Here is a 72,089-nt window from a genome sequence, read left to right on the forward strand (position 1 = left end):
AGCCAACCTGACAGCCTTCCCCTTCACCAGAGATCTTTTTTGATACCTAGGATGGCAGCTGTCGAAATGCAGCAAAGCATTAGAATAGGTGGGCTTTCTATACAGTCCAAAAGTGAACGTCCCATTCTCCATATCCTTCCAAATGGAAATTCCAAAAAATCGATCATATCACAACTAGTGTTCATTGTAAATTGTAAAAATTGTGTACTTGTATTTAAAAAAGTAAAGAATTCCCCTAGCTGCTCCTTAGAGCCTTCCCAAAATATGAGTATATCATTCAGGAAGCACCCATAAAACTTCAAAATTTAAACAATTCTGATTTAAAGACAATAATAGTCTCCCATTGAGCCAACACTATGTTGGCAAATGGGGGGGGGGGCACAAGCTGCCCCCCATTGCCACACCTGTTCTCTGCCCATTATAATTGGTTTTCAAAGATTATGAAATTGTTTTTCAAAATGAGTTCCATCAGGGTCCTGAATATCAAAATCCCTGGGTGACTGAGCATGGTGTTAGTACATAAAAAGTCATAAAACATAATAATACCTTGTTCATGGGGAATTACTGTGAACAAATCTTTGACGTCAACTGTAACCAGTATTAAATGGTCTGAATAGTGTTCTCTGTGTATTTTTCTCAGACAGTCCCAAGATCTTTTAAGATGTGTGAAAAAATATCTAAGGATGTTTTTAGGCTAAAGTCAATAAACTTAGCCAATGTAAAAGTTTTAGATGCCTTTGCATCAACTATAGGTCTCATTGGGGGGTTGTTGATGCATTTATGCATCTTGGGTATCCCAAAAATAGTTGGTGTGCGGGGAGTTTCCTGTGTGAGAAACTGAGATTCAGTAATAGTAATTTGATTGTCGAGTATTAAATCATGTAAAATGATGTCAATATTGCAATGTGCAATATTTAATTCATTAACCGATATCTCTTCATATTTGTTGCTATATAACATTGTCAACATTTTGTCCACATAGGCACATTGGTCCATCACCACCAACCCCCCACCCTTATAGGGTTTCATAAGTCTTATACATTTATTAGCCCCAATATCAACCAATACATTTTCTTCTTCATTTGTCATATTGGAAGTGAAATTACCTTTTTTGGTTTGATAAATCTGTCAAATTTGACTCATGCAGAGGGTTTCAAATACATATAAAAGGGGGTGTAGAGGTGGATTAAATACACTAGTCTTTTTACATCTAGCCATATTATCAACTTGATGTGAACAGTCAAAGAAAAACTTAAAATTCAATTTTCTAACATATAATTTTAAATCAAGTAAGGCACTTTTAATTTTAGGCATTCAAGTAGGAACAAAATTAAGGCCCTTTTGAAACAGGTTTGCCCATTGTTTTGTGACACAAACATCACTCAAATTCTAAATCTTAAAATCATCCTAGTCATTAGTTACTATATTACAAACATTCGAGTTATTGAACACATCCTCAATAACCACTGTGTCACTGTTCCTCTCTCCCTCCCCCGGTATGTTTTCCCCCGGAGGGGGTAAGTTCAAGTTGTTCGTGCGCCCCATATTGTGGTTCTGTATACGTTCTGACATGTGTAGAGGTACTTCTAAAGGGGTTTGTTTCTCATTGTTATAAACTTCCTCGTTGTTACCATTTAATTCAGGCCCATCATAAACATCATCCTGACTTCCCCTCTGAGGTAACATATGCCTGTTTGAGGTAGGGGGAAGACCTTTCCCCCTTCATAGTCAATTCTGTCCCTTTCCAACTTTTTAGCTTTTTTTGGTTTTAATAGCCACTACAATTTTGTCAACATTGACGAAAACAGCCCTATATTCACTCAATTTCAGGTCAAAACATAGATTGTATTTAATACAGTCATTCAAATGGTCAATATGGTCTTTTAAACAATTAATCTTTTTGTCATTGTCCCTAACCAGTATTTCTAAGCTCACATCCATGATGATTAAACATTGTTAAAAGTTCTTTATGCAATTCTGAGCCATTTACAGTACCTGTTGGAAATTTCGACAAATGCAAGCCTTTCAGAACTTCCTCTCTTCTCAAACATTCCCTTAGGTGACAATTATCCATTTCAAGTTTCTTTAATTTCAAAACCTTGGTCTCAAAGACTTTGAGTTGTTGATCCAGGGTCCTGTAATTAATTCCAGTATTTAACTGGCAAAATTTGCACTCGGTCCCTTCACGAATCCAGTCAGAAAATGAAAAGGAACCCTGAAAAGCCACCTGGTTGACGGATGTGCTGCCGTTGCTGCCCCTTCCAATATTATTACCAGTGGTAGGGCTTGAATCACGTAACTGAGAATTAACTGGACTTCTCTGTCCCGGTGTGATGAAAAAACCTTGGGAATCCAAAATAGTTTCTAACGGTGGTCTACTACCATTGTTAGACCCACCTGGATATGAGTGAAGGCTTCTTCCTAGACCAACAAGTTGTTCAGTCACCCCCTTGATGAGGGTTGACAGGTTCCCAATGGAAATCACCAGTTAATGTGTGGAGCCTATTGTAGTGCTGCCTGCACTAGTCTCCTGCTCCATAATAACAAACTCAAAACCACAACATGAAATAAACTTATAAAAAATAAAAAAGCTAATTGCTTTTTTATTTTTTACTCAAGAATACCAGTTTAAGGAAGAAAAGTAGATTGGATGGGGAGAATTAGACTAGAGCAGAATTTATTATTATTTTTTTTTTTAACTGCGAAAGTCTGACTTGGAACAAAGCCAGTTTTCAGCAGAGGCCTGGGGAGAAATGCTACAGATTCATGTCTTTGTAATGTGGGAGGAAACCGGAGCACCTGGAGGAAACCCACACAAATGCAAAGAGGACATGCAGACTCTGCACAGAAGGCACCGCAGCTGAGAATCAAACCTTAGATCCTCTTGCTGTGAGGTGACAACACTACCAGTGCACCACTGCATCATCCAGTAACTGTAGTGAGAGACACATTCACTGGCTGACATTTATGTTGTCCCTCAGGCAGCACTGGGCCCTAAGCAGCTGCCTAGGGAGCCTTGCTGTGTATCTGGCTCTGCCAGGAAAAAAAAGTTAAGATTTTTACCAGCAAAGATCTTAAGAAGCAGAGTGACTATCCTACTATTTCTAAAGTAACAACTGCAAACATTTATAGTTTGACCATTCCATGATTAAAATAAATCTATTAAACTACTTGAACTCACTATTAAAAATCAGCTGAAGCTTGATACTTGTAGACAGATCAGAATGTTGGATGTCTTTACAGGGTTAAGGTGTTTCTTAATTCATTTCTTGATTCTTTACTGCATCAGTAGTGTGATATATATTTCCTAATTGTCAGTTTTTTTTCTGTTACAAACTGCAAGGATAAAAACAAGATTTGCAGGGGGTTAGCATGAGAAAATCTACCTCAGGTTCTTCTTCTTCTGCTGTTTGAGCTAGCTTAAATTCAAATAATACTTGTCCATCATTCAGCTAAAATTCCCCACTAAATTTCTAAATTGTTCAAACTGTCCTCACTTGCTCCCATCATGGAAAGACACAAATCACATCATGATCTTAAGTCGGATCATATCTGTACCTAAATCAAAGAATACATTCTGTGTCTGTATTGGCAAGTTGTAGAACAGACTGCAAGAGGCAATTTGGTAAATTTCATCCACACCCCTTTCAAAAGCTCATTGACCGATCACTCTCCTACAACTTAAGCATGCCGGTCTGACATTACATGAACCATCACTGCTTACAGATGCTTGTTCTGAATAGAATTTATAAAAGTATTCTTGACATGTGGTCTGCACCTGTTATCTGATGATAATACAGAAACAACTGATTCACATTAGGAGGTGTTAGACTTTTTTTCTTTTTGTTTACCTTCTATAATGCTTTGTATGTGCATTACTTGTTTTCTTGTCCTTATGAAATTATCTCCGTTTTAGTTGCCAGTGTCACAACATTATTAACTTGACTCATTTATTCTCTTTTTACCTACAGTTTACCTTAGGTTACTATTTAATTAATTTACTTTTCAATGGTGCATTTTATATGAATGTGTGCATGCATGTTTATTCACTAACGAGAAATTGCGCATGATGCATATTATATTTAATTCTCCTTAACGATTCTTCCTGAAACTCTCCTCTCAGAGATCTACTGAAGATAAGAACACTTCATTATCAAATGCAAATAAATAAATAAATGCATACATGTGTACACACACACATACATACATACATACATACATATATTTAGTCAATTAATTAATTAATCCAGTTGTTCCAAACAACCAAGATTTAAAATCTTAAGCTTACAAACTGTCTACACTGAACCTAACAAAAGTATACTCTTTTGTCCAATAATACAGTTATTTGCATCAAGCAGTATGACTGAATTTGTTTTAACTGAAAATGTGCCTCATATTTCAGGCTCACTTAACTTCTTTAAGAGTATGTTGTGTGTATACAAACAACATATAATCTCTGTTTTCAGGATTTGAAATAGCAAATCACTGTGCAATCTTGGTAACATTTCCTCTGTTTAGATGACAAGTGTGACTGGAATATGTTATTATATAAAGTTAATGTCAAAAATATACTTTATGTAACATTAAGAGATGTAATTAGTTGTAAGAAATTGCTATGACTGTGAAAAGCTAAAAGGCAATCAATAATACACAATGTATAATTTTTTCGGAAAGCATTACTTTTAGAATGTGACATGTCATGAAGTAAACACAAAGATTTTAAAGTTGTTAGAGCCTAAATGAAAGCTTAAGTAGCAGCTGACGTGATTATAACATAGATGCTTTTCTGGAGCTGTAACTTAACTAATAATTATTTATATCTACATTTTATCTTCACAAATGGCTTGACTTCCTTTTCTATTTTTTTAAGGAAAAGCAGCATTCAACCTATTATTAATTACATTCATCCATATCATGTGTTTTGATATTTTCCTTTATTCAGGATTTTGTAATGTAATCTACAAAGCTACTATGTTTCTCTGCTCACAAATAATGATGCTTCCTTATATTCAGTCTTACATGTTGTCATCAGTGCCTGAAACTACAAATACATGCTAATTTTACTGTAATATATCAACATAAGCAAATCATACTCTTCATTTTCTATTAGTAGGTGGTATACAAAATATAAGAAGTGAGGAAAACTGAGAAAGAAAGGTTTTACTTAAACCATCAAACTGTTTTCTTTTTCAGACCTTTCCATTATTATATAGCATTAAGATAACATCATTTCTGCATATTGTGTCTAACATAAATGCACTTTTCATAATGTAAAGAGCTTTCAAAAGCAGGAATTTTAAATGTGACATATTAATGCAAAAATTAAAAATGCACATCATTAAACCACAAGACTTTTAAAAATATCCCTTTCGAATGCATCTAAAGAATTGTAAAAAATGAGTATCTTAACATGCAGGGATGTGATTATATTGCATTGTAAAGCAATCAAAATCTATTTTCTCTTTGTTAACAAAGCAGAGCAAGGATTTAAAAATCAGAGCAAATGAACAAAATTAAGTACTTGTTTCAAAATCTACAAAAGAAGCCAGTATGACATGGGCTTACTCAAAAAAGTCATTTTCTAATAAATACCAGTCTATAACTTTATTATATTGGATTTGTTCTGTTCTTATACTGATCTTAATTCTCTTTTATGGTCACCAATATCATGATGGAGCAATATTTGAAGATAAAATTAAAAAGATGGCAATACATGTATAAACCTACATATGTCAAGTCCATAGTTATGTATTATAATATGTTTAAAATAAGATAATTTTCATCTGAAAAGGTCACTGTCTTTTGAAAGTAATTTGTTAAATATGATGATACTCATCTTGCAAGGGCATAGAGTCTTTAAAAAATAATTTAAAAAGCAAAAGAAATTGCTTTAGCAACTCAGGTCCTTACACAGGAAAAATATGCGATGTGGAAACATGCAACTGTATCTTCATGAATCATACTGTTCCTTAACATAATTTAAGCCTGTGTTAATGCCTAATTAACAGAATGCATGTTTAGGGCTAGCCATTATTATACTGCCATTTAAATTGCCTTTTAAACAAGATTGTGTTACACTGTAGGATGCAAGCTCTAATTGCAGGTCTTGCATGGTTACTTGCAACAAAGACAGGAGTACGAGATGTTACAAGTGTTGTCATGGATACCTAAATACTGTACTTTGAATTATGTGCAGCACTAAATGCATATAATTCTCGCACAGCCACAATGACCCACTTCATTGCTGCATATGTAAGTATGTGCATGTGTTCACCATTGTTTTCTGCCTTCTCATCAAATGAAAGGAAAAAAAGATATGAAAATACTCATGAAAATAAAGGCTGCCTGTGTGATTTTATATACTTCATCTAGTTCTCTAGTAAAATATTAATCTAGGCATACAATTGCATATCTAATGCTCCTTTACTTTTCCATTTCTAATCAAGAGTTTCCTCTCTTATCATTTTGATGACATTTTATCAGTGAATAGGAAGCAGTATATGGGTATTTTCTATGAAATAATAGGTGAGCTGTTGCTGTGAAAAAAAATTGATTGCAGCTTTGACACACTGCTTCTTAACCAAGATGTCCTGATAATCCACTTAATTCTGCATTAGTCTGTGAGTTAATGCATAAATAATATGGATTCAACCAAAAACAAGAAGAAAGTTTAATCGTTTTGATAAATGCTTGCATCAAAAGATAAATCAAGATTGCCTTCATTCTAATAGAAAATCATGTAGGGGTGATGATATTACACACAGTTTAAAATGTACAAACCTCTGTTTTGAGGCATAAATAAGAACCTTGTGAGCACTATATTCAGTAATGCCTAGTTTGAGTACTACCAATCTGACTACCTGCTATCACTGAAATCATGTTAAACATGTACCAGATTAATAAAGTATGTCATTTTAATCCTATTAGTTTTAAGCTCACATATATAAAATAATATGTCTACTTCAAGAAAGGCTTAATTATAGTATAAGTGAATTCTGACATTGGTTTTCATAGTTGCCAATATGTTTATGGAAGACAACGTGTTGTTTTACAAATTATACTCATACTTAAACTGAATGTGTGCAGATATCCTTTTGAGTAACACCAGATAACTTTATTGTTTATTTACTATATTATTTTTACAGTCTGAAAGTTTATAAAAGTATGATGCAATTTTTACAGCTGTAGCTCAGAGCTGAAAGCCAAAGAAACATTGTGAAGAGTCATATTTAAATAAAACAATGCACAGAGAAAGACAGAAAGTGAAGAATCGGTTTGAGAAAAATATTCATTCTAGAAATATTCAACAGATGAAGTAAATAAGGATTTATAAGGATATTGCCTTGTGTTTTATTATATGTAAATCATGCTCTGTATACTTAGGCATGGCATTTTGTTTCATATGTTTTAAAAATGTTCATACTCTGTATTTGTTTTATTTTAATTTTAGTAACAAAAGTTCTCCCTTTGTAATGAATGTAGCTCAGAGGCAACTTCTGTTGCATACCCTTCTGGGGCCTCAGTTATATATGCAAACCTTTTGAGAAATGCTTTCACACATCTCACCAAGAGTGGCTTGCTTTATTGTTGCCATGAAGCTACTTTTACATAGTCATTGTTTCATTTCTGAATGTTAATTGATTCTGGAAAAATATATTGCTTAATGTGACAATTCACATATATTTCTGTCCCAGAAAAGAGTGAAATAATCTCTCATTAATAAATTCTTATCATCTGTGCCACCAGTTTAATGCTCTGTCATTATTTTCCATTTTACTAAGACTTTTTGCTTTCTATAGCACACAGTAGTCTAAGGGTAACAAAGATAATCAGCAACCTCATTTTTTAGCATTTTCTCCAACTGTCTGTTTTGTGCCACAAACTGTCTTCTGTTACTGTACATCTAAACTGGCATGATTTATTTTTGCAGCCATGAGTTTGCAGTGTTTTGCTTTCTAAGTGGTCTTTTACAAATTGTTACTGTTACAGATGGCAAAGCAGAAACATAAACTGGTTATTTTTCATCAAACCTAATATAACAAACACAACATATTTCACTTTCTTAGCTACATGGCTGTATAATTTTGTTGCTAAATTTTCAGCTAAACTATACTTAGTAAGATGGCAGTCTTATAATCTAGTATCAATATCTTAGACAAAACTGGTCTGCGCTATAATAATATAACCTGTTTCTAAATATAGATCATCTTCGTAGATGTTAATGCTGTAGAGGGAATAATTTATGTCACTGTTGCTTTCACACTCATTATTAATCACATCTTTAAAGCAATAAGAAACCCTAGTACATTGCTATTCTAGAATATTAGTCCACAATAATGCAGTGTTTTTTCAAAATGTGTAGTGTTATGACTGGCACAAAGTAATATTAAATATGTATTGCAAAGCATTTTTTCTGTAATGGCTATTATTTTATTGTGCTGTTCCAGTCTGGCAATTATATAAACTACTTATCAGGGTTGGATTACTGTGCCTTAATGCACAGCATGGTAAATTTTAGAAATAAAGTAAACAATTGTGGCCTTGATATGGTGTTAAACAAAAACTAGAGGCCAGATGCCAAAAGAGTTGTCCTCAGTGTAAATCTGCCTATTTCCAGAAAACTTGGTTTCAGTGTAAGTGCCTTACTTGGGTGCAAGGCCTATTTATAAACAGGCTTACACTGGGGCCAGATTCCAAAAGAACTGCTCTCAGTTGTGAGTGGCTGCTGAGTGCAAGTCTTTTGGAATCAGGACCTAGGTAATGGAATAAAAAGAACAAGTACTATAGATTAATTTGTGATAAGAACTCTGCTGAAGAATGCAGTGAAACTAAAAATGCAAAGTCTGCTACTTGTTTATTTAACAAGCCATTTACATATTCTTTTTTCAACAATAATAAGTACATCTTTAGAAACTGAATGGTACACTCATATTTTGACATGACAGTATTTAAATGAAATCAACAGGAATTAACAATGAAGAGCCTGTGAGTCCTGAGCAAGTTAATTTGTCTTATTTCATTCCTGCTTTTTGAAGAGCTCAAGACTACCTTTCAGTGAGGGCTTTCTCCTTGAGCAATAGTCTATTTAGGAGGCAGCGATTCAACAGAGTTCAGTGCTGATGTCCGGCGACTGTTGTTTTTTTCATTTAGCTTGGGAAGTTAAACATTTCAGCAATGTCATTTGTTCAGAAAGTAATTTTTGTCAAGATTTGTCTCCACATTTATTTAGGTAAGTTGCTCACCTGTCCCTTTATAAGTCATGGTGTGGTTCAGTTACTCATATGACCCCCCCCCCCCTTACTTCCTAATACATATGAAAAAGGCTGACCACTAGTCTATTTGATTAGGCATTTCTTTGCTGCTCCCTGATGTTTTTTTAACATCAGATTTCTCCCAGCCAAAATACTAGCCCTGTTGAACCATGTTTGGGTTGTCGTTCACCTCCCTTGCTATCCAGCTCAGGGTCTTCCTTCTTGCACCACTATACAGGCAGTAAGTTTAGAAAAATAATAATAATCATTAAATAAAAAAAAAATAATAATATATATATATATATATATATATATATATATATATATATATATACACATGCAATACACATTAATGTCCAGCAACAGTAAAAGAATCCCCAAATCCACAGTCTTGAGCCTTTGGACTGGTACCATGGGTGAAGTTACTTGCCGGCGTCATTTTAGAGCTGCGGCCTCCACTGTGGTTCATAGGTTCATAGGTTCATACTAGGCTATCTGCCCTAGGGCATTTATAAGCCTAGCCAGAATGTGTTTGGCTTTCGCCACCCATTTTAAATTTATTTTGCTATGCCCTTTTTCGAGGTTAGTATACTATGCCTCTATCTAACAGTGACACAGAAGTGATACCCGGGGTAAACCTACGATCTCCCATACACTCATCAAGATTCCTCTTGAAGAGAGTCAATGAGGGACTCTGCCTAACCTGGACTGGGATTTTATTCCAGAGTGAAGGGAGCCTCTGGGTTATGAATCTGTCCCTCCAGCATGTCCTATTTATTTCAGTGCTGAGGTTCAAGTCTCGAGCGTAGCTCGATGGGATTTGGATTTTCTGAGGTGCAGCATGTCCATTAATTCCGGGTTGGACATGGCTTTATACGTCAGGCACAGATCTCCTCTGAACAGGCGGTATGCCACTGAGTAAAGCTGGAGTTTCTTTAACCGGGCAGCATATGGCATCTGTTTGAGCCCTTTGATCCTCTTGGTGAGGTACTTTTGGGGTCTTTCCAGGTGCTGCAGGTGTCTGGTAAGGTACATCCCAAAAGGGGCATTGTACTCAATTATGGGCCTGATGAGGGATGAGTAAAGAGGCACGATGACCTCTCCTGATCTAGATGTGAATCCCTTCATGATTAGGTGGGCTATATAAAATGTTTTTCTAACCACTTTGGCCACGTGGTTGTCAAATGAGAGATTGCTATCAACTTGGGTCCCCAGGTCCCTAATTACTTCTTCTGTACTTAATGGATTTCCACCTATGTGGTAATTTGTGGGCACTTTGTTTTTGCCAAAGGGGATGACTATACACTTTTTGGCATTTAGCTTGAGGCCATGGCTCTGGCACCAGTGGTCTGTTTCTATGAGGCCCTTTTGGAGGATGCTTGTGTCGGCTGGAGAGTCGATTATGGCACCCAGTTTGCAGTCATCTGCGAACTTGGCCAGCCACAGTCCTTCCGTGTTGGCCTGTACCTCCAAGAAATATATACCGAACAAGAGAGGTCCCAGGACTGAGCCTTGTGGGACACCACTTGTAACTGGTTTGGAGTCTGACATGGCTCCAGCAATTCTAACCATGTGGGTTCTGTCCTTGAGCCAGTTTGCAATCCATCTAGTGACATAGGGGTTTATATTTAAGCTGGTGAGCTTATCTATAATGCCCGAGTGGGGTATTGTATCGAAGGCTTTTGCGAGGTCCAGGTAGGCTGTGTGGACCACCTTCCCTCGCCAATGGCCTTGGCGACTGTTTCAAAGAAATCAACCAGGTTTAAGAGGCAGGATCTGCCCTTAACAAAGCCGAACTGGGTAGGATCCAGTGTTTGTAGGTCCCCAATATCTTTATTTATGAGGTCCATGATGATCCTTTCCATAGCTTTGCAGACCAAGCTAGTCAGGCTTATGGGGCGATAGTTTCCAGGATCCGTTGAGGCACCACCTTTATGGAGAGGGACCACTGTTGCTGCACGCCACTCTTTGGGCACATATCCTGTAGTAAGGCTGAGATTGAACAGTAGTTTTATGTTTGGGTTTAGCTCTTCTTTGAGTTCATGTAGGACGCAGCCCAGGACACCATCTGGTCCCATTGATGCTGTGTATTTTGCTTTGGAGAGGGCGGCTCTTACCTGAGCATCTGAGATGTCAGGGGGGGCAGCACTCTGCTGGGATAGATATTTGCCCTTTTGGTGGGGAGGGGGGGGAGAAGTTTGCACTGAACCTGTCAGCTAGGATGTTGGCAATGTCTGTGGGTTCGGTGTATTTTTTGTCATTTTGGACTAATTCTGAGCATATCTGGGAATTACCACCCAGGTTCCTAACATAACTAAAGAAAGCCTTGTGATTATCCTTAGTGTCCTGTGCAATTTTTCTCTCGAAGCTGGCCTTAGACAATTTTATGTGTGCCCGTAGTTTTTGCTAATACTGATCAGTGATGCCTTCCCTTTTTGGGATTTTGCTTTATCATTTGGTAGCTTCCTCCTTCTATTGTATAGTTTGTTTATGGCTGGGGTCCACCAGACAGGACGTCTGCCTTTGGAGGATTGGGTCTTGGTTTTATTTGGGATCGATGATCCATGCATTCCTGAAGGTGTTCATAGAATGCGTTTATAAAGGATTCTGCGGTCTGGGCTGTATTTTCCACAGGCCCGGGGCTTTGAAGGATTCCACCTCAGTTTTGAGGAGTGTAAAATTTGCTTTAGAGAAGTTTTTCACTGTGGTTTTCTGGGCAGGGGGTGGGGTCGGGATGTGAATATCCAGTGAGATTAGTTTATGGTCTGATCTTACCAGTGAGGGATACACTTCTGGTCTGGAGCATAGAGTCCCCATGTTGGTGATGATCAGGTCCAGTATGTTTTCCCCTCTTGTGGGAGTGGTAACAAGTTGTTCCATAGCATCTGAGTTTATAAATTCTAGGAACCTTTGGGCTAGGGTGTTGGAGCTGGAGTAATGCTTCCAATCTATGTTTGGGTAGTTGAAGTCGCCCAATATAATGGTGTTTGGAGAGACCTTCATATTTTCCAGTGTTCTCAGGAAGGCCGAGTGGGGTTCCTGGTTTTGGGAGGGTGGTCTGTAGCAGGCTATAAACTGGAAGGCAGTTTTACCCACTGTTAGTTGCACATGGATAGTCTCTGATGCTTCGTGCTTTGCCACCAACCTGGAGGTGTGGGTATCTTTGATGAATATCGATACTCCCCCTCCTTTTGTGGTTCGGTCCAAGTTTTGGGGCCGAAAAGCATGGTATGAGGTATAACCTGGTAGTGCTGGGGTGCTCTCGGGAGCCCTGAACCAGGTTTCTGTTACTGCACAGATATCGATGTTCTCCATGCTAAGGAGAGTTTTGAGTGCGTGCATCTTGTAAAATTAAAAACGAAAAAGATTTGTAATTAATTAATAGCAGCCATCAGCAAACAGTGCAGTATGGCATCTATCCTCAGTTGTTTTAAGTACATATTCCTCCTCCACCCTTTCAAATAAACAAAGAGTTATCTAAGAAAGAGCCAAGTTAAACAATTAAAAAAGTAAAAGATTAATACAGAAGGTGGCAGTTCTATTTCTCCTACATACTGAGGATGCCATGAGGTGAAACAGGTTTGTGGCTTGTCTGCTGCCATAACTTATTATTAAATCAGTCTTTTTCATGCATCCTATTTGATCTTTTGTTGGACTTTCATTTGGAACATCATATCTGGTGATAGTGTTGGAGAATTTGCTGTAAAGAGTTTTTTATATATATATATATATATATATGTGTGTGTGTGTGTGTGTGTGTGTGTGTGTGTGTGTGTGTGTGTGTGTGTATAAAATAAAATAAATACATCAGAAACCATTGTCGACAACCATGCAGCTAAGGAGATAGTGCCATAACCTGAGTCAAGCTTCCACAAAAGGCTTTCAGATTCACAAGATGTCATGCTTCCATTATCACCTGTCAGTTTTCCACATAACCAGGACATATCTTTCATACCATCAGTCTAAGGTCACAGCCCCCTCCCCATTACTAATCATTGGAGGGCAATCACACTAACACATTTTTGATAATAAATCCATGTATTTTCTTTATAGGATTTTTAGCAAGACCTTACAATAAGCCAGGCTAGGTTTTGAGAAGTTTTCATTGCAGGAGAATGATCAAGTGACAGATACTGAGTATCTCAAAGAAATATGAAAAGACTATCACCTCAAATCTCCATGACAGACATTCCTGAGAAATGTCCAACTCTCAAAAAAACAAGAAAGAGGAACTAGAAGGAGGCAGTATCTCAAGATCCCAAGGGCAATTTCCAGCATATTTCTACAGGTACAGAATCTGCAGATGTCTCATTTAACCATGAGGAGGATTGAATGGGACAGATAGATGAATATTTGGAGGCTTTTATTGAAGCACTTATCAAGGATGGCAGGATTAGACTAACCTAAATAACAGGAGGTAGCAATAATAACCTCTCAGATCAAAGACCAAATAATCATCAGAGGCATCCAGTGCCCAACATGCTAACTGCAGATTTCTTGCATACCCTATCATTTCTATTGATACCTTTAGTATCTTCAGAGATAGAGACCTCTGTAGCAGCAAAAGATCATAACATTAAGACAAACACTATGTTCATTCACTATGAAAAAGATGTGCAGGGTTCATCCATCACTGTGCATATATCACAAACAGTAAAAGAAAAAAATTGGAAAGCGGATTTCATACATATATTTGATCTTGTGGATGACAAGGGCATTCAGAGAATAACAAATACTGATATTAAGGAATCCAAAGATCTGGTAGAAGCCCTAGCAGTCCTTGGAAGATGGTGACCTAAAAACTCAAATATAAAATCTTTAGACAATTTGGTAGTGGGTTCATATACTATATGGTAATACTTATAGAAAAGCACTGTTCCATGGATATCCCCTTACTAGGATACTTTCTTATCATATGGGAGGCCTATGCATTAGAAAGAGGGATGTCTTGCAATCAATATGACCAAAAGTTCAGAAAATTTAAAGCAGAAGACAGTCAATTGAAATGGGAGACAAGACATGCTAACAACTGGCTCAGCATAATGGTAGACAGTTACAAATGTGAACCCAACCAACAGGAAGAACACTTTCTTGCCAAAGGGAAATCTGGTTGGGCCTTTAACAATGCGGCTGGCAGGCATACAGATTTCCCCACATTTGTAATGTCTGCTGTGAGAAACACCCCTCAAGAAAATGTTGGCATAGGTCTTCAAGGTCCAAGCCAACTTCAGCACAGACCTCTTCTCAATGCAGAGTTAACATCAAAAAGGGGCAAAACATATTTTTGTGGCACCAACAGACCCTACTATTTTCACAGATTTATATAACCCAGGCTTGATCCATTCTCCCATCAAGACAGTAGTCATCAAAAAACTCCTAAAGGATTACCCAGACCAAACCATCACCACCTTTATCACTGGAAGTTACTCCTCTGGCTTCTCTATAAAATCCAACATGCGGTACATCCATGCTCTGGGAAAAAAAAATAGTATTGGTAAATGGGAAAGAACTGATAGTGAAATCCCTCCTTTCCAAGGAAATCCAACAAGGAAGCATCAAAGGACCATTTCAGATACACCCATGTGAACCTTTCATTGTCCCCCATCCCCCCGAGCCAGGTTCCCAAGGAGATGTTAGGTGAGTAACGCTCAATACATCACCTTTCATACCCAGAAGGTTCTTCAGTAAATGATAGCATAGATAAAAGAGACTTCAGAGTCCGTTACTCCTCACTCAATGATGCAGTAGCAATCATAAAAGAAATTAGAGATCCATGGCTGGCAAAGGTAGACATTCAGTCCATTTTCATCTCTTACTTATCAGTCCCCATGACTGGCACTTACTAGGCATGACATTTAATGGCAAATACTTTTCTGATACAGCTATGCCTCCGGAGTGCTATGTAGTATGCTCAGTGTTTGAATGCTTCAGCACGATTCTCCTATGGTGCTGGATGCAACTGAATCCATTTTTTCCAGGTGTTCAATACCTAGATGACTTTCTATTTATAGGAGATGGCAAATAATGAACCAAGACAGGTTATCAGTCATTCATAAATTTATGTAACTCACTAGGAGTGCCATTGGCTAAAGACAAGTTGGAAGAATCGGCCAAAGTGTTAACGTTTTGGGGGTATTTAGACTGATACTGCACATAGCTGGTTCTGCCTGCCAGAAGAAAAGGTCAGCAAAATTACCAACAGGGTCAACAGTTTTCTGGTGACCAAAAGGGTCATAATCTGGCAAGTCATTAGGTTGTTGGGTCAACTCAAATTTGCATCCCAAGCCATAGCCTCAGCCAGAAAGTTCACCAGATCCTTAGTGACCTCTTACGTGGAGGTTTTAAGAAACACAACAGGGTTTATATTTGGATTTTGGATTGCTTTGGGTTTTTTAATAAACTTATGGTCACTTCTACCATAAGCTGTCAGGTATGTTTCATTTGGGAATGGAGCTTAGAGACAAAGGAATATTGCATAGCAAACCAGCTTTTACATAAACTTTATGTTAATGAAATGCTGTCATTCCACTTCTACCAAGCATTTTGGATTGACAAGAAAGTTAGAGAAGACTATGGTTCAGCTTCCTCCAACATTACAATCACACATCCTTTAGACAAGACAAATGGATATCAAATGAAAACCTTCAGTTTTTTACTGATGTGTCTGATAGAAATGGCTTGGGGATTATTTCAATGGACACTGGTTTTCAGAGCCATGACCAAATTATTGGCCTTCAATAAGGAAGAGGGACATCACATTTTTAGAGAATTTGCCTATTAGGATTTCAATTCTAATATGACAAGAGCAACTCAGTAACAAATGTTTACCATTCAGATCAGATAACAAAGCAATAGTAGAGGTACCTACCAGAAACTCTTCCAAAAAATTTGGGTCAATTCTGTCTTAAGATCACTGAAGCTCCTTTCACTTAAGATCAACTTGTATTTTACTACAGAACACATTGAGGTATCTAAGAACAAATTAGCTGATTCTCTTTTTCAGTTGCATAGTTTAGCAATTCAAAAGTACAGCTCCACAATCAGATTCACTCCCTACCCCTATACAGGAAAGAGTATGGATGATTGGAGAAGGGTAACCACATCCTGGTTTTGGAATTCACGGGCCAAAAGCACCAAGACAACATATACCTCTGGGATTAAAAATGTTGCTTATTTTTTTTTCATAACATAGGAATTCAAGACCGCCAATGGGATCTACACACCATTCTGTGCTACCTCCATTACTAGGAATCACATAGGCCTGGAACCAGGCAGATTCAAGATCATTCTCTTAGATTTAAATTTATTTGCTAGAATATTCCAGTTTGCAGATCTCACAAGTAGTCAGAGTCATTAATGGATGGACCATGGAGAAAATGCCAGCCATGTCAAGAAGCATCCCACAGGTTTGGCTTTATTGAAATCCATCCGGCACAGCTTACCCTCTTTATCTGACTCATATTACAATTACTGCCACTGAGCCAAACTGTTCTCTTGGTTACACTTTGGTGCTTTTATGATCAGTGAATTGATAGGCAGGCTAAAGTGGACATGCATAGTTTTCATACAGGAGGCAGTTTTAATCCTGATCCACAGATAAAAACAGACCAACTAGACCATGGCCAGGCCATGGCCCCCCAAGTCTCCCTGCAAAGAAGTAATGACCTTATCTCATGCCTGCTAGTTTGGAGCAGAACACTCAGAGAATTAAGTCCACACCAAGATACCAATAGGTTAGTATTCATCACAAAAGAAGGTCACATAGCACCAATTATTCCAACCAGCTTACACAAGCTCTAATTCACTTTGGTATTTGACCCTAGTTTTGCACCTCTCACTCATTCAGAATTGGTTGAGCCTCTGATTTAGTTGCCTCTCAAAAGATAGGATGGGTGGTCTTCCAAATCATACTTATGATATATACACCAGCCCAACAACAGCTAATTTCACACAAGTCATTTTCTTTTAGCACAAAAGATCATTGTTATCATCAGGTACTCCTTCATCTCGCAAGCCCAAGCCAGAGGCCTAGTCCATCGCAATGGAAAAAACCTAGGAGTAGACCATGCCAACTTCAAAATAATATGGAAAAAATCCCTGGTCTTTGATGGATAAATTTCCTTTTCTACCTCCACTAGTTCTTTCAATAAGCAGGCTCTCCCACATACTCATTATTCATGGATAGAGCAATGATCTGGGCTATACACCCAAAAGGCAGCCCATATATTATATTACATTCTAAGGTACCCAGCAACAATCAGACACCTTTCCCCCACCTATTTATAGTCTGGTCAGCAGTCATTCCAAAATTAAAGTTGAGAGCTTTTAATCCTCATGCTATTGAGAAGGCTAGCAGACTGCTCAACCACAGGGTATCCAGAACAGCCCCATGGGTAGGCATATCAGTTGTTGAGCACCAGGAGCTATATGATAAAGATGCAGTTTAGTTCAAAAGAGATGGCATTCACTTAATGGTATGAGTATGGATTTATTCAACTTAAATTTATCTTAATTTCTAAATGAATAATTGTCCAGTAAGAATTAAACAATCTCAGTCTAGTTTTACAATCACTAGCTCACTGTCATATATATTCAGTGTTCTATTTCTGCATTCATAGTTCATAGCCATTCTCATGTGTTACTTTGGACTCAAATTAAAAGAGTTAATTAAAATATTAATTATTTCAAAAAAAGTGGGACAGGCTGTTGGCAGCCTGGTAGGTGACTCTTTATGGCCTCAGCCATTTTTTTTACACTTTCCTCCCCTTTTACATTGCTTGGCAATTGATAACTAAATAATTCAGTTCATAACAGCACTACACATGGTGGCTGGATTGGTTGTTTATGGGTGTTATAATGAAATCAATTTAAAGAACACCGGGAGGGCTTTATGTCATGCCACTTGATAAGTGGCCTGTGGTTGTGCTGGCGTTAGTTATGTTGTATGTTGCAATGTTTAGTAGAGTGTTATATTAATTAGTTCTATAGTTGAAATTTAATAGGCTTTGGGTTATTTGCAATAAGCTGTCATGTGTGTTTCATTTGAGAACAGCGCTTAGATACAGTGACAAGATTGTGAGTCCCAAGCAAGTTGAATTGTCACACTCTATTCCTACTTTTTAGAGGGGTCAAGACTGCTTTTAGAGAGGGTTTTCTCCAGTAGGAATGGCCACTTTGGCAGGCAGGGGTTCAACCCTCCCCCCCTCTCTAGCTTCTCCTTTGAGAGTATCTTTACGGCCTCAGCCCCCCTTTTGTTTATACTTTCCACCTTTTTACCTTGCTTGGTATTTGATAACTAAAGAATTAATTTCATAACAGCACTACACATGCAGTGACAGGATTGGTTGGCTCTGGGTGTTGCAATCAAATCAATTTAAAGGACAATGGGAGAGCTTTATGTCATGTTATCTGATAACAGGCCTGTAGTTGTATTGGTGTTAAGTTATGTTGTAATTTGCAATGTTTAGTCGAGTATTATATTATGTATTAGTTATAGAGTAGAGTGTTATAATATGTATTATACAGTTGAAATTTAACATGTTTTGGGTTATTTAATAAACTTATGGTCACTTCTAGCACAAGCTGTCATGTATGTTTCATTTGGGAACAGGCCTTAGAGACAAAAGAATATTGCATATCAAGCCAGCTTTTACGTAATATTTTTTTAATGAAATCCTGTCATTCCACATCTACCAAGCATTATTAAATAGATAACAACCAAAGGCAGAGGGAACTCAAAATTTAAACCGAAAGACTTCAGAAATTATGTATAAATGAGACCTTAATAATACATATAAACAATGAGCAGAGCTCTAACTATGAGACATCTACATTAATCAAACTAGCTTGAATACTTAGAAATATCCAAATAATTGTGGAAACATTTACTTAAATGGTTAAGTATTTAGCATAGTAAGAATATAACTACTTCATTTTAGATTCTATAATTTTGCTTCCACAGAAAAAGACATTAGGGGAATTCAGTATAGCCTACATGGAGTGATTTTCCGTGTAGGCATAGTAGCACGGAGCTTACATGGAAATAAGATGCAGTGCGATCCAGTAAACAGAGCAGAGGGGCATGCACAAGTGTACAGACACAGAAGTGTCCGTGCATGCAAATCATCTCATAAGCAGGTGAATTGCAAGCAAATGAGGTTGTTTTATGATACAGGAAACAGATAGTTATTCGTGCAGATGTGTTGGTGTTAGAACTGTACATGGAAAATTTCCATGTACAAGAAAGTAAAAATTGAACAGGGGCTGTAAAGGCCAATTTAGAAGGTCAAAAATGTCATAGTAGGCACAGGTATGTGCAGAATTATGCCCTATATGTCAAAAACATAATGCAAACTTACACAATATAATGTTTTTTTATTACCCATATTACATTTGCATGGCACGCAGCAGTGCACAAACCTGCAGTTATGTAAAAAATAAATATTAAAAATTGCAAACATTAAAAATAAGACATGTGAGAATATTGCATTATAGGGTCCTGCATGGAGTATGTACAATGGTAAATTTCAGTGGCTGCTAAGGAGGCAGTCCCTGGAATACAGTTGAATAGCAACTTCCAAAAGAACCAAAACCAAGGAAAGGTTGAATCATACACCTTATTAACAGTTGTTAAGTGCTTTTGTTTAACAAAACTTCATCAGAACAACACTTTCACACTTGAAAAACACTCAATATATACCCCTATTGAAAAATCACATGATGTTGTTAATTAAAACTTAAAGTTATATACACTTAATACATATATGTTGTTGTGTCTTTCGGCTTTTCCCGGTTAGGGGTCGCCACAGTGGAACTCCGGTCCGCTAATGATTGGCAGTTAATTTTTACATGCTGAGTTGCCAGCCCTAACGCACAACCTTCAATGAAGGTACGCCCATTCACGCATGTCTCCACGCAGAAGACGCTCTAGCTGAGAGTCGAACCGGTCAGCATCTTACTGTGAGGCGACAACGCTACCGCAGCACCACCACATATATATAAAAGTTAAATACTAAGACGCTGTCTAGTTCGATTCATAGCTAGAGCATCTTCTGCGTGGAGACATGCGTGAATGGACGTACCTTCGGTGAAGGTTGTGCATCAGGGCTGGTAACTTGGCACGTAAAAATCAACTACCAATCATTAGCGGACCGGAGTTCTGCTGTGGCGACCCCTAAAAGCCGAAAGACACAACAACTATGTATCAAAAAATCATAAATGAAAGTCAATTTAAATCAATCAGTCCTATATTTCATAAAACTACATATATAAAAATTATTTATATTTGTATCACCTTATACCATAATGCATAAGCTTTAACGGGGGAGTAATGGAACAACTATCATTTAGTCCAGGGTGGTTATATGCATTAAGAATTATTTGCCTTCTTAATTCACTCCTGTCCAAGTCTTCATCCAGAATCCACCCTTGTAAGTCTTTTTTAACCTGTTCAATAATTAAAAAATTAAAATTATGATTAGTAAACTTTTCTACATGTCTATAAAGTGCATTAGTGGATTTTTTATTTTTAATATCTAACATATGTTCATAAATTTATCTTTTGAAAGGTCTACTGTTTTTTCCAACATCGTAGGCTGGACACTGGTGGCACTGTACTAAATAAACCACACTGGATGTGTTACATGTATAACAGCCCTTTACATTGTATTTCCTTTTTCTTATATAAAAAGTATTTGTAGAATTCATATAAGAACATGTAGAGCAACAACCACATTTTTTAGTACCACAACAAATATTCTTATCCATTTTCTGATGTTTTCTTTCCAGTCTCATTTTTAAATATCTGTCCTTTCTGTATACCACTACTGGTTTTGAACTTAATTTTTCCAACAAATCATCGTTTTTCAAAAACAAAGCCCAATTTTTGCATATACTCTCAAAAATTGTAGAACTATCCAAGATGAAAGTAGTGATAAAACGGCTCAGGTAGGGTAGGCAGATTGCCAGGAACTGGCCTACCCAGTCGAGCTGTGGTGTTGAGGTATTTCAATGTGTATAGGTTAGTAATGAACATAACATTTAGTTAGTTACACCAGCATGTCAGAACATTGAAAATAACCCAGTAACATAACATTGCATAGTATATGGAACACAGCAATAAGTGAGATAACAGTAAGTATAGTAACAGCATGCCAGTAACAGTTATGGCATAAGGCCAGCAACGTAGGTAATTCAACATGTTATGTTAGTATGCAGCCATTGTATTACATAACAATAATAAAGCACAAGGCACAACATAATGTTTAGAGAACAACATATGTTAATAGTAAACCATAAATTATGTATAACAATAATAAATTATGATGAAGATAAGGGGTGGGGGAGAGAGAAATACAGTCCATTAATACCAGTATAGATTATATAGTTTGCAACATTACTGTTATATACTCTACAGGTCTGCCCTTCCTTTATGTATAACAGTGTCCTATAGCTTCTGTAGCACATACATACCTCTCAAGCTATCCTCATGGGACAGTATTGGCCAAGCTGTAACACCTACAGGTACACAACTATAGAGGACTATTACATGTCAGGGGGGCATATATGACTACCATGGTGTACTGTGGACTGATGTAGTGTGAGTGTGACTGTGCTATTGACATAATCATGTCGATGATAGATCTGTGACAGAGGGATTAGGCAACAGTGATCACAGTCCGTGACAGTGTGACACTTGAGAGACATGTATTGTGCACAGTACAGAGAGTTTATGACTATCATATGCCGTCCTTGGCAGACATGGGGTTAGACCATCAGCAGACATTCACAGACACACCAGGCATACAGCCATACCAAGATTACACATTTTATTTATTGTATTAACTTTTATTAGTATTGTACTTGTTGCCTTTATTTTCTGAAGTCGTATCACATTCCTGAGCAATGCTGTTAACACTCTGTTATATCTGAACACACAAATTATTAACCCATAATAAGGGCTACTGCACCCCATTTACCTGTAATTCCTGTGGGGAGAACATCTGTTAACAATACATAACTGATTCAATAATATTTACTAGTACTTGTCACTGGATTCGAACCCTGGTCTGTGTCTGACAAAATGTACATTAGACACAGCATTTATCAAAATGAGCCACTGCTGCATATTGGTTGGCTGATATCTACCTAGAGCTCACCTGGTAACAAAATATGACATGTTAATAGAAGTAGAGTGTTATACAAGACTGCAGTGACATTTGCACAGACATGCATGTGAGAGATGCACTTATACAGCCAAACTGGAAGCAAAGCTCTCTTCACCCAAGACTGGACTAGACAGTCAAGAGGAGAAGGTAAACACTTGCACCACATCACACTTATCACAGTCCCTCAAATCCTACACCACCAAAACACCCACATAGCAACACAAAAAACACACCTAGATTCACGGAGGCTCTCAATAAAAATCTGCTTAAGCAACAGAGACCTCCAAATCAGAAATGCATGCAACCTCACCCCCAACACAACCCAAATGACCACAAGCTCAGTGAGCCACTCAACCACAGCCCATAAGGCATAACAACATACCCAACACTCTAGTCATAGGTAACTCTATAGTCAGGCACACTGATGTTCCACTCACCAGGCTAAACTATGTAAAAGTTACTGTCAGCTGCCTGTCGGGTGCCAGGATCTGCCACATAACACATGCACTCAGGTCACTCCACAACAAGTACAAATATGACTCTGCCATTGTCCATGTTGGTGTGAATGACTTGAGACGTACCTCCCTGGACTACATGAAAAGAGACATGGAGGAGCTCTCTGATCTTGTAGCCCAGGCAGGTATGACCCTAGCCCTGAGTAGCATCCTGCCATCACCCAGAACGATAATACAGTACAAGGACAAAACAATTGACTTCAACAATTGGCTAAGCTTCTGGTGTCATTCTAAGGGGATCCGGTATCTATCTTCCTGGGATGACATGATCGACAGACCATGATGCTTTGCCAGAGATGGCCTGCACCTGTCACCCTTGGGATTCCGGATACTGGCTAAGGCTCTTGCCACCCCTATAGTGCCTTTTTTAGGCAAGGTTCAAATGACAAATTCACCACCATAACAGGCACAAGCAAGCAAAATCTGAGGGTAATGCTACTCAATGCTAGAAGTCTAAACCTCAAAATGCATTCACTTGAGGCACTCCTTAAAATGGAGAACATCGACATCTGTGCAGTGACAGATACCTGGTTCAAAGCTCCAGAGAGCAACCCTGCATTACTAAACTATAATTCATACCACACCTTTTGGCCACCTAACCTGGACCGAAACACTAAAGGTGGAGGCATGTCCATATTCATTAAGGATATCCACACCTCCAGGCTAGTTGCTCAGCATAGTGCATCCGAGATTATCCAAGTCCAATTAACTCTGGGCAAGACCGCAATCCAAATTGTAACTTGCTACAGATCCCCCACCATGCCCCCAGATTCCCACTCCTCATTTCTTGATACACTGAAAAATATTAGGGTACAACCCAACACCCTAATAATGGGTGATTTCAACTACCCCACCATTAACTGAAAAAAACTACTCATGTACCAACTCTTTTGCTCAATGTTTTCTGGAATTCATAAATTCCAACAACCTGGATCAACTTATCCACACCCCCACCAGGGGCAGCAATATCCTAGACCTGTTCATTACCAACATGGGTTACCAGTGTTCCACACAAGAGGTCAATTCCTTATTGGTCAGATCTGACCACAAGCTAATCAGCCTAGACATCCACATCCTGCCCCCCACCCACCATTAGGGAAACCACCATAAAAAATTTCTCCAAAGCCAACTTCACACTTCTTAAGACAGAAGTGGCAAACTTCACGACACCCATGCAGAGGGACAAAAGAGGTATGACTGATGAATCCTACACAAATGCACTTTATAAGCAATTAAACAAGTTCATGGATCATGCTATCCTTAACAGAACCAAGATGCTATCCTCCAAAAAAAGGAAGCCAATCTGGTGGTCCCCTGCCATAAACAAATGCTACAACAGAAGAAAGAAACTGTTGCAAAAAAGAGTAAAATCCCCATGACTGGAAGAACTCCCTGGTCAGCCTCAGTAAGAAGTTGAGATCCCTCATAAAATCCTCCAAAGCTAGTTATGAAAACAAAATTGTCACTGATTTTAAAGACAGTCACAATGCATTCTACAGCTATGTCAAGAATCTCAATGGCAACACTCAGATCTGCTCTGTGTTACAGCACAATTGCACTAAATATACAGAACCAACTGATATTGCCAACATCCTGGCAGATAGGTACAGTGCTAACTTTACCCCCCCCCCTCACCCCCTAAAGGGCCTATCTCTGTACCAGAAAAATACTAAGTTCCTGTAATCACGGCTGCACAGGTAAAAAACACACTCTCCAAAGCCAAGAACACAGCATCCATGGGGTCTGACAACATCCCGGGCTGTATTCTACATGAACTACAGAATGAACTGGCACCTCACCTAAGCACCATGTTCAATCATAGCCTCACCTCAGGCTTTGTGCCCACTGAATGGCGCACAGTGATGGTTATCCCACTCCACAAAGGGGGAGCCACCACGGATACTGGGAACTGCCACCCCATTAGCCTAAAGAGCCTGGTCTGCAAGGCCATGGAACGTATCATCATGGAACTTATAAACAAAGACATTGGTAATCTCCAAACTCTGGACCCCACCCAGTTCGGGTTTGTAAAAGGCAGATCATATCTCCTAAACCTGATTGACTTCTTTAAAGCAGTCACCAAAGCCGTAGATAAGGGTAAGGTGGTTCACGCAGCCTATCTAGATCTCACCAAGGCTTTTGACACCATCCCCCACTCTGGAATTATAGATAAACTCACTAAACTAGGTATAAATCCCTAAGTTACAAGATGGGTTACCAACTGGCTTACTGACAGAACCCACACTGTGAAAGTAGCAGAGTCCAAATCCGACTTCAAACCAGTGACATGTGGAGTACCACAGGGTTCAGTCCTGGGTTCTCTCCTGTTTGATATCTACTTTTCTGAAGTACAGGCTAACATAGAAGGTCTTTGGCTAATGAAGTTCACAGGTGACTGCAAACTAGGAGCCATAATTGAAACTCCTAATGATGTGGGCATCCTACAAAAGGGCCTCACTGAGACAGATGCCTGGTGTCAAAGCCATGGCCTCAAGCTCAATGCCAGAAAGAGCACTGTCATCCCTTTGGTAGAAACTCTGTACCCATGAGCTACCACATAGGTGGTAGTCTACTTAACACCAAAAGTGTGATAAGAGACCTTGGGACACAGGTGGACAGTAGTCTCACCTTTGATAATCACATCACCACAGTATTCAGGAAATCCTTCTATGTGGCACACCTCATCACAAAAGTTTTCTCATCCAGGAAAAAAAGAGGTCATTGTTCCCCTCCACTCGTCACTCATTAGACCCATTATAGAGTACAATGCCCCTTTTGGTATGTACCTCACAAGACATCTACAACAACTGGAAAGGCCGCAGAAATACCTCACAAAGAGGATTACTGGCCTTAAACAGATGCCTTACGCAGATTGTCTCAAAAAACTCCAGCTTTACTCCATCGCATATCGCCTACTCAGAGGCAATCTCTGCCTAATATACCAGAGCTGTTGGACATGCTCCACTTAAAGAAATCTCAATCTCTCCAAGCTACATGCTCTAGGGAGCTAAACCTGAAAACCACAATAAACAGAACATGCTGGAAGGATAGATTCCTGTCCCAGAGACATCCCATACTCTGGAACAAACTACCTATCTATATCAAACAAAGCTCCTCATTAGCACTCTTCAAGAAAAATCTTGATGATTGGATGGGAAATAAGAAATTCACCCCAGGGATCACCTCTGTGGCTCTGCTCAGCAGGGGCACAGGAAAATAATTTTCTTGGGTGGCGAAAGCTAGGGTACCTTTTTGGCTAGGCTACTATAGGCCCTAGGGCCGATAGCCTAGTACCTACCTATGAACCTATGAACAAATATACTAGGTGAACTGTACATTAATACATAGAATGCAAATGTAGACAATAAACCCCTAGTGGGTGGAAATATCTGTGATGTGTACAAACCATATCAGAGTGCTGGGTTGGGTACCTGACCCATATACAGTTGCAGATGATATATTTGCAGTCTACAGCTATTACAGTTTAATACTTGCCTGCAGTACCATACCTCAGAGCAGAATTTCATATAGCTGGAATGCAATGGTTAACACAAGACAATCCTGATATATACAATCTCAAGAACCCCACTCAGCCTTCCTGAAGACATTGGAGGATATGAATGTATCAGAAATTACCATCATACTGGGAGACTTCAACTACCCAAACATAGATTGGGTACATTATTCTAGCCCTAATACCCTAGCCCAAAGGTTCCTGGAATTCATAAATTCAAATGCACTGGAACAACTAGTCACCTCTCCCACTAGGGGAGATAATATACTAGACCTGATCATCACAAACATGGGGACAAAATGCTCCACACCGGAAGTATACCCCTCACTAGTGAGATCTGACCACAAACTAATCACCCTGGATATACATATCCCACCTCCACCCCAGCACAAAAGACCACAGTGAAAAACTTCTCAAAAGCAGACTTCACTCTTCTTAAAACTGAGATGGTATCCTTTAAGCCCACTGTGCCAGTGGATACCACATCCCACAATGCCGAATCCTTCACTAATGCTTTCCATGGACATCTCCAAGAATGCATGGATCATGCAATCCCAAACAAATCCAAGTCCCTCTCCACCAAATGTAAGCATCCTGTCTGGTGGACCTCAGCCATAAACAAATTGTATAACAAAAGAAGGAAGCTACTGCACGTCAGAGCGAAATCCCATGAAGGGAAGACATCTCTGATCAACATTAGCAGAAAACTATGTTCTCTCATAAAAACATCCAAGGCAAACTTTGAGAGAAAAATCGCTAAGGATACTAAAGATAACCACAAAGCCTTCTTCGGCTATGTTAGAAACCTGGGTGGAAACCCTCAGATATGCTCAGAGTTGGTTCACAACAACAAAAATACACTGAACCCACAGATATTGCTAACATTCTGGCTGACAGGTTCAGTGCAAATTTCTCCCCTCCTTCACCCCCAAAAGAAGAAATACTTATCCCAGCTGAATGTAATCTCCCTGTCATCTCAGATGTCCAAGTGAGAACCGCCCTAAACAAAGCAAAAAACACAGCATCAATGGGACCTGGCGGTATCCCGGGGTGCGTGTTACGTGAACTCCAAGAGGAGCTAAACCCACACATAAAAATGCTATTTAACCTTAGCCTTACTTCGGGATATGTACCTGAACACTGGCGTACAGCAACAGTGGTCCCACCCCACAAGGGGGGGGGGTGCCTCTACAGACCCTGGAAACTACTGCCCCATAAGCTTAACTAGCCTGGTCTGCAAAGCTATGGAAAGAATCATTATGGAACTCATAAACAGAGACATAGGGGACCTACAGACACTTGACCCCACCTAGTTTGGCTTTGTAAAGGGCAGATCCTGCCTTTTAAACCTGGTTGACTCTTTCAAAACAGTCACTAGAGCCATTGATGAGGGCAAAGCAGTCCATACAGCATACCTGGACTTGGCTAAGGCCTTCGACACAATACCCCACTCAGGCATCATAGATAAGCTAAACAGCTTAAAAGTAAACCCTTATGTCACTAGATGGGTTGCAAACTGGCTAAAGGACAGAACCCATAAAGTTAAAATCGCTGGAGCAATGTCAGACTCAAAGTCAGTCACAAGTGGTGTCCCACAGGGATCTGTCCTGGGACCCCTCTTGTTCGGCATTTATTTCTCAGATGTTAAAGCAAACATGGGAGGGCTGTGGCTGACAAAGTTCGCAGATGACTGCAAACTAGGTGCCATAGTCGCTACACCAGCAGACACACACATCCTACAAAAAGGCCTCACTGAAACGGACAACTGGTGCCGTAGTCACGGCCTTAAACTAAATGCCAAAAAATGTATAGACATCCCTTTTGGAAAAAACAAAGTACCCACAAATTATCACATAGACAGCAACCCACTGAGTATGGAAAAAGTAATCAGAGACCTAGGGACCCAAGTAGACAGCGACCTCGCATTTGACACCCACGTTGCCAAAGTGGTTAGAAAAACATTCTACCTTGCACACCTCATCATGAAGGGATTCACATCCAGATCCAAGGATGTCATTGTACCCTATATTCCTCCCTCATCAGACCCATGATTGAGTACAATGCCCCATTTGGTATGTACCTCACCCGGCATTTGCAACAGCTGGAGAGACCACAAAAGTACCTCACCAAAAGGATCAAGGGTCTCCAACATATGTCTTATTCTGCCAGACTAAAGAAACTTCAGCTCTATTCAGTAGCATACCGCCTGCTCAGAGGTGATCTCTGCCTGACGTACAAGGCCATGTCCAATCAGGATCTGATGGACATGCTCCACCTCAAAAAAATCCAAATCCATCAGGACCATGAGAGCTAAAGACTTAAACCTCGGCACAAGTATGAATAGGACATGCTGGAGGGATAGATTCGTAACCCAGAGGCTTCCCATGCTTTGGAACAGGATCCCAGTTCGTATTAGGCAGAGCCCCTCACTGACTCTCTTCAAGAGAAATCTTGATGAGTGGATGGGAGATCGTAAGTTTACCCCAGGGGTCACATCTGTGTCACTGCTAGACAGGGGCACAGTAAACTAATTCTATTATATAAGGGGACCTTCATTGTGTCAGCTACTAGACAGAGGCACAGTATTCTAGATTTATTCTGTACATTTTTGTACCATTTCATGGGGTGGCAAAAGCCACATCACTATGGCTAGGCTTACAAATGCCCCAGGGCAGATAGCCTAGTACTATACTATGAAACTATGAAACTAATCTACCTTGTGTGTTCCTGGTATTGCTTCAGATCTTATTGCAGAACAAATATCATAATGCATATATTTTGTAGTACAGCTCTAAATCTACAGTTTGGCAGAACACTCTTTCTTAGCTAACCTTGAGTCACGTAGTGGTATTCTTTCTGTTTTTAGTTCAGAGCAGATGTGATACTTGATTTCTTGAACAGCATCCCAAAATACACACATATTGCACAACACAGCTTTATTAGGGGTGACTTCCTGCAGTTATTATTATATTTTCAAGTCTTTATTGCAGAACAGTTCATGTAATGCAGGTGTTGCAATACAGCTGTAATTCCACAATTAATGCAGTAGAAATTTTATTTCCCTAACATTATCAGGCTCAGTGTGATAAGAGACTATACTTGGCATTACTCATTCATTTCAGTCCAGGTCTATGACCACATTCATTGCAGTTTAATCAAAACTGTATATACTTAATTGCAGTTAATAATTTACTTTTTCTTGCTTCTATGACTATAGATTGCAAGATACATCTGTACTCACCACACTTATGGTGCTACCTTGCCAGGTGCCCTGCATGGGCCTCTAGGTTGTGAGCTGTCTCCTCTGCAGCTGTAGGGAGAGAAGCACACCATTATGCATAACTGTCTATAATACATTCAGATTATGTATTGGTAAAAGAATGCTAACAATACTTACAAACTTGTGGGGCATTCCCATCCTAAGCATCCTGGACCCAGGTGTCCAGAAGTCCCCTGTTCCATCACTTTAGGTCGTCATAATGATGACGGATCTGTTCACCTGTGTGAGAGAAACCTGTTGCACTGGTGAGATCGCATGCCTGCCTGTTCCAAGCCTCTGACTTGTATTTTAATCCCTGGTACTGGCCCTGCCGGACGTTATGGTATTTCACAAAGAGTCCAACCATGACCCTGGACTCCAGAATTCCCCACCGCTGTGCCTGGAAACATGTATGATCTCCAACATCTGCCATAGTTCCTGCCAAGTTCAACCTCCAACTGGTTCCACTGTATTCCCACATGTTGCACTTAAATAAGCCTGTTTTCCCACCCTTTACCTCCATTGGGCAATTTTTAAATATGTGGTGCATCGCTTAGCACTGCACAAACCAGCTGAGCTCAGCTGAGCAGTGCAGAAACTGGCAAATGCATAGCATTGCTTAGCAGTGTGCAAAATCTCTCAGCTGAGCTCAGCGGTGCTTAAACTGGCACTGCATAGCAGTCTGCAAACCAGCTAAGCGGAGCTGCTCAGTGCCAGGCAGGGCTAAAATATCTCTTATTTAAGCAGTGCTTGGCATGGGTTGAGACTGCTTAGCAGAGCTTAGCTGAGCTCAACAAAGTAGCATTTAAAAATAATTAGCATAATTTTTATTTGCACCATAAAAGCTTAATAACCCTTCTCTGTATTCAAACCCTGCGCCTACTACACATATGGCTGTCACTCTAGCCATGTAGTTATGTGGATGTGTACAATGCTGCTATGCTTTTAGATATACTTCTCAGCTATGTTTAAGCACTGTTGAGCACTGAGCCACAACATGCAAACCTGCTGAGCTATGCTTATACCTGACCCTTGCATTCATAATTAAAGTATCCGGTTTCTATTTTTACATGTATGGCACATGTCCATTGCTATGTGCCATGCCACGCAAATATAAAAAACTAAAAAAAGCAAAATTAAAACTTTATTACATATGTATACATTGATATCTGGCACTTTGACAGTGCAGGGGGTGTGTTACTCATCCCCGGACATAGTAACACACTCCCTACACTGATTCAATAACCATGTTACATGGCTCTCCCTCAGTAATGAGCCTTCATTAATATTCATTGTGCACTACCGAGGGGGTACCACATACACAGACACAGTACCTTCCGTGTAGGCTTTACACTATGCTACACAGATTTTATTAAATCCCCAGGATTTGTCTGCTGATTGCAGACAAAAAAAGGAATATCCATTCACTCAAAAAATAAATAAATATAAAAATAAAATACACATTCTGAAGAATGGGAAAGAGAGGATTTGGAACCTATGCCAAAGCAGTATTGCCAACACTGTACCACCAAGACCAGATTGCATGGTATGGAATTAATGGGATTCAGAGACATGCATAATATTCTGACCCAAGTACAGCCCTACTGCTCAGTTCTAGCCTCTACACAGCACTAAAAATGTTCTCAAAATCCTAATCTCTATACCCAATATTAATGAAATGATATACATTGCTGTGCCAAAAGCTCTGTGCATTCAGTGCAGTGCTGAAAATGAAAGTACTGCACTACCAAAATTGCGCATGTGGAACTTTCTTTTTTGGAGGAATTTTATCCCTAAAAAAAACAATAGACCAGCCATGTGGCACGATGGAGGTCAAGCAAAAAAAAATTCTTATTAATGTCCAAAGCCCAGTTTTTTTACGCCTTTACACTAAAAAATATTTTATAACAGTTTTTACAGTAGGGTAGGTAATGAATAGGGTATCACTCTAAAGTTTTTAAAGTTGTTTTAATGTTGTTTATAATTTGAAGATGTATGTTTTCTAAGTGCATTTTTTAACTTTTAATGTGTTTTTAAGTATCTTCTACTTATGGGTTTTTGTTAATTGAATGATTGATTTCATTTAATCTACTTAGTTGTATTTAAGAAAGGTATATAAACAAAGTGGGGGAGTGTAATGTTTATTGTCTGAAGAAGTCCTGCATTTGCAGATGAAAACACAATGATACTGTTAAGCATTTATCTCAATAAACTGTGTTTTACTGACAACCCGGGTTTTGGACATTAATAAGAATTTTCTTCACTTCACCTCCATGGTGCTGTGTGGTTGGTTTATTGGTCTTATTTTTTCAGCACCTTTTCCTCCTTTGGTTTTTGAGGAATTTTATCCCTCCTGCATCATCCTATGGCTCCCTACTCAATGAACACATTCCCAACTGGGTCTTCAAGCCAACTCCTTCACCCCTGGACTGACAGGTCTGGGGCCAACATGGAACTTGAGGGTATCCTGGAGGTCTTGCCATTCACATCCATTTGGAGCTTCTGTCTTTATGACCTACTCCTGATGCTCCCTCCTGGTCCCTTTTGGCACTTCTGTGGAGGAGGCATGCAATGGGGAACTGCCCACTTCAACAGCAGCTCAGGCTTATCCTCTCCATATTCCATCCTTTGGTCTGGTCCACTGCTCCTAGTGTAGTAACCATAGACTCCACTAGGGATCATCACAGGAGATGGACATGGAATTGACCATCCACAATAGATGATAATGCCCATCCCTCCCTGCCACTTTGCCAGACACATGAGCCACTAATCAAACCCAGATTGCCTGGGCTGTATTCTGGACTTTATCCCTGTATACCACCAGAGATGGCTATGTATGTGGAACTTTGCTGCCATGCATTGGCATGGTTATTGCCCCATACCATCAGGTCAATTGGGCTGACAGGCAGTTTCTGAATCACTCTGGTCACTGATTACCATATTTTAGCCACAATTTCCAAAGCATGCCCACATGACACTTACATGTGTACTCCATAGAGGTGATGATACTATTTCTTATGTGGTGAATCTTTCTTGGTCACATGCTCTTGGCAGACTGTGAAACATGAAATGTGTTGATGTTCATCTCTGAATTCCAGCCTACATGTTAGACAATATTTTTGCAGCTGCAGTTCACCATCTAAATCATTCTTAATCCTTTATGAGAAGTTCACACACTCAGTTCACCAACATATAATGCAGTATTCTTCATCTCATTGCAAGCTGATAACATCAGTTGTCAGGTTCTTAACCTAACTGGCAGAGTTATTTGAATATTGTGATGGCCCAATGGGAAACAGATTTCATATTTAATGACATGAAAATATGGAAGAAGTACATTTTGTTCTATAAGAGATTTGTGGATGCCATATTTTTGCTATGGAAGGGTGATTAAACCCAGCTTTTGACTTTTGTTGCATATCTTAAGAACATGACATCCTTTTTTGGATTTTGATGTTCACAGCTCAAGTAAGAGGATAGACTTCCTTGATGTTACATTGAGTAAAGGAAAGTATGGTACTATGAATACCTTGATATATCGGGAAAAATGCCGAAAGAATCATCTCCTGCACCGAGATAGTGGGATCCCTATTAGAAGACCGAAGACACATTCTTTCAGATGCATCTTGGTCGAACTTAAAAGACTGAAATGGCAAAATATCGAAGCGGCTTTTAAGCAAATTCTTTCCCTGAGAAAGAATTCACTTGGCCGCTTTGTTACTTTGCCGTTTTTGGCACTGTAGTGCGGTCTCATACTTGGTATATTTAAGTAGGGGGTGGGGAGCCAAAGCCCCCCACTTAATGAAGTGTTTAAAGTGTTTTATTTGTTGGAACAGCAATTTTTTTTCCCCTAGGAAAAAAATCGCTGTTCTGACAGTTCGATATTGCAAGCTTTCGCTTACACAGGGTTGATTAATCACTGTTCACTTTTTTAAGCGTTCGGTGATCTAATATTGACCCGAGATAGTGTGTATCCTGGGCATGTATTTCCTCAAGTCATCAAAGGACAATTCCTAAGAAGGTCCATTATGCATCAATGAACAGGATTATGAAAAAGAAACTGATGAAGATAATAAAATTGAATGAAATAAATGAAGGAGTTTCATAGGTAAAAGAAATGAGAGAGACTAGAGGAAAGCCATATTTTCATGGGGATAAACAAAATACAGATGTGTCTAAAAGGAATGAGCAAACTGGAAGAAGATGTAGAATTACATATAGTCAAGACATACAACAGATGTGCAATATAATTAAGGATAAATGAAAAATTCTGACAGCAGATGAAGGAATTAGAAAAATGGCAGGAGATGCCCCAAAGTTTTGTTTCAAGAATAGAAAAAATCTGAAGCAGCTATTCTACCAAGAAAGAAATACCAGGAAAATGTACATAACTGAGAGAAAATGCTTGTTTAAATGTAGGAAATGTAAAACCTGTGATTATATAAACACAAGTAACAAATTTCAGCATCCTTTTAGTAAGAGGGAATATAAATTGTATAGTTATGCAGACTGCAACACACAAAATGCGATTTAAGTTGCAACTTGCAAAGTTTGCTCAAGTTTTTATATTGGAAAGATTAACTGTTCTTTTAAAGTGAGAATTCTGAGTGATATAAGGCTAAAAAATAAGAATAACGCCTTATTTCAACATATAATGATTTTTTCCGGACACTGTTTTCAGTTTATGGCATTGGAGATTTTATATGAAAGTCCAAGATTGGGAGATTTACGTAATCTAACTGAAACTGATGAGATAAAATGGATCGCAGACTTGCAATTAGACAGAACACCTGGATTAAATTAAGACCAGTCTTGTAAGGGCACCAATTGAAGAAGAGAGTTTGATTGGTTACACCCATGTTTAAATGGATGGAGTCAAGAATGTGCTTTAAGATCTGAAGAAGGCAATTTGCCCAAAGCTCCTATCTTTTAGTATTAAAAAATCTTAGAGTTTAGACTTCTACTGAGTTTAATTCCAGTTTTATTCCATTTTATTTTTACTCTTAGTAAAGTATTTTTTTGAAGTGGAAGATCAGCTTTGTTTTATCTTTGGCACATTGCAGTATTGTTGTTCTACAAAAATCACATGGCCATAAACATTGCCCAAAAATATCTGTTTGACCACTGCTACGTTATAATTTCAAACTAGAAAAGCATTAAATATGGACATGTAAACTAATATTTTCAACACTGAAATCAAATGTAAATGCTGTATACAAAGCAAAGGACAGTAAGGCATATAACAGTTAATAGTTATTTAAAAAAATTATATATATATATATATATATATATATATATATATATATATATATATATATATATATATATATATATATATATATTTGTCTATCTTGAGATAACTATGTGTAATTTTTCAGTCTGCCAGCATCATTAAAAAATAATAATAATAATAAATACCTACCTCATTGTTCCTGTCTTGTAAAATTTAATTCCAGAATTCAGCTAAATACCCTTCCCATCCCAACTCCCTGAACAGCCAAGCATTATATTAATGCAGAACGACCGTTATACACTTGTAAGTTTATAAAAAGCATCATGTTGACACTAGCCTTCACTTCACTTCTTCACTTTAGTCAGTATGATGGCTTTGAACCTACCATTTGAACATTGTGAGGTCACGGAAACATTACAACATAACTCTGACGTGACTGTGTCTTGAATGGTGAAGTCAAGTGAAGCAAAGCACCTCCCAGTCCACATCACACTGCAAGGCGGGAGCATTTTCTAGAATAAGGTGCAGTTTTTAGTAATTTATTGTTAGAGCAATGAAAGTACATATTTTGTTGCTTTAAAATATAAATTAATAAGTCAGAAAGTGTGCCCTTCTAAGAACAGCACCCTAAGCAGTTGCCTAGATGGCCTGTATATAAGGCTCTCCCATACTTTGAGAGCTTTAATTTAAATAAAGTACACCCATTTATATAGAAATATATCTATCTATATAAAATATATTCATATATATATATATATATATATATATATATATATATATATATATGTATATAGACAAAGAAACACACACACACACACACACACACACACACACACACACACACACACACACACACACACACACACACACACACATAGCAGCATAAAACAGCACATAATAGACAACAATTTTCTGTGATCAAAGCAACTCAATAGTGAATGCAGGAAAGTGCCATATCAGTGCCAAGTCAAGACTACGTACTTCTTTATTTCACAAACAAGTACAATGATTTTGCAAACTTCCCATAGAAAACAAACAATTCTATAAATGTATACATCAAGCATATCATTTTACATCCAAGATGAAGAGAGGAAAGTATTTTGGGCACCTTCATGTGTCACTGGGGCAAAGCCAACACAATTTGAAATTTCCAGTTCTACTCATGCAGCAATGTATTTCCTGTTTACTCAGATTAGTGGTTTATATCCTTTACTACAGCTTCATATATAACTCTTTTAACAACAGGACTAGTTTGCAATAGTTAAACAATTTCATTAACAGTTGTCTCAGTGCTAAGCTATGCACAGAGTAAAAATGCAGTGCAAAATAAGACTAGTGCACTTTTTTAACAATAGCAATAAGCACTCATTTTATTTACTCCCCAATCATATTTTCAACAAGACAAGTACAAAGAAAGCAGTGTATTTTAACATAAATCTAAAATACAAAACACACGGGCACTCTAAGGGTAAGATTGCTGCTGTCCTTGAAGGCCATTGTGAGGTAAAGAGAAAAAGGACAGAATAAGAGCTTTTTCATGCCACAGGAAAATGGTTGACTTCCACTGTCTGTGAAAATACAGAGACTATGACAGACCACAGCTATTTCAGCAGACCTTGTAGAATCTCGATGTGCAGGTACCCACATGCATACACTTAATTTATTTTTCTGTGCCATGACAGATAATATGTATTCTGTACTTAAGCTTTGCTTCAGGTGCTTCTATCCATATATACATGCTGACATGCTACAGAGGATTTCTTTGCTTCTGTCAAGCTGCTAAAATATGTTGCTTTGAGAACATTACCTGTAAAAAAACAAAAATTGTAAAATTGTATATATATATATATATATATATATATATATATATATATATATATACACACACACACACACACACACACACACACACACACACACACACACACACATATATACACACACATACACACACACACACACACACACACACACACACACACACACACACACATCTCTCTCTCTCTCTCTCTCTCTCTATATATATATATATATATATATATATATATATATATATTTGCATCTATTTCATATGATTAAATGTCTATATAATCAAATTTCACAAGACTGAGCCAAAGTGCTTGAATCCCAGAAGACTGAACTAGCCAAAAAAAACATCAAACACCTGTTTTTGCATTGGGGAAAGCCTCCCTGCTCCCTACCACATCCCCTGCTATTTGTATAATCTAACTACAAGACTGCACTACAGTGGTGAAAGTACCAGTACTCCAATCCCCATTGTGTCTTCATCCTACATAGTCCACGTCCCTGCAAAAAGAAACATTGTTGGGTTTCTTTCTGCTGATTCAGTCTGAGATTTGAGCATTCCAGCTCAATCTTGTGAAATTCAATTATGTGGGCATTCAACCATATATAAGGGACCCATACATATAAATATATATATATATATATATATATATATATATATATATATATATATATATATATATGGGTCTACCTGATTTAACCGAAAGCTTCAAGCACCAATAATGAGAACACTGACATTGGAGGATCGACAATGGAGAAGACCGAAAGTTGAAAATCCCAAGGCTGAGAACACTGACATGTTAAGGTAAGTGTGCGGTAGGGACGGATGTTAGGGTCAGGGTGTGGGTAAGATAAGTGTGTGATAGTGACGGACATTAGGGTAGGGTGCGGGTAAGGTAAGTGTGCGATAGTGACAGACTTTATGTTTAGGGTCGGGTTAAGTGAGTTAGGGTTAGGGTGCGAATAAGGTAAGTGTGCGATAGTGACGGACTTTAGGGTTAGGGGAGGATTAAGTGAGTTAGGGTTAGGGTGCAGGTAAGGTAAGTTTGCGGTAGTAACAGATTTAAGGGTTAGGGGATGATTAAGTGAGTTAGGGTTAGGGTGCCGGTAAGGTAAGTGTGCGATAGTGACGGACCTTAAGGTTAGGGTTTGGGTTAAGGTTAGTGCATAGATAGCTGTGTATATAAGATTTATTGTAGGTTTGTAAGGTGTTTGGTGTGCTTGTGTTGTGTGTGTGTATGTGTGTGTGTGTGTGTGTGTGTTTTTCGGAAAAGGTATTTGTTTTGTTGATTGTCAGGATTGTGGTTTGTCGGGCATGTGAAGTTTCGTGTTTTTGAACTTTCGGTTTTGTGGTGTTGGTTATTTCATTATCAGTGTTTTGGCATGTCGGCGTTATCAGGTAGACCCATATATATATATATATATATATATATATATATATATATATATATATATATATATATAGAGAGAGAGAGAGACAGAAACAGACACACACACGAGCACATGCGCACACACGCATGCACACGCATGCACACACGCACACATCCGCACACACACACACACACACACACACACACACACACACACACACACACACACACACACACACACACACACACACACACACACACACACACACACACACACACACACACACACACACACACACACACACACACACACACAGGCGCACACACACACACACATGCATTAGCTGCAGGAACATCACCAAATGATTCATTTTATTTAGACTTAAAAAAAGAGAAATGTAAAACCTTGTTAGAGCACTGACTGCATACTTTATGAAAAAAAAAGCTGCACTTGCAGGTTGCCAATTTTGGAAAGCCTTCACTAGCAATAATTGTGTATAGCTTTGCTGTTACAGCTTCTCACTGTTCTCTCAAGTTTAATTAAAAGCAACACCAAAATCTAGTGTATAGTGACAGTTTTATTTGACTTGTGGGCAGTGTATGGCATATATTAATAATTAAATAAAAAGTATTTTATAATTCAAAGAAAAAAAGATGAGTTGCTCCTTCATGTCTGAATGCAGAATATTATAGTCTTGTATTTTACACAAGTTCACTTGGACTCTGTGAGGTTGCTGATATGAAAAATATACATAAAAGACAGGTTTAGAAAAAGCAATAACAGATCACATAAAACATAGGGAGCTGAGACAGAAGCCCAAGTCACTACTCCAAGATAACAGACTATACATTCTATGTCATCTGGGACTTCAAATTATTTCAGTAGTAATGCTTTTAATGCATGGAGCAATGCAATGTAAGCTTGCTCTGAAAATGGAGAAAACACAGGCTTGTTAAGCACCAACCTGACACCAGTACTAAGTACCAGCCTGACACCAGTACTACTCTTGTGCAAATATATTAATAGCAGTCTGTAGTCACCACTGAACAATGGTGAGAAATAAAATAAAACTTTAAAACATTTAAACATTTTAATTCAGCCTTTTGTTTTGTTTGAGTAAAGTGTTGTAGAACTGGTTTTAAAGCTTTTTAGCCTCCCACCACTGTTCTGTGGTGGACATTCTGTGTGCGGCAGAGGTAATCAGTGATAGCTTTTGAAAGTGCAATGCACTTAGCGCTCTTACACTTTTTCTCTAACCTTTGTAGTATGTGGAAGCTTCATAAAGAATTATGATTGGGTCTTTCTGATCATAACCAGTGTGTTTTCAACATGAATAATGGGAAAATTCATAACTCAAGTGAATTTCTTGACACCCATGTTTCAAACACAAAACAAAGTGGTTAGGACTGGAGAACTGATAATAACACTGTTTGTTATGTTATGTTGATTTTGCTGACTGGAGATGCATGGAAGTACAATTATCTTGGCATATGTGGATCTAATGTAGTTACTCCTAATGACTGATATCAGACCTTGATTCACTTCACGTGGTTTCAACACAGTTAACTGGTGTCAGGTCTTATAAATAGTTCATTTAGCACTAATGTCTTTCATTGCACACACTTAGTTGTACAACTGAAAAGCAGCAAAAGTAATATATTTAGCAATATGCTATCATAGACTGCATACGTACATGCATGCATAGATACATGCAGATATTTTAGGCATGAGCAATAATGCCTTCCAGCCTGCTAATATCCCAAAACAGTCTAAAATACTAATATCTGGGGCACAACACTCAACATACCTCACAGACAGTTACAGCATCACATCAGATTGTCTATGAACTGTGGAACTGCTAGATTTGACATACAACATTTTTAGACAGGCCTAGAACACTGTTGGTGTCCTCCACACCAACAGTGTTATACCCTGTCTAAAGAAGTTATCTTCTTTTCTAGGCACTTAGAACAGTGCCGAATGGGATAGTGATCTGGCAATGCCTCCAGGATCCTTTCCATACTGCTGATGAGGTCACTGAGGCCTTTCTCCATAGTCTCCAACAACAGAGCTATCACTTTCACTGGCACTACTCCTGGTGGGTACCTTGGCTTATGACTCCTAAGAGAAACCCACACAACTCCACTGAGCAAGGTTACAACACTGCACATGCACAGACTAGAAATATCATTGCTGGCTGCAAAGTGTACTGGTGTTTCCTGAATGGCAAACTCTGCTTGTCGTACATAAGAGCTTAGAGTGATGAGCAGGCATTCATGAATCTAGGCCAAAAGGATGATACAAAGGACATTTAAATAATGTAGTCAGAATTATAATATGCTAAGAAGAATATTACATATAATTCTAGCTACATCCTTTGAATTTTTTTCAGGATCACTTTTTGGTTTAAAATTGAAATTCTCTCTCTGTACATTCAGAAGTTCAGAGATCAAAAAATCTTTGAAAGTTGAATGGACCTCTTTTAGCAGACCACCAGGTCCAGGTATTTATCCCTTGAAAAAGTAATTATTGTTCTTTCAATCTCTTGTAAAAGAAAAGGGTAGAAGCAAATATTTGTATCATTCTTAGGGACCTCACTAATTGAAAGTAGTTTTGCTTGATCTTCTCTTTTTTATCTCTTCTGCCTGCCAGCTATCAGCTGTCCTTGGAATCTATTGACTCATTCATTCCTCACAGATCAAGAGTCATCCCTGCCTAGTCATTCTCCCTGAAGTGAGAGTTAATCATGAAAGCCAGTTTAAGTAACAATCAGAGCTTTTCTACTTTTGTCTCTAACTTATTCAGTGGTGTCTGATGTAAGCACCTGGTTGGTCACTGAGCTCACCTCCTATACTATCTCCAGTAGGTGCATGCTCCAGTCCAAGTCCATGTCCGCTCAGTTGATGGCCATTGTGATATGCAAGCATTAACTTGCATGGAAGCACCTGGTGCAAACTATTCATTCCCATCCTTTCCTGTCCAGCACAAAGGCCACTAATCAGACTTGGATCACCTATATTACAGTCAAGGCTTCATTCCGCTTTCTGTACCACAGGTGATTTTCCTCTCTTTTCTGATTATGAATACTAGGAAGCTAGTCCTTTACATATTTTTCTTGTTGTTGCCAGGCCATGTAATCTGTCATTTCATCCATCCATCCATCCATCCATCCATCCATCCATCCATCCATCCATCCATCCATCCACCCATCCACAACTCCTTTCCCATTTTTGCACATGTGGTTAGGGTGTCACTTTAACAGTGACAACCATCTAAAGCCACGGTTCACACCACCGGGTGGCTAGACCTGCTGTGGCTGTTCTTTCATACCACACACACTCACATGCAGACTCACACCTATGACCAAGTAATTATCATAATTTCTGGTTCTCTCTTTTTTTCTTATCTGTCTAGCAAGTGGCTTCTTATTCTTACCCACCACAACATGCACTTTACTCTTTACTATTTATTCTTTGATTTTCTGATTGCAGAGATTTTGTTTTTGATCAGCAAATAATTCCATTGTTTAATATATTTCTTATATGCCACTTTTAATACAATAACAATGACCTGTAAGTTTCTATCAATATCAGTGTCAGAGCTCAGCACATAGTCTACCTGCATTTCTGGCTGGAAGATCAGAGGACTTCAGACTCTATTCCACAACTGGTTGAGATATTAACTGGGGTTCCATTTGCATGAACTGGTGGTAAACCAAGTCAATATAAAAGAAGTCATGACATTTTTCAAAGAAGAAGTATGGCACATTACATCTAAGGCCTCATTAATCTGGTTATTGCAAAATCTCTTAACCCTATACCTTTATCAGGTCACCTTTGCCAAAGACAGCTACTGATTTCTTAACCTCATTAATTTCTTTAGAAAGTCACCAGAGTAGAGGGTCATGGTTATACGACATGTGCAGCATATCTGGACTTGGACAAGTCTGCTGATAGTATTCTCAATTCATGTATTATTGATAGACTTGTAAATATGGATATCAGTATATATGTTGTGCAGTGAACAGCTAACTGGTAATCTGATAGAATCCATGTGATTAGAGTCAAAGGTGCTATTTATAAAAGGAAAAGGTTGCTCATGGTGCATTGCTGGGTTCAGTACTGGGCCATCTCCAATCTGGCCTCTCATTCTCAGACCATCAAGCCAACACTCCTGGCCTATAGCTATCTAAGTTTGAAGCCAACATTCATTCCTCCACTGACTCACAATTCCAACAGCATGGGTTAGATTATGTTAACAACTGGTTGAAGGACAATGGTGTCAAATTAAGCACGACAAAATGTAGTATAGTTTAATTTGGTAAACAAAACATTTCCATGTTATACCATTAGATGACACACCCCTCAAATTAGACACTGTCATAAGGGATTGATTCTGTAACTCTTGCTGGTAATGCCTTAACATTTGACCATGTATTCTGTAAAGCTAAAAGCAGCACTTCTATGGGCCAAGAAGATTTACATGGATGCCTAATTAATACCAGCAGACATGCCTACACTGAGCACATTTTGCACTTCTTTAACTTAAACCTGACCACAGACTATGGTCCTGCTGTTTGGAAAGATCACACATCTTAAATGGGTCTGGCTAAGGCTTTTAACATTGCATGTCATGCTTGTATTGTAAACAAATTAAAACAGCAAAATGTAGACCTTTACATAGTAAGGTGGAATGCAAATGGACTGAATGTTAGAACCCATACAGTTAAGGCATCCAATACCACTTCAATCTGTGGAGTACCAAAAGGCTCAGAATTGAGACCTCTCACAATATATATATATATATATATATATATATATATATATATATATATATATATATATATCTATCTAGATATATATATCTATATATATATATATATATATATATATATATATCTATACATATATCTATATGTATGTATATACCGGTCTACTTTGACCCATCAAAATTACAGTTAATCGAATCTCACTTACCCATTCCAGTTGTTCAAAACTGCAGTAATCTGAAAGCATGGACTACAGAAATCCTTTCTCTTGGAAAGGAACCACTTGACCACCATGAGTAAAAACATAAATGGACCAAAACTAAACCCACCAAAGTGGGGGGCTTTGCCTCCCACACCCCCCTACTTAAATATTCCAACTCCGAGATTGAACTACATTGAAGAAAGGGCAAAGTTCACCATGGTGGCCAAATGGTTCCTTTCTAAGGGAAAGGATTTCGGTAGCCCATGCTTTCGGACTACTGCAGTTTCAAACAACTGGGAACAGGTAATTGAAATTCGATTAACTATGATTTTGATGGATCGAAATAGACCCGTAGATCTATATATATATATATATATATATATATATATATATATATATATATATATATATATATATATATATATCTGCCCTCTGAGCTGTGGCTAGCCAAAATCACTGATGACTGCAAGATGAGTAACATTTCTGTTCACCTTCAGATAAATAAGAGTTTCAGGAAGATTCTAGTCTTTACAATCCAATTGCATGCAGTGAAAGGGCTCAAACTAATGCAAAAACATATATTATTCTCACCTTCGAGAAATGCCTCACATCTACATCTTACAACATAGCTAGTACTCCATACTGACCCCATAGTCAAGGGTCTCAGCTTAGTGGTTGACAGTTCACTTAGCTTTGATCACCACGTTCCAATAATGGTTAGAAAATCCTTCTATGTAGAACAACCAATTTCCAGAGGAATCTCATCTGGGTTAAAGGATGTTATTGCTCTTTGGTACTCTGTCCTAATTAGACAGATTATTGTGTGCAATGCCCCCTTTAGCATGTACCTGGCCAGGCATATCATACAGCTAGAAAGGTTCCAAAGGTTTCAAAGGTTCTAGATTAAAAATAATACCAGTCTAAAAACTTTTAAGATACCAGGACATCTAGAAGCCATGTCTCTATACTCTGCCTCTTATGGATTCCATCATGAAGATCTATGCAAAATATAACATGTCACCAAAGATGCTACCCTAATGGAGCTTTTATACCTTCACATGATGAATGGCTACACAAACACACAAGCCAAGGATTTGGACCACCAACAACATATAAATGAAACGTGCTGGAGGAATGAACTTGTTGCACAGTGGTTGACCCATCCCTAGAAACAGTTGCCCATGCATGTTATGGGAGTGGCATCCTTTCCCCCTTCATAAACCTTGATGATTTGATAGGTGGTTCTAAGTTTATCAATGGCCTGACATGTTTTACCCTTCTGGAAGTGGCAGGATACATCCAGAGGGTGGTATTTGGCTGGCACACATGGTCTTTAGACATACTTGCCTTGCATTTCCCATGATTCTGTGATCCTATTATCATAATAGTTCAGAAATCCTTCTTTCTTTCTATTTGCTCAACTAATTATTTATTTATATTATTTTATGTCTTGCATTTGTTTATTGGGAAAGTCTTACTGGGTAGGAAACCACTTTATTGTGGAAGTACAAGGAGAAAAGGTCCAGAAAACAATCATAGAATAAAACATAAGAGTACATTACATTTAGTATAAAAGACATTGACAGTACTTAAGATATTCAGAAAAATAGTACAATGCAGTAATTAGGATAAAGACTATATAATTCAGTGCATGACACGTGATCCATTGTATTCTGCTCTAATTTGAGGTGGATTATCTTAGCTTGGGGTAACACAAGAATGCAGCCAATTATGTTTAAGATGTTCCTTCATTTTAAATTTAAATGAGATTAAGATGTTCATTCAGTTTGAATTTAAAATAATTCCCAAATACATCTTCCATAGATCTGAAGAAGCCTTAATTCTCCTTTACTTATCTCTCATCAGACTTGTTATTAAATGTAATGCCCCTTTTGGCATGTATTTGTCTAAATGTGGCACTCAGACTGAGAGACCTCAGAGATTCCTAACTAAAAATACCATTGGCCTCAAGACCCTCAGTTAACCACCCAGACTGATAACCTTCTACCTGTACTCAGTACCTTATAAGATCTTCTTTGGTGATCTGTGGCTAGCCATTCAAACCATGAAACACCTGACCTTTCATGACCTCCTATTCCTTTACAGAACAGATAATTCTTCAAATACCCTGTTAAAGGACTTTAACCACTATGAACAGGAAAAATAATGTACGTTATCATGATAGATTCACAGCCCTCTATAACTCACCACTCTGGAACAAACTTCTACTACAAGGCAAGCAAAACAGCACAGCTGCCACCTTCAAGATGAACACAGGTAATCTGAAGAGCAGGCTATGCATGTAATTGTGTGGATAACTGAAGAGCAGGCTATGCATGTAATGGTGTGGATAACTGAAGAGCAGGCTATGCATGTAATGGTGTGGGTAACTGAAGAGCAGGCTATGCATGTAATGGTGTGGGTAACTGAAGAGCAGGCTATGCATGTAATAGTGTGGATAACTGAAGAGGAGGCTATGCATGTAATGGTGTGGATAACTGAAGAGCAGGCTATGCATGTAATGGTGTGGATAACTGAAGAGCAGGCTATGCATGTAATGGTGTGGGTAACTGAAGAGCAGGCTATGCATGTAATGGTGTGGGTAACTGAAGAGCAGGCTATGCATGTAATAGTGTGGATAACTGAAGAGCAGGCTATGCATGTAATGGCGTGGGTAACTGAAGAGCAGGCTATGCATGTAATGGTGTGGATAACTGAAGAGCAGGCTATGCATGTAATGGCGTGGGTAACTGAAGAGCAGGCTATGCATGTAATGGCGTGGGTAACTGAAGAGCAGGCTATGCATGTAATAGTGTGGATAACTGAAGAGCAGGCTATGCATGTAATGGTGTGGATAACTGAAGAGCAGGCTATGCATGTAATGGTGTGGGTAACTGAAGAGCAGGCTATGCATGTAATAGTGTGGGTAACTGAAGAGCAGGCTATGCATGTAATAGTGTGGGTAACTGAAGAGCAGGCTATGCATGTAATGGTGTGGATAACTGAAGAGCAGGCTATGCATGTAATGGTGTGGATAACTGAAGAGCAGGCTATGCATGTAATAGTGTGGGTAACTGAAGAGCAAGCTATGCATGTAAAGGTGTGGATAACTGAAGAGCAGGCTATGCATGTAATGGTGTGGATAACTGAAGAGCAGGCTATGCATGTAATGGTGTGGATAACTGAAGAGCAGGCTGTGCATGTAAAGGTGTGGATAACTGAAGAGCAGGCTATGCATGTAATGGTGTGGATAACTGAAGAGCAGGCTGTGCATGTAAAGGTGTGGATAACTGAAGAGCAGGCTGTTGATGCTGATTGCCTCATACTTGGAAATGAATCTATGAACCTAATCTATCCTGTCTGGTTCTGACTCATGTCATTACAGAGTGGCCTATGATTCAAGGGGGATTGAAACATTCCTACCTGACAATAATGACTTCAGATGAACTGAAATACAAGTGGATAGAGTACAGTGTTAGGCTACTGCAATGACAAAACTGGGGAAACTGCTGCTAAAAGCACTGAGAAGGAATGAGGTTCACAAACTTTATCACTAGACATAAAAAATACACAGTAGGCCTAAAGCATTGCTTATCTGCTCTGAACAGGGTCTGGAGTAAATTTCTTACCAGACTAATCCTGCCTCAAGGCTGACATATTCTCTAAGCGCCCAGATGAAGGGCCAAAGTGCCTCAAGGGGTCTTTATATCCTGTCTACATCCACTGGCAGGGAAACAGCATGAACTAAATGGATCAGCTGTCCTGCTGCTGCTATATAACTGTTTGTGGGCAGAGGGAACCAGAGTGTCAGGGAACTATAGTGCCTCATTAGAGGCACTTAGGTGGGAGTCAAGGCTTACTTGCTTTCCAGTTCCTGTGACTGTATGTACCACAGTTTATTCTTGCTATAGTTGCTCCTTATTGCTACAAAATCATACCTCTTTGTTTAAGTAGGAAGCTAGTATTCCTACTATAGATGAGAGTCCAGCAGACAGGGCCTCTTGAAACTCAGTGTTTTCTTTATGCTCAGATCTAAATCTCATCATTAAGTATGAAGCTTTTAATTCTCCTGGACACAAGACTGAAGTGAGTGGGAAATCCTGAAGCTTGGACCTCTCTTTATGGTTGATTGTAAAGGTCACTATTTGGGGTGAAGTCGGTATTCCTCATGGGACTTAGACTAATTGAACAGGAACTCATTACTATGGGTATTTTCCTTGCTTTTCTCCAAAATGTCAGGTTACTTGGAAAGCTTGTGTTATGTTGAGAAATTATAGCTGACATTATTTTTTACTGTTAACTTTAGAAATTAGAGACAATAAAAGAGATAGAAATATTGTGAACTTTCTTGCATTTCTTTGTATTTTAGATAATTTAGATACTTATTATGATGGTAGTTAATAGTCCTTTATGAGGTCCAATGAAAAAGTTAAATATGCTCTTCAGACAGATATGAGATCAATGAATCAGTCCTAAAACATGGTGAATGTTAATGATATAAATTACAAATGGTTCTGAGTTATGAATATAACTTCCCAGTATTGTCTAGGAATTAAACAATAAAATAGGAATTAAACAATAAAATAGCACATATTCACAGACGAATATAACTCTAAAGGAAGTTACACTTTATATTGTATTCCTAAATGATAACATTTCATTTAGTAGTGTTTCTAATCTCTACATTATGTAGTTCTGTCTGTCTCAGTTATTGGGTAGATGTTTATATCCCCTGCTAAGTTTTAAATGTACATTCAAAATTATGGAACAAAATGTAAAGCAATTAATGAATTCTCCTGGACACTAGCTAGACTTCAGTTTGAATATATAAATAATTTTTTTTTTCATTAAAATTACCATGAGACATACTCTCCTGTGTTGGGATTGCACTTATTGTTCATGAAAATTATGTTCTGAAACATTAGGATCAGGCATCTGAAGGTCCATCCATTTCTTACTCTTCCACAAAAATAGAGAGCTTCCTTATAAGCACATTATTAGATACCTGCAGGTGAAAAAATGCATGATCACTTTTCCATTTGAAGCCATTCTAGTCATTCTAAACTTCCTTTAATATCCATCAAATAAAACACATTATGCAGTCCACAGTGAGGCAGATCCCACTTTATCTTGTATGTATAAAGTCCAAAATGGACTTTTGCCATTTCTGTAAACTCTTTTTTTGCAAATGGATTCTCAGTGAACAGAGGTAATATATATATATCTTTGGTATCAAAGTGATTTATAATAAAGATTATGTGAACTATTTCTAAATCATGACAAACTAGCTAAATGCTTTAAGACATAACAGATGTTTTGCTTGTACCATCAATACCAACAAGAAATGCCATGGTAGCATAGCTTGCAGGGCCTTTAGCATTTTTTCAAGATGTTAATTTACTAAATCTCCATTGTAAACTCACGAAAGTAAGCCTTACACCACAATTATTTTCTTATGTTTCTAGGACAATAATGACTGGCTAGAATATTAAACAGAGCTGAATTAGACTACATGTTCAGCTTAGACGTAAATATTTTGTCTCCCACAATCCAGTTTTGCAGTGTGTGGAACTTTTGCCTGAATTTGCATTCCCACTCATTTCTCTTCAACTGTGATCTGAAGCCCCCTGTAAGTACCCCATCCAAGAGATCCCCAATGCTGTGGTTACTGTTATGGAAATGTGGTGGTACTGAGACATCTGTTTCTTTATTCACAGCAGATATACTCAGGTTCATTCTTAATAATGCTTGTCCCATTTCTCCAACAGATTTCTGTTTTGGACATTTTCACATAGAATTAGATGTACATTAGATGACTTGCAGAAAAAGATACCCTGGGCTTTGTGTTCCAGCTGTGACAATGTCATGGGTGCTACATGCATGAGAAAATATTTGCACAGTTTTCATATTTGTACTGAAAGTACGATATGCCCAATTTTATGTTGCTTTCATAAAGAAAACATTTAAAATGAGCTGCCTCAGGTTTGCTTTACTGAAGATAAACATTGGAATATCTAGTTTAGGCTCTTAACATTATGAATAACCAGCATATGTTCCTTTTGTGCAGTATATCCAAATATGGAACCACTAGGTTTATGCATTTCTGCTTCTGTACTTCCTAGTATTTTGATTGGTTATCTCCTAGTGGGCAGGTTACCTTCCTTAGTTGGATGGCAACAGACTGGAGCCATATCCTTGATTTATGAAGTCATTCCTGGAACCTGTTGCTTATTAGTAGCAGTGGAGTAGGTGTGAATGTAAACTATGTCTAAAACTATCTGTTTAAAATAGAAACTGTCACCACTGATGAATCTGGGGTAGTCCATCAATATACAGCATACATGGACAGGTGAGTATAGGCATTAAATATACATGTTGGAATAAAGGAGTTTGAGCTTGATAGTGACTGTGGAATGGCGTCTAGTTTTTGTAGAATTTAACAAGTTCCTCTTTATTATCATTGCTAATGATGATAGCTTTGTTGTGAAGGTATACCACAGATTTTGTGTTAAGAGTCAACATACACTTCTCCCTCCAGTTTTGCATAAATGCATTTGTTTATTCTGGCATGAAATGCAATATTATAGTAGCTCTCATCTACTACAAGTAGGAGGAGCTCATCAAATGAGACAAAGTATGATGCTTTTAAAAGATTTTTCTAAGAAAGTTTAAACCCTGACATTGGCGTTACACCTGTTAACTATATATACTGTTCCTCAGAATAAGACCTTCGACTTAATATATATCCTGTTAATTACATCATTCCTTTGGAATTACAACAGGGATCCTTGGTGACAATGTTTTTGTATTGTACTGGGCCAATACCAATATGTTTGTTCAGGAGAATGGCAGAATTCTGGAGGTGAATTTGTGGATTCTTACTATACTCTTCTTCACCCAACCAGACCTGTCCAGTCTAAATTTACAAATTCCTGGTATAACTCATCTGCCTAGTTTCTCTTCTGCATGTACACTTGAGTACCATATGGAAACAATCAGCTTCTTTATAAATGAAAGCTTATATTTGCTTGCTGATATAACTGTCTTTCGGCTTTTCCCGGTTAGGGGTCGCCACAGCGGAACTCCGGTCCACTAATGATTGGCAGTAGAGTTTTACATGCTGGCTTGCCATGCCTAACGCACAACCTTCAATGAAGGAATGCCCATTCACGCATGTCGAAACACAGAAGATGCTCTAACTGAGAATCGAACGGGCAACGTCTAACTGTGAGCCGACAACGCTACTGCAGTATTTGCTTGCTGATATAAAATGACAATATGCTGGCATTGTTTTTTTTTTTTTAGTTATCCATTCTATACATCATTGATTTTATTGTAGCACATGACTCTGTAAAACTGTCTGTGTGTTTCTTGTATATGGCCCAGATTGCTCATTATAACCCCTTCTCTGTTTGTGTTTTTAATTTTATTATTTTATCATTATGGATAAGTGGACCTCCTGCATATCCTGCTTAAAAAGACCCATGTGGTTGTTAGCCTAGTAAACACCTATGAACCTGTAAACATACTGGCCTTCGGTGATAACATGGTTTCCTTTCCTGGTTGGTTTTAATTTTGTTGCTTCTCTCAAGATGAAAATTGTGATTCTGTACCTAAATTGTCCCTATAACACTCCATTGTGAGGCAGGTACCTAGTTTAGATAGTCAATAGTTTTTTTAATGATTTGTTGTTGCAATTACCTTGTTTAAGCTCTAATTTCTTTTACCCTGAATTATGAAATTAAAGAGGAGCAATTGGTAACATTTAGGTGCTGAATTTAAAATATCATTTTATGAACTGATTATGTTGTGAAGCATGCTATTATCATCAGAATGATTAGTGTTACATGTTTGGTTACTTGAAAGTAGGTTGTATCTAAAGATACAAAGATAAATAAATGCTAAACTAAAATGAATAAAAGCTAAACTCGACAGCTAAGCTATTCTGCCTATCATTTATTTTTCATACTTATTTAGTGATAAACTAGTTATGTGGCCCATGCAACTCATGCTCAACCCAAAAAAGACCAAACTACTACTTTTTTCCCCCCAAATCCCTCTGTCATAACAAAACAAAGTTTAAAGTCCTCTCTCTTGATAATGCAACCATTGAAGTCACTTCTCATAGCAAATTATTACGGGTGATAGTGGATGATAATCTTACATTTGACCTGCATATACAAAATTGCATAAGAAAAACTCATCAAAAACTAGGACTTCTTTACAGAGCTAAAAACTGCATCTAAAACTATGCTTGCTACTACTTATCTGCTATCCAGTCTTGGCGCTGTCATCCTTATTAACCTCCAGGCTTCACAAAAATTAAAACTTGAAGAATGCTATAACAAAATTGATAAATTTACACCATATACCCCTTTCAGAACCTACCACTGTATAGCACTAAAAAGCCTAAATTGATTAGAACTGCCTCATCAACTAACATATACACAGCTTCTTACCACCTGTAAAATTATCCAGCATCCATCTGCCTGTCCAGCATTAAAAAATATTCTACCCAGTTATGTTCCATGTCGGTCATTGTGATCCAGTGAACAAAAACTCCTATCTGTCTACAAACCTATCAAATCTGCTGGGCATTATCTGTACTTGTACAAGGTTGCTAATTACTGGAACTCCTTACCTGTATCCATCAGGTCAATTCGGTTTACCTTTGCATGTTTGATGGTCAAATCTTCAAACCCGCTGCCGCAAACTGTAAACCACGAAATTCCAAAATCGCTAAAACCGAAGCACCAAATTACAAAATATTGCCCCCTTTTTGACCCATGGTAGCACTTGTTTCAGTGGTGATGCATTTGGAAATGTCGAAATTCGATTTTTTTTATGACATTTCGGGAATTCGGCTTTACGGAATTCGCATATCTGGTTCGCGGATGTGCATGTACGACCATTTAACTTTCAAACATGTGAAGGTAAACCGGTCAGTTCCCTCCCTCCCATCTTTCAAAACCAGTCTAAAAGACTTCCTACCTAAAATCTGGCTCTGTTCTTGTTAAAACCAGGATAAACTATATCCCTAAATGGGAACAAGTACCTTTTCATTCTTTACACCTCCTTACTCGCCCTTTCTCACTTACTTACTTCTATCAAATTCTCTATACATACCATAAGTCTGCTTTTATGTCACTTCATATTGCAATTCCTGTTTGTATCAGACTAGCTTACCTTTAATTTCTCTAAATATTAAATGATTGTCATATAACTTGTATCGATTAACCAGTGTTTTTATATTATGTCTAATTTGTTATAATTATTTAAACTACAGATGTTTTTGTTTTATTTTTGAAGATTGTAAAATCATTCTTCTTAAAATGTTTTGACATCATTTGGAACATTTCTCCCTGGGCCTCCTCTGAAAATGGGCTTTGACCCAGTTGGACTTTCCCAGTAATCAAATGTCAGTAAGTAAACAAATAAATAAATAAGCCTGTGTGGTTTAACATGGATGACTTTGCTTTCTCTTTCAAAACGTTATTTAAATATATTTCATATATTTGCTATATAAACCTGTCCCACTTGCTGATGCTTTTTTTTTCTGCTACATTGAAACAAAATAGTGAAGCAGTCGTTGTACACAAAAGTTGCTTTCAAGCAAATAACTTCCGAATGTCTAGTATGTTTAGGCTGCCTTTTGTTTTCTTTAATAAATCTTAAACAAGTGACACTCTGCCAAGTCAAACAGTTAAATATTTCTCAACAGATGTTAAACAGTTAAATTAATGTTCTGTTCCTATTCTTAAATAATAACAGATGCATTTAGCATAACTGCATTTCCCCAGAAGCAGGGCTCTTGAAGTATTGTAAAAAAAAATAAAAAACAAGTCAGGCATTGTATCAAAACAATAGTAACTGTACTGAAGGAATTTTGGAACTTTGTGCAAGGTCACCAGACTCATTTAATGTCAAACTTTCTGTCTACACATATTGTACTATGACCAGTGTTAATTTTATATCAGATCTATGCAATCCAAGCAGGGCACATTCTGCTTGTACCATCAGTATCTCAGCAGGATGCATGCTTGCTTCTTGTGCCAGGACTATCAGAAGACTGTGGGCTCTAGCCAATTGCTTTGATTGATGCACCAGTGCTGATAATGTGGTATAGCATGGGGGGCCTAGCAGTTTTGAGTTGATATCCTTTGAGAGAGACATTAAACAGAGGCTCCACCCCATTGAGCTGGTGGTGAGACAGTAGAACACTGATGGTCCCATGGCATAAAGTTAAAAAAAAAACATGACACATACAAAAAAGTAGGGTAATTGACTTGGTGTTTTTGTCAAATCATTCTTAGTCGATACCTCTACCATGTCAGGTGTACCATGGAAATAGTCATAGATCTTGTGAAACTAAACAAGTTCAGTAAAAGTAAGTAATTAAATAAATCTATCCTTAGGAAATGGTAAAAGCTGTATTTACACTACAGTGGGACTGCAGGCAGACTTGGAGATGAACTGAGTACCTTTAACAATCCTTACAGATTCCTGCCAAAAGCTAGCTTCTCTGCTTTCAACCCTGCCCTTTATTGAATAGCTAATAATCGTCTTCTACTTGAAAAGGACTTAAAATATGATACCAGATTAACATTGTATCATATTCCTAAATGTGAACTAAGGGACCTGTAGAATGTGTATCTGGGTTATATTTCTCAGTTTCAAGGTAAAGAAAAGGCTTCTTTTCTGACCTGGGTTTATCTGATATTTAAAAAGAGTGTTCATTGAAAAGCAGATCATCAAACATTTTGACTTAGCATCCAGTTACAAGGGCAACAATAAAGTGTAAAGAAACTAAACCTGTGTGTAGACATTGCCTAACAGGTATTTTACCTTGTATTAACTGAAAGTTTAAGGTGAGGAAATCCGAAACTCCACTGCAAGAGAGGCACGGTGGCTGTAAATGGAAGTTAACTTCTTGTAGTTAGTGGATTGTTTTCCTTTCTATAAAAATGACTCATTTTCATGTCTCATCCACCTGATGCTAAAAAAGGCTTATACTCTTTTCCAGTCTGATTGTTTTGTCAAATGAATTCCTTTAACATGCCTTTTGTCTTTTACACAATGTTGCTTAGAATTGCATAATGAGTATTGATCAATGTAAGAATTGCAAGTTTAGTGTTTCCGAAGGCCATTGCCTTCAATGTAAAAGATCAATAAATACAATCTCCATCCTAATAATAAAATAATAATGTTTTGAAGAGAGAATACTTGCATCTTGTTGATTTGTTTGCTTAGTTTATGCATTCATTTCTTGTCATGGACTCTCATCCTTTTAACATGCTTTACTTTTTGGAAAAAAGTAACAGCTTCTTTGTGAGAAGTAAGACAGCCACAGGGAGAAAATGCCACTTTCTTTCTTTCTTTGTTAAATACTATGTCATATTCATCCATCCACAACTCCCATATCATCACGGTCTAAACAGGTGTTTGCACTGCTGCTCTGCTTCTCTTTCTCTCTGTCACTCTCGGCGGGTATTACTGCAGATAGCTGTGGTCACTGCAACGTTGTCATATCGAATATTTTAATACTTTCCAGTTGTTATCTTTCTTAAAGATGTGGCATAAAGTGCCAACTACAGCATAGCCAACTGATTATAGTTGAACTAGACCTAATTAGGTCTTCTGGCATGGGATGGGTATCTAGTAAGTGTTCATTACCATATATCCAGGTAGGTGCTCTTTCTTAGCTCTTCTATCTACTCCATTGGGTTTAGCAGCTTGAGTTCTAGAGCTGAGTCACCAGGTACTGATAGAGCTACTGCACTACTGCATGTATGCATTAATTGTGGCACAGAGCTACTGCACTATTGCATGTATGCATTAATAGTGGCACAGAGCTACTGCATGTATGCATTAATTGTGGCACAGAGTTACTGCACTACTGCATGTATGCATTAATGGTGGCACACAGCTACTGCACTACTGCATGTATGCATTAATGGTAGCACAGAACTACTGCACTACTGCATGTATGCATTAATGGTGGCACAGAGCTACTGCACTACTGCATGTATGCATTAATGGTGACACAGAGCTACTGCATGTATGCATTAATGGTGACACTTTCAGTTTGAACTGCAGAAGCACCAGTATTAGTACATGCCTATTTAAGGGTATGAGAAGTGCGATGCATGAACTTATTTTGAAGAAATTAGCTTTCATTTTTTTCTGATTTCTGGCTCCTCGCTATAGTTGTTTGCATAGGAATTTGTAATTTCAGAGAACTGATTCACAGGATTCAAATTCATATAAGCTATTCAAGGAAGCACCATGAATCTCAAATGAATGTGCGGACTTTTGCAGGAATAATTTCTTAAAAGCAATCATGACTAATGTTATGGTATAGTATTGTATACCAGTTAAGCATGAACATATATCAGCACAAAGCTGATTGAAGTGACTAAAACCTAAGCATTGCTTTGCTAGGCTCTCACTCTTTGAAGAATTCAACTGATTTACCTTATGTCTTCTCCATCAACATTCTTTATAATTTCTTCGCAGCATTCAAGGATAATGTTCCAACCACAAGTTATATTTTATGTTATTTTATTTGTAATTTATATCTTCACCCTTTATCATCTGAGGTCACAGTAGAGTTTTGCCTTAATCTCTATCACCAGATCATAGAGCATGTCGCCCTCATCCTCTGTCTTCTGAAGTCACAGCACCATTGTTCTCTCAGCATCTCTCCCAAAAGACCCAGTCACATAAGGCCTACTTTTAGTTTGATGACTGGGAAAACAACCTTTAGAAAGGTTACCCAGGACACCCAGAGCCTATTCTCTAATGACCAAATGAAGTCTGATAAGCTGTGGTGAATTAAAGGCAAAGCTGCTAGACCTCCTTGGTGATTGCTACAGTTGTAATTCTTTATGGATAGTGGGTAATATTTTATTCCATTTAATGACATTTAATCACACTATACCTTTGGATTGCATCCATCTCTACTTTTAATATTCTTTCTTGAGCAATTTTAAATTGGGTTACACTGTATAAAATACTTGCACATTGCAATGAATTGCTTTACATCGCATAGAAACTGCTGTGTAGATTATCTTATCAGCTGATATAGTGCTTAGTTTGAAGTATTCTCTGTTAATCTATCATATTGTATTGTACTAGCTGCCCTCTGCAAAGGAACGTTTGCACTGATCTTATCATTACACTTCATGGTATGTTGCCTTCAGGCCCATGGTCATGCATCTCACTTTATTTAATACTCTCATCTTGTTCTGTTCCCAAACTCCTCAGTTGTTTCACACTGCATAGATATGCATTGCACTATATAGGCTGGGATTCATGGAAAAGTATTGTGTGGCTATGCAGCACTAATTTTCACGATAGTCACTGTGCAAAGTACCAAAGCAGAGATGTAGGTGACTCATCTACAGAAACAAAAAAAAAAAAAAGAAAAAAGAGTCTCTCCCCTGTAAGAGCAAGCTAATCCATTTAAATGTAGTAAGTGGCAAGCTACAATTTATACCACAAATGAAATAAGCGTGACAGTCTAGAATGCAAAAACTCTACCACAGGTTCATAGGTACTTACTAGGCTATTGATCCATAAAGATCTTTAGAAGCCTACCTTGCATTCCAAAGATGTTTTCAGCCATTGTAATTTAAGTATAAATAACCCAGAGCCAGGTTGAACATTTACATGTTATACACATATCCATAAGGAACAAGGGTGCTAAACCAGGAGTGAATTTGTGGTTTCCCATTCATTTGTCCAAATTACTTTTCAGCACAGTAAAATAAGTATTTTGCTTTATGTGGACAGGAAGGCAATTCTAAAGAAGTGGTATTTTCTGTGATACATATCTATCTTTCCAGCAAGTTTTATTTTTGTTGTAGAAGAGATTAATATCTCTTGAGTGGGTGTTTACACCACCATTGGACTTGCGGTCGTGCAATGGAACTGAGAGAATAGGGTCTGTTGAGGGTCTGTACACAAGGCATAAATTGCCCCAAGTAGTTTGTATAATACCAAGAAGAGGCTTTAAGATAGTCAGACCCTTGATTGTCTAGGTGAGAAAACATTGTGGTTATTCAAGTTGAATTATGCGCCTGGACAGCTACATATGGAAGGGGACATTATACTCAATGATTAACCTAATAACTGCCGAATATAGTTGAATGATCACAACCCTGGACCTAGATGTCATACCCTTACTAATAAGCTGTACAAAGAAAAATGACTTTCTTGCAGTAGTGGATACATTGTAATCAAAGGTCAGTTTACGATACACATAGGTTTCCAGGTAGCTAACTACTGGATTGATTTTCAGAGATGTGTTGTAGATGTGATAGCTACAGGAGACATCACACTTGCTGAAGGAGATTTACACACTTTTTGATGTTTAGTTTTAGTCTATGGTTATGCCACTGGCTATTAGCTTGGGAAAGGTCCACTCGGAAGATCTTGGTGCCTTCTGGACACTTTATGATGGCACCAACTTTACAGTTATCTGCAGACTTGGTCAGTCATAAACCCCTAACATTACCTTTGACCTCTAAGAAGTAAATGTCAAAAAGGAGAGGCCCAAGTACTGAACAATGGGGTACCCAATCAGTCTTTGGTCTTTTTCTGGGCTAAGTTTTGAGCCAATTTACTATCAAATGAGTTACATAGGGATTAACATGTAGCTGGGAAGGTTTATCAACAATTCCTGAGTGTGGAATGATGTTGAACTCATTTACAAAGTTGAGATATGCTGCCTGTACTGATTTTCCCTCATTGATTGCTTCAGGACCAATTTAAAGAAGATGACCAGATTAAGCAAGCATGATCTGCCCTTGCTAAAACTGAAGTGGCTTGGATCAAGAGTTTGTAAGTTACCTATGTCCTTATTTATTATTTCCATAATGATTCTCTTCATAGCCTTATGGATGAGGCTGGTAAAACTTATGGATATATAATTATATGGGCCTGGTGACACCATATCTTTGTGCAAGGAGGATCGACTGTTGCTGTCTCTATTTGTCCAGCACAAAGTCTGTTTGGAGGCTGATACTGAATAGCCTCTGTTGGGGATTTAATAGATCCTTTTTAGGTTGGCCAGTAATAGCCTGGTATGTTACCAGGACAAAAGAAACAGTGTTCTTAACAATGGAAAGTGCTTTAAGAAAATTAGGGTGTGTGTGTTGGGGGGGAGGTGATGCAACTATGTGATTTGGGAATGTAGCTGGAGAGAGGGGGTGAAGTTAGAGATAAATTATTCTGCTTGCAGATTAGTTATGTCCTCAGAGTCTGAGTATGCAGTATCATTTACTATTAGCACTGTGCTATGCTAGGCATTGTTTCTGAGGTTTTAACATAGTTAAAAAGGCTTTATAATTGTCTTTTGTCTAGGTTGGTATTTTTACCTCATAACTAGTTTTGACTGATTTGACCAAGGACCGCAGTTCCTTGTAAAGTTTAGCAACAGTGTTTTGGCCTCTTGAGAATTACACTTATTATTGCATGCAATAAGTTTTTTTTCTTTTATTGTAGAACCTGTTTATACTCATCACATGGGTTTATTTTTAAATTTGACATTGTCGTTACTTTGGAAGGGGGCAGATGCATCTATGCATAGAATCTGGAGGTGAAGGATTCAGCATACACAGTATGGTCATCAGACTGGAGGGGGGTGTAGAATTTAGCTAAATCATCAGTCAGTTTCAGTAGATTAGCCTTAGCATAGGCTCTGAATATAGATGTATTTGAATATGCTTCCAGCTTTAGCCTTATGGTGAATGTGACTGATTTATGCTCCAATTTGACTGGGGAGGAAGTTACAACTGGCTGGGAACTGAGCTGTCCCATATTGATGATGGCCAAGTCTAGGATTTTGCCTCCCCTAGTTTGGGTGCAAAACTATCTGGTCCAAAGAGTTTGTATTTGTGAAGTCCAGATGTCTCTGGAAATACATTCTAGGGGGAAGTATAAGTCTCCCAGCTCATGGATGGGTAGTTGTAGTTCTCTAGGAGAATGGTGTTTGAGCTAATGCACAGAGACTCCATACAACACATTGAGGACATACAGGCCAATGGGGGAGATAGAGGGGGTCCTGTAGTTAGCTGTGATGTGATTAACTTTTTTATTAATAGCATGTTGGACATGGAGGAGTTCCAGGTTATTATTCTGTCTCATAAGCCTGGAGGTGAGATTTTTTTTTTTTACAAATTTAAAGGCAGGGCAGCTTTCATTTCCTTTGTCTAGTATGGTGAGCCTGATCGCATGACAGCTGTTGAAACCCTGCACTGATGGGATGCTCTCAGTGGTTTTGAGCGACGTTTTTGTAACAATGTATTTATTGATGCAATCCAGGGTAAGCGGTGCTTATAGAGAGTTGATTTTTTTTTGAGGCTCCTATTATTGAGCAGCAATACTTTCATGTTATTAATATACTGTTTTGTCAATTCAGATGCTTTTGAAGACTGGCATTACCAAAAAAAAGCACAATATGAGTGGACAATGTTTTAGTGAATATACAAATACCTTTGGGAGATAGATGCAGGCCATCCCAGACAAAGCTGTTAGGACTGTCTACCATCTCCCCACAGACTGATATACATTGAACCCTCTTTGAATGACACCAGAAGCTGGTTGTGGTAAATTTCTGCTTGGGGATAGGTTCACATTAGCCTTGGTCACATATTCTGAGAGGTCCATCATGTCTCTCTTCATATAGTCTCAAGACAGTCATGCATGTACTGTGACTGTGTCATATGTATATTTGTTCTGCAAAGACATACGTGCATACATGATGTGGTGAATCCTGGCACCCAAAAGGGAACTAAATGTGATCCTTTCCTTACTCAGTCTGGTGAATGGTGCATCAGTGTGCCTCACTATGAAGTCAACTATGACTAGAATGTTGGATTGTGTGGGAGTTTGCCTTATGGGCTTTTGAGATGAAACACTGTGAGTCTCAGATGCATGTTTCGGGGGTCTTATTTCAGCCATCGAATGGAACTTCCATCGAGCTGCTGAACATCAATCCCTAGCCATCAAACGTTCATTCAGCGAATGTTCATTTCATCGATAAGGAAAGTAACTAGTTGGCCACCACTTCCCCATTTGCCCTTTTCCCATTGTAGTGTGGTCTTGGAGTTGATATATACAGTTGGGGGTGTGTGGGGGTGAAGCCCCCACCTGGGTGAGTTTGAAATACTGCGGTGGGCCAAATGGCGAAGTGGTGACCAATTAGTTACTTTCCCAGTCGGTGAAATGAACATTCTCTGAATGAAAGTTTGATGGATAGGGTTCAATGTTCAGTCACTTGATGGAAGTTCCAATCGAAGACTGAACATAGACCTGTTTCAGGGTGAGTGCTGCCTAAGTTGAGGGTTTTGGAGGTGGCTGAGGATACCTGTTTTTAATTTACATTTAGGAGGTCTTTTTGGTTTAGGTAGGTTACTTTTAACAGACTCGTGTACGTCTATGTGTTTGGTCTGCATTCTGTGTGATAGCTATAGTGTGGTGTTGTGTGTTACTAACAACCTGTTTTCTGTTTGTAGTGGGGTTAGACCTCCAAGAACATTCTATAACTGCATCTTTCACACACTGTGTCAGTTTCTTTAAGTAGAAGGTGGTTGTCAGCATTCTTCATTTCTGTACTGGCATTCAGAAATGCCAGTACTCAGTGTGTCTCGCCCCTTCACCCCAAACAGATATGCTTCTGCACCTCAGAGCTAATTAGACTTGTTTCATGTAGTGGATAGCATCAGCATGCAGAGCAAAGGCAACATAATATGAATGAGATACTCATCAGTAATGGCTACACTACAGAATGAACAATGCTAGACAAGTGTATGCATTGCAGCAAAGGCAAAATGGTGTGGTCCAGGCAATGGGTAATCATATGCTCAACTTTGTAATGTATAGCTTCAACTAGTATCTGACCTGCAAACCACTATATGTGTGGACAACAAAATAATAACCTTGTTCACCATATAAATGAGGAGCAAATGAGGTAAAGAGGAAAGCAGGCAATGGGAGAAGAGCAAACAGAAGTAAACACAGAAGGATCACCATAAGGTATGATAGGTTAAGGAAAAGCAGGAATAGATTTTTTTCTGAGCAGTGAAACTCTATTGTAAGATTTAAAAAGAAAGTAGGCGGGGAAGGTACTGAAGTGTGGCTGTCACTGGGATACACAGGGAAGGCCAGGAAGCAGAGGCAGAAAGACAAACATAGAGCATAGATGCAGACATGGGTTGTACAGACATAAAAACTGGGGATAACAGTGGATGGACACATGCATACAGAGAGTGAGCAAATTACTGAGGTCAGGTTAGACATTGAACATTGACTGGGGACTGATACATAAAGGAAGCAGTACATCAGGAAGGGGGTGGGCTAGGTTTCTGGCATGGTCATCTGCTATGCTGACCCAGGGGGCAATGGACTTAAGCTTTACTCACATGGGCAGCTGATAGCATGAACTAGCTTCACCAAAAGGCATTTAATGTTCCCTATGGAGTGTCAAGTTGCTGGCACACCTCTGTAGTGAAGCAACTCCACACCACATGCCAGTAGATCCCAGTCTTCACCCCCCTCCTCCTGAGAGCAGATCAGAGAGCAGCAGAGATTTTTCCAGGTCAACTCCAGTACTGGATACTTTGCCATTTTGCTGATAAGCAAACCTGGTGGTCACTTGTGATCCACCACCAAATCTAGTTGTTGATGGAGACTTATGAGGTCTGGGCCATATTTCCTCTGCCACTTCAATAACAGGACATACTGAAGGATGAATGAATGGGAAAAATCATCAGAAACACATACGAAAATGCCACTAGTGCAGATATGAACTAAACCACCAGGCAGCACATATGCATCATACTGCCTGAAGAGGTGCTCCCTCCTACTATGGCAGCCAGTCTTGTTCTGGTATTACTCCTGGGAAACAAAATGCATGCTGTCAAATATACAAGTATAACACTTAAGATAGTAGAAGATAAAGATACTAAAACAAAAGCAAACAGTGCATGTTTAGATCCTCTCCTGAATCTCTGCATCTCATTGGTGAAGTAGGTCAGGGTGTTAACTCTTCAGGTCACTGTAGCAGTCTTGTCCTTGCTAAACAAATCGTTGATGCCAGTGGCATCACTCAGAATCTATACCAACTCATGCTAGGCATCCCTTTCCTCAGTGGTCCATCAGAATTGTCCAGAAGTTGCTTTTTGAAATTCCTTTACAGTTAGAACAGGAAGTGTTGTCCGCAGAATTCCCCAGAGCAGGAAGTAGTCTTGGCCATCATTCAGATCCACACAAATATCAAATAGGTACTTTTGTGTGCATGAATATATATTTATGAATTACGTGTCATACAATGGAATGCTGCACAGCAGTGCTCAGACATGCCTTCAGCACTGCACTGCAGTGTTAGTATAAAACTGTATTTCTGCACCAGAGCACTGACCAAATAGGCCACATGCTTTATGTTAACTGTGATGTGCATGGCTTGTGCCTACGTGGTTGGATAAGACTATGTCCAGTGGCAGCTGCTGACTTCAAATTAAAGGAGGGCTACAGGAGACAGCTGAATGGGTGGGGCCAATGGGAAGGGGTGTGACCAACTAGACAGGGGTGGAGCTATGCTCAAAACCACAACAACTAGAACTTTAATTAAATACACTGCCTTGGGTGCCAAACCATCATTACAAGAGTCCAATCAAGACAAAATGAAGTATAGAAGAAAAAATATTTCAATGCATTGGCTACATGATAGCTTACTTAATATCTAGACGGAAAGACAAAGGTTGTGAGGCATGAAAACATAAATTACTTTTTTAATACATTACTGGAATGCCAGTCAAAATCAGGTATAAAGAAAAAACAAGCAGCACTCAACTCAAACCACTTCTCCTTGCACTGCAGTTCTAATTATAACGTATATTTAGCTTTATAAAATTACCAAGTAACATGCTGAAAGCAGCAATTTCTGTGATACCCCCACTTGTAAAAATGTTTCTTATCCAAAAAAAGACCTGCTGCCTGGCAGCAACTTTCTACTTGTTTCATGGGGAAGACATAATCAAAGTAAAAAATGAACAGCAAACAAGAAACAAGCTCAAGATAAATTGCTTAAAGGATTACTGCACAAGTTATGGACCACACATGATAGATTGGCATTCTGTTTAGTTTACGGGTAAAGCCTGCAAAGAGGAATGCAAGTCTCCAACAAATGTAATGAGCTTCTGAAAATACTGTAATACTGTCCTTTATTACAAATACAGTCATATGCATTTCAATACCTAAGGCTTATACGTTATCTAGTTATGTAAATATTCTCTGCATGGCAACAACAAAAAGGCTTTCAATGTTGGTAATTCTTAAGCTTACTTGCATCTTAAATCTCTGGCAAGCTTACCTGATGGCCATTAAAGCATTGCTACTTAAACACAGAGCAACAGGGCACTGCAACAACATGCATTTTCTGAATAATAAGAAGCATAAATCAACATTATAAAAATATGACAGAAAACCAGAATATTCTGCAAAATCAATGACAGTTGAAAAGTCACCATCATACTTGTGTCTACCTTGGATGGGGGAATACTCTGCACATTTACACTGCATAACTGCTCCTTGCTTTGCTTGGACACATCCAGAGCCACTACATGGGGGAGTGGGGTGAAACAAGTATGTCACAATTTGAAACGTCTTTGGCTGACGGTGATGGCTCTGACACTCATACCTCTTAACCTCAGAGCAAGAAATCTGGACAAAGCCATACAAAAAAGTGGGACACAGGCCCAAAAATAAGGACATTTTTTAAATGTTGCCCTTATAAACTTAGATAGATAATAGAATAGTAGTAGGTCTTGCATTAGTATGAATTTTCTGAAGGGTATGAAATCTGAAACTCAAATGTTTGCCATTATTTTCCAACTTGAATCTTTAATGATTTGCCACTAATTTGCCAGAAAGCCACAATTTTATGAAAAACGTACCAAAAACGTGATGCAAAAATATAAAATTGCCACACAATACAGCTGGGAACCTGTCAAAGAAGGGACACCTTTTTAATTTTAGTACTGTTAACTTGAGCAGCTTATAAAATAAGAGAATCTACATGCATTTCTGAAATAAAAGTAATCTATAACTGTAATCATTACAGTTATTTACAATTGTAAACCCTCCACGTTTTCTTCCAAAGCTGCCATTTTGTGGAGGGATTATTAGAGGAGAGCAACATTTTGAGCCAAAATAGGGGACAGTTGAGAGGTTTGGATATTCTTAATTCTATAAAGCGATTTATTTGCACATACCTCTCAACCTCTTAATGCAGGAAATCTGGACAAGGCCAAATATATTGGGGGAAGATACAAACAGTACTAAAAATTGCTCTTGTATAAACTTAAGACAGTTGATAGAATAACAGGTCTTGCTTTAGCATGCATTTTTCTTAAGGTTAAGATGTCTGAAACTCAATGTATGTTATTATTTAGTGACTTCATTCCTAAATGATTTGCCAGAAAACCACAAATTTTATGAGGAACAAACCAAAAATAAGAACCAGAAATCTATTCATTCTACAAAAATCTGGACAGTTGAGAGGTATAGTTCAGCCGGGGCTGTCTGAGTTTGCTGCCCTCCCCCCCTCACAAAATCATGGTCGAATGGAGCCTCCCCCCTGCAGCCATTCCAATGTCCCATTCCTTGGTTATTTCACCACATTTACCATGAACACTGTAATGTGCATACTGCTTTACTCCTGCAATGATTTGGATTTCATTTGAAAGTTTTATTTTGCATTTTACAGCAAAAACACTAATAGATATCTGCTAAACAAAACAATGCAGTCTCACAATGAAAATAGACTTAGAATTAAAACTTCTCTGCCCTTGAAACTCACATTCATTGAAACAGCATTGAATCCAACATTCAAAGAAAGTACATTTTGCCAGTGGCAGATAAAGATTAACTTTGGGCTATTTTCAAATCATAGGCCCCTTTGCACATGAAACATACACATGCTCTTTGATACACCTTCCTGATTGCATTAAATTATATTCCTTGTACAATACAGTACAGTTGTTAGAGGGCATTTTAAATTTATTGTTTTGAACATTTTTCCAGTAAACAATGAAACAAAATTCATGCACCAATAATGAAAAAACTGCCTAATTCAGAACATTTCCATCATAAAAGTCTACTCAAACTTCTACAGTCCACCAGTATCAGTAAATATGCACAATCTCTGAAGAAGTAAAAGTCATCTAAATAATTCCACATTAAAGAAATCTGTAACTAATGAAGAAGTTGCTGCTTTCAAACAACTTTATATTTCATTGTTTCATCTACAAATAAAGCGCCTGTTGCCCTTGAAGAATAAATTGCCTATGTTGCATTAAAAAAAATGATAAGCTAGTAATATTGCAATAAGGAATGGATGGCAAACTGATAACAGGTTCATAACTACTGGGTATCTTCACCAAAAATGACTGCAGCATTCACCCCCTTTACAACACAGTACAGTATCAGTAATGTATCTACCTACTGTGGGAGTAGAACCCACAGACTTTTGTATAAAAAGCAAGTACACTATCTGTTGTGCTATTAACAATGCAAAATGAATCAGCATAAGTAGCACTAAACTTTTGTTCCCCTGCAGCTCTCAGCTCCTTGTAAAATCTACTAGAAACTCAGCTGTATCTCTGAACTTTGCAGCACAAGAAATCTGGAGAAAGCCAAAATGTATTGGGCGGGGACAAAAGCCCAAAAACCAGGGACACATTTTAAACATTGCTTGTATAATGTTGGAAAGTTGCTAGAATAAAATGTGGTGTGATTGGTCTGATGAAGCGGGTTTTACTGCCGTGAAAGCGCTTACGTTTTCTTTCTTGGTTCAATAAAAATCAGAGTTTTGAACAACTTTTTATCCTGTTGCCTTCCTGGACATTTGCTTTGGTTTGGGTGTGTTCGTATTTATGATGCATTTCACTGTCGAGTCTTGAACCCAGGACCCTCTGCAAAACAGTCAGAGCAACATACCACTATGCCAAATCAGCTATTTTATGAAAGAGAGGAAGACTGAAACTTAAATGGCTACCATTTAGTGAATTCAATTCTTACCATAGCTGTCAACCTCTTAGCAAAAAAAACATCTGGACAATGGGGGAATACAGCCGCCAAACATATTCAGTGAATTCAGTTCTCACCATAGCTCTCAACCTTAGCACAAAAAACCTGGACGAAGCCAATAATGGGGGAATACAGTCCCAAAATAGGGACAAATTTCATATCCATCTTATAAACTTAGAAAATTGCTAGAATAAAAGGTTTTGTGTTACCATGTACTTTCTGCAGAATATGAAGTCTGAAATTCAAATGCCTGTTATTTTTATTTATTTAACATTTGGTAACCAGGAAAGTCTGACTTGGAACAAAATCCAATTTCAGCAGAGGCCAGGGAGAAACACTCCAGACACATGCTTTTGTAAGATGGGGATATGCAGACTCCACACAGAAGGCACCCCAGCCAAGAATCAAACCAGAGAACCTATAGCTTTCAGGCAACAAGGCTACCACTGCACCACTGCACTACTGAATGTGTAAGGAGACAAAAATACAGAAACCACAGATTTTATGAGGAACAGAACAGAAAAAAATATGAGGCAAAAATCTGCAATTTTTTTTCAAATGCTGGTGGGCAGGGAATTCAGGCCCTTGCCACCTGCACCCAAGATAGAGGGTTCAAGCCTGAGGTATTCTCTAGCTGCCAGTATATAGCAACTGGGGCATTACACACACACAGTAGTACCTGAGTCTCCTCTCCTCAGTCCATTCCCTTGTTTCTACAGGTGGGAGTTCCAGGACTTCACAATTTGTTTTTTTTTTGTTTTCTTTTTTTCTACAGGTGGGGGAGTTGCAGTCCTGCAGTCCTATAACATGAACTGCCCCTGACTATGTCCATTGAATCTTGTTAGCATGATGTAAAGCATCAGTGTAATTTCATACAACACTGCTTAAAATTACAACTTTGAAATGGAGAACTTTTAGTAGATATAGTCCGCAGAGTTAAGGAAGTTCTGCCTGGTAAGGTACCTAAGCAACAAAAACAAGCCCTGTGGTCTATGTTAGTGAGAGTGAGGCAGATATCATAGTGTATCTGTAGACCGATGACATTGGCATGACACACTATTATCTGTCCCTGGGTAGTTGTTCAAATTATGAACTTAGGAAGCCATGGAGAAGAACATTCCTAAGGGATGTTGGGTTCCAGGGCCATGTTGAAGCATGGCTACAGTCAGTAAAAGGAAAGGAGACTGAACATTAAATGAACTGCAGCTGATTACCAGGTACATAAAGGGAGGAGGAGAAGAAGGCTATTGTCATAACTATGTGCATCCCACAGCATAGCGTCCACACCCGCAAACTTAAATATTTTGTCCATAGGTGTTGAGCTGTAGTTCTACCCCGGATCCTGTGGGCACGCAGTCTGTCAACCCATAACTGTGACATCATCCAAGTTATGGGCAATGGTGCTTAACTGTCTCAACATGCATAGGATGTCCCAACAGGGTGAATAAGCATGGTTCCATGCTTCAATTTCTCTCTTCTATGGGTTGACTTCAACTTTGACATGCAAGCCAACATAGTTGACACTGCCAACAATCACATTACAGCAATGTGACCACACTGCTAGAGGATGTGATCTCTGACTCCTCACAACCTCCCAGAGTACTTGGCTACCATGTTCACCTCCCATATGCCTATTCAACATTATAGTATGACAGTGACCCCTCACACAAGGTCAAATGATGATGTCCGTGCCCTGCCCACCCCTGACTTATTTGGTTATAGTGATGTTTGATGCATACCCTGACCAGTTCATGCTCTGTCCTGCACAGGCTGGATGTAATGCTGCATGCATCATTTTATACTGTGTTGCCTCTGTCACGGCCTATAGTTGTGGATCAGTACTGCAGTTTATTGCCCCCTCACCCCCATGCCTTGTTGTAGTACTGCTGCCGCATGTTTCTCCACCGGCTCTCTGTCCTTCCCTTCTGTTGCCACAATGGCTATTATAGAAGGGCTTTAAAAGATGTTCACCTGCTGCTTCATTGATTTTTGCAATGCCATTTTGTGAAGAGTGGTGTACAGAATAAAGATCTTACTTTATATGTCTAGATTGTATTGCTGTACCCATACTGAGGGGTCTTGACAAAAAGTAATTCATCAGCAGTCTGAATAAATGCTTCACTATGTGTCAGATTTACCTGTAGGCTGTGTTATAGGTCATTTCCTCCATGATCTGGGTGTGTGTGTATCTGGGTCATCAATTGAAGCTATAGGGCATTGCTGGCATTGTCTGTAACATACAAAATGCAGCATATTATATGTGGTCTGTTCCATGCTCACATGGTATCTGTGAATATACACCTGTGTACCTAACATGCATACATAAGCCAACCAGGTGAATCTGTGGGAAGCCTCTTTGAAGGAACCATTGATAAAGTTTGGATGTGTGACAAATGTTTGAATGATTTGATCTTCCTGGGTGGTGTATCAGCACATTATAACTAATGCCCTAGACATTACAAATTATGTGGCAGTTTAGGGAAGTGGTAAGAATTCCTGTTAGTGTATTACAGACCTTTTTATCCAGATGGGGCTTTGATGGTACATATGTACAATCTGTGCATCCCAAGACCTCAGGGAAAGGAGTTGTCATAAAGTGATTGCATGGTGTTAAACCAGATGTGCTCCTTCATATGCTGTATTATTATATCCAGCAATTGGTCTAAGATCTCTGAATCTGATGGTTGTGATATACCTAATGTGTCCCAGGTAGATCACTGAAAAATCCCTATAGCTAAGATGTTTAAGGTTACACATACAACTGTATCCTCAGGAATAGGCATATTATGAATATGAACTGATTCTGCTTGTGAATAATACAGTTCATCTAGATCCCTTGTGATACCCCCTCTCCACGCAGAAATAATCCATAGTCTGTTGATCTTTGAGCTAGTGTCATGTCAGGTAGTGTCTGTATCTTTTCTGGTAGCACAGAGGGCTACACCATGCAACATTACCGGAAGTGACTCTGATGGCAACTCCCAGCTGCTGCTGCTGCTATTTCTAGAATTAGTCCCAAAGTACACCATGAATCATGACATTCAAAACAAGTATACAACACTATGAAGTGCTGCTGTTTTATGCAGTTTTGAATTGCTCTCCTATTTTGAGTTCCTTTATTTGCATAAAATGTGGCTTATTTGCATGGCTTTCCTCTTGCCATCTCATTATCCACCCATTATCATGTACTACATACCGGGCTGTTTTGTCCATTATGCAGCCATTCTGTCTGTGTCTTAGAATGTCCCGTGTCCCACAGCTTTTGTATGGCTACTACTCATGTTAGGTTGCACTACACAATGGTCTGCCTATTAATTACAACTCTAGTATTATTCTTTGGGTCTTCACAACAGCTCATTTTTATATAGTGTTCCTCTTACCATAGTGCATGCTCCCCTGTGTAAAGGAGTTCTTGAACTACTTTGTTACTGGGTTTTTTTGTTATTGTATGATTTGTCCTGTGTGAAAAAATTGCTGGATTACTTTTGTTACTTAAATTTATGGATTGTACTTCACTTTATTTTACTGTCAGCCCAAGGTCATGGCTGAAAAGATTCCACAGACCAGTCCAGCTACTTAGTTACAAATAAATAAATAAACAAATAAATCCCATTGTGTTATTTAACAATTACATAAAACAATTAAATAGATTTCATAGCTTATCAAAAATTACTAGGAAAATTTGCCCTGACCATACTTTCTCCAATTTGTAAACACACTAGTAATTATCCACAGGAGAAAGTCCAACAAAAGGAAATGAACAATGTAATAAAATAATGAAATTGTTGACTACTGCATGCTTCAATACTGATGTTACAACCAATGTAAGAGTTATGGACACTGTTCTATTTGTGTTTGAATATTATTTTCTTGAATATATTGACATGACTCATTTTTAAAAATAATTATGGTATGTGGCTTAATTTGTATCTCTTTATATGTTATGCCACCTAAGTTTATTTTTCTAGAAAATACAGAAAAGAGATACAGCTTTTGCAGACATTTCAAAGGAGATATGACAACTGAAGAAGTAAACTAAAGTCTATAAAACAGTGAAACCATACCCATTTCAAACTGCAGATTCAAATGTTTTGCACTGAGTAAAGAATAAATCTGTAAAGGTAGAAATGACCGAGTCAGCAGTAACCTCTATGTACGTATGTATGTGTTGGGGCGGAGGGGTTGCAGAGTTTGCAATGACAGTAGATGTATAAATCTGTGTGTGACTACTTTTTCTGGCTCTGCCTCTCATGGGAGGAAGTGGCAGGGGACTAACAAAGAACAGTACGCTTGTCCTGTGACACCAAATGATTAATATTTTAGCATGAGAACGAGAGGGAGAGAGAGAAAGGCAGAAAGAAATGAAAGGAAACAACTCAAAGGACAATAAATAAGTATAAATGGATTAATAAGAGTGTTCTACACATTTAAAGGTTAAAGGAACAATTTATAAGTAAATGTTTGAGTAAATGGCTAAATAACATGGTGATTACAACATCACATTTTTAAAGAAGATCACATTATTTTGTACTAAATGCAGCTTTTGTAAAAATAAATTTTGCACTAGGAGAAATATGTTGCAGTCATGAAAGATTTTTTTTTTTTGTCCCATCCTCTGCTGAGCATCATTTTTTTTCCTCCTAGCTAACCTGTGGTCTATTTCATCCATACTGTTGAGAATTCTGTGATTCTTTCATTTGTTAGGCAGGAGGCTCAGGCATATCAGCGACACAAAATTATCATCTACTCAGAGGACAGGATTTTCTGTTACACCTTACTATCCCAATACACGTTCCCAGAACACTCTCAAAGTTTTGGTTTGCAGATGGCTCTGTGAATGCCATCTCCTTCTCTATGTGTGGCATAATCAAAGCCCAGCTACAACTTTCAAGCTCCACCCCCTCCCACCACTAAACTTCTGTCATTAAGAAAGAGTACACAAGCAGATGCCTCCCATATCCCAGGCAAGTGGGCTTTGCCCCTTCAATCCTCTCTCTCATTCTGGCCAGGTCTTCTATTGCCAGGCCTGCTAATCGAACCCTGGCCACTTGTGGCATAGTCAGGGTTCTATCCCTCTATTTCACACAGCTAGGCATATAGTAGTGATGTACATTAGTGTGACAGAATGTGTATTGATAATATGTGCAAGAACTTAAATTCTATAGGCCAGATTCCAAAAGATTTGCACTCCGTGTAAATCAGTTACTCTGGTGCAAGCTGCCCAAATTTCAGAAGACTTGCTCTCAGTGTAAGTGACTTACTCAAGCGACAGCCTATCTATGAACAGGCATACACTGGAGGGCGGATTCCAAAACACCTGCTCTCAGTGTAAAATACCTCAGTATGTCACTTACACTGAGAGCAGGTCTTTAGTGTCAGGCTCTATACATCTTAAAAACTTTCCTGTAATTATTAGACAGCAACAGATAGTTCAGTACATAACAATTAAAATGTTCTACAAACTACTGCAAACTACTATCACAGACTGGAAAAAGTTTTAAACATTAGACATCGCTGTTTAGTTGTTACTTATTTGTTTCCTCACCGGAGCTCACTAGATGAGACTCTACCTATTTTCATGTGCTCAGAGGAGGTTTTAGGCACCACTTAAACTTGTGATCAGTAGAAGTTCCATAGTTAATAAGATGCATTGACATAACTAGTGACTAACTGCTTCTGTATGCATTTGTTTAGTGCAACCATAAAAGAGTAGAATTAGAATTATTAGAATTGGTTTGAATCTGGCCAGTTTATGACACATTTTGTATAAGAACCAAGATGTGTGCTTTTGTTTTGTCTGTTTTGTTTCATTCTTTATCTGTTTTCTATCAAGGATTTTGTGTGTGTGTGTGTGTGTGTGTGTGTGTGTGTGTGTGTGTGTGTGTGTGTGTGTGTGTGTGTGTGTGTGCTCCT

Source organism: Protopterus annectens, chromosome 2.part2 (assembly GCF_019279795.1).
Source record: "Protopterus annectens isolate FY-2018-M chromosome 2.part2, PAN1.0, whole genome shotgun sequence".
Lineage (NCBI taxonomy): Eukaryota > Metazoa > Chordata > Ceratodontiformes > Protopteridae > Protopterus > Protopterus annectens.